Genomic DNA, 72,089 nt, shown 5'->3' on the forward strand with positions numbered 1-72,089 from the left:
ACAAAACTTTGTAGAAAATAAGAAAATAAAAGACTTTTAATGCTTAAGCTGCCTCTCAATCGATATTCAAACAAATATATCGTAACCTTTCCTGTAGCTAAATGTGAGTTCTAGTTCGGATTAACGCAAAAAAAGTAAAACAGTAAGATTAAGAGCCGAATGCCGTAAAATGTAACTATTCACAAAACTACGAAAACATCAGAAATGTAAAATGCTCGAGACATGGGTTATTCTGCAAAAAAAATTGTAGATGAAAGAACAACGAACATTTTATTGCAAAAAAAAAAACAAATTATTGAATTTTGATTCAGAGGCGAATTGCGCATAAAAAGTCAAAGTTTCGCATGTAATCGTATAAAAACGTATATATTAAAAAAAAAAATTTTCGGTGATTTTCTGTATTCTGTATGCTGTATGTGGTCCTCGTGGCTCTGTGGTTAGCGATGTCGATTGGCTACCACACGGTTGTGATATCGGGTTCGATCCCCGATCAGGTCGCGAATCTTTTCGAGCTGCAATTTTTCTCGACTCAGCTCTGAGGCACGGTGTATCGTTGTTCTTATCCTTCAACATGCAAAATGTGCTAAAACAATATCGATAACGAATTTTCTCAACTAATCTGGTTGATCGAGAGCGCTATTAGAAGGCTGCAATATTGTTGTGCTGTATACAGAAAATCATCTTCAAATATACATTTTATATTTTAACATAAACAAACATTTTAATGAAAAAAGAATCACATGTCATCGCTTTTAATTTTGATTTAGAGGAAAATCCAGCATAAAAAGTCATAATTTTGCATGTTTCACGCAGTTTTGTGAATAATATCTCAAGTTTTAGTAATCATATACATTTTATTTTTCCTCAAATGTCTTTCCTGAACGTTAACAAACATTTTAGTGAAAAAAAAATCATATATCAACGCTTTGAATTTTGATTTAGAGGCAAATTTAGCACAGAAAGCCATAATTTTGCGTGTTTTCGGTAGTTTCGCGAATAATATCTCAAGTTTTAGTAATCAGATTCTTTATTTTTTTTCCTTACATATCTCTCCTGAACGTTGACAAAAATTTTAATGAAAAAAGAATCACACGTCATCGCTTCAAATTTTGATTTAGAGGCAAATTCAGCATATTTTTGCTTGTTTTACGTAGTTTTGTGAATAAAATCTCAAGTTTTAGTAATCAGATACTAATTATTTTTCCTCGAATGTGTTCCCTGAACAATAAAAAACATTTTAGTGAAAAAAGAATCATATGTCATCGCTTTGAATTTTGATTTAGAGGCAAATTTAGCACAGAAAGTCATAATTTTGCATGTTTTACGTAGTTTTGTGAATAATATCTCAAGTTTTAGTAATTAGATAACTATTTTTTTATAACTAATGTCTTTCCTGAACATCAGCGAACATTTTCATGTTAAAAAACCTACATGTCACCGCTTATTATTTTTGATTTAGAACGATGAACAATGATGATGATTACTGTACACCACAGAGACTGAGGGAATAATATCAATAAGATCAAGCGTTACGGAATTCCATTTTTATATAGTAGATATATATATATATATATATATATATATATATATATATATATATATATATATATATATATATATATATATATATATATATATATATATATATATATATATATATATATATATATATATATATATATATATATATATAAATATATATATATATAAATAATATATATATAAATAATACATATATATTGCTGAACAAAAACGGAACAAACACTATGCGGAGCAAACAGGCAGAGTGTGAATGTAGGTCGAGATTATTATCTTCCGATTATAGCGCAACACGAGGAAAAATTTAATCTTCAATAATTAACATAGGATGTAGAGTTTATCTGAAATCTCTGTGCCACCTTGACAGTTTGGAGTAAAGCGCACGGCCAACACAGTAGAAAGGTGTTTTCACATTGAAAACTAGACACGGCTTCACTGGAGGAAGTGTTGGCAAATGCATCTACCGCTAATACCGCTGCTATCGTACGAAAGCGCGTCGTTTCATGTGGGGAATAACATCAACATCGAAAAATTACGCGCGTCTAAGCACATCCCGAACTGTTTCGCCGTGCCGCTTCCATTTACTTTCTTATAACATCGGCCTCTGGGAAGTGCCGGCTGCACCTACCGCTGAGGTTGTTACCATACTGCTACTGGTACCCAAAGACATTAACTTTTCAAATAAGTGTTTTATTTGTCCTCAAAAGAATAATTGTTCAATTCAATATCGGATATAATGCTAATTGCATCTCTGTAATATTACCGTTAGTAATCTTCTTCTGAACAAAAAGATCCAACTTTTCCATTAGAAAAAGTGCCGGCTGATGTATTTACTGCTGATGCTGCCCGCAACCACATTAAGACAGCATTTTATCAAAGCGATTGCTGCTGCTTTAGCTGACACTGCTACTATCGATGCTGATATACCAGCTGCAACTGCTGTCGCTATCCGTAGCCACAGCTGTGGCCGCTATCCACTGCCTCTGCATTCATGCTCCTGCATCCGCTGGCCCTGCTAATATCAATGCTGAGATCCACTGCAACTGCTGCGCTATACGTTGCCATGCCGCAGCTGTTGCTGGTATCCGCTGCCGCTGGTATCCACTGCACTGCTACTGCTGCTGCTAAGGAAGGACTGCTGTTGTCGCTGTCCAGAACTATTATGAGCGGCTTCGGCTGAAACGGGCCCTTATATAGGAATGGGACACCCATGAATAATATATCATTAGAAAATTATCGATAACTATCGATAATCGCTTTAGTCGATATTTCTCATCCTTACCTTAAATAAGCCAAACAGCACACTTCAAATTACAAGGTCCATGTTTTTGTCGACCGTGCTTGGGAAGCAATCATATTAAGGACTAATCAGATCAATCGAATTTTGCGCTTCAACAAGGATTGACCATTTTCAATAATATAGTAAGTTGCTTGGGGCTTGATAATTTTTAAATTTTGATTATGCGGAAACTTAATTTTTGTGCAGATAATGAAAGTTTTTCTGATGTTGTGCTCATGACTGAAGTGAAGATAGTTCAGTACGTTCTGAGACAAGGAGATAGGGTCAAATTTATAACTTTTACAAATCTAGAAATGTTAATTAGTTCAAGAGAAAATATGACTTCTTCAATTAGGTTTTTATTTCATCTTGAAAAGGACAATTTGTTGTTCAATTCAATATCGGATAAGATGCCGATCACATCTTTGCGTTATCACTGACAGTACAAATAAAGTATTCTTTGTGATAAAATAAGTAGTGAAAAGCTGATTTAACACTAAAAACTAAAAGACTCATGTGTTGTCAAAATGAGTCAACTTTACATTGAATGCATTTACTAGTGCCCGCTATCGCACAAAGACTGCATTTAATTAAAGTGCCTCACTGCATCAGCTTACCCAGCTGCTATCGATGCTGATACCCGCTGCAACTGCTGCGCCAACCGTAGCCATGCAACAGTTGTGGCCGCTATACGCTGCCATTAGTTTCCCTGTCCCCGCATCCGTGCTCCTGCATCAGCTGGCCCTGCTATTATCGATGCTGATATCCGCTGCAACTGCTGCGCTATCCGTTTCCATGCCACAGCTGTGGCCGCTATCCGTTGCCACTGGTATCCACTGCACTGCTACCGCTGCTGCTAAAGGAGAACTGCTGTTGTCGCTGTCTAGAACTATTATGAGTGGCTTCGGCTGAAACAGGCTCTTATATAAGCCAAATAGCATATTTCAAATTGCAAGGTCTATGATTCTGTCGACCGTGCTTGGGAACCAACCAGAGGTCGAATTTTTGGTTTTGACAAGGCTTGACTATTATAGTACGATAGTTTAAATAATAAAATTGCAATTATCTTGATTTGAGAAGAATCTATAACACACACCAAGCGTACAAATACTAAACACAATAATCCATGAACATTTCACAAAAAAAAAAACACATACACCTGTCATAAACTACAGCATACAAATACCAATACCCACATGAACATGCATAACAGTCCCATGTAATTTCTCACCACTTTTTGCTTAAACCTCAAAAACTTCTTCACATACCCGGTGCTCTCAAAAAATCGCAAGAAAAAGCTTTTTGTTGCTAAATTGATTAGAAAAATATGAATTTTGGTCAGTCCCATGTTACCAATAAACGCAAAACAAGCTCAGGGCTGGAAATAACAAGCATAAAATTATGGTCACTACCATAAAAATACCAATTGAAGAACTAATAGGAAAAATAATTAATTTGTTGCCTATACAAGTATTCTGTCATAAAGATATTTACCTCGGATAAATGCATTTTTGCACATACATGTTATACACACACACAAACACAAGAACTACTCACAAACACACTACTCACACACACACGCACACAAACACACTACTCACACACACACTATTCACACACACACTACTCACACACACATACTACTCACACACACACACTACTCACACACACACTACCTACACACACATACTACTCACACACACATACTACTCACACACACATACTACTCACACACACATACTACTCACACACACATACTACTCACACACACACACAGTGACACGCACATACACACACACACGTACAAACACATACATACAAACACACACATACATACACACAGACACACACACACAAACACAGACACTAACAGATACACACACATACACACACATACACATACACACACATACACATACATACATACACACACATACACATACATACATACACACACACGTTACTTACACATACACACGATACTTACACATACACACACACGTTACTTACACATACACAGACACGTTACTTACACATACACACACATACACGCACACGCCAGCTACACGTACACACACACGCTATTCACACACCCAAGCGCTACTCAAACAGACACACTATACCTACACTATCGGCAGCACCCAAACGGCTTCCGAGTCTCCCAAGGGTCCCTTCCAACGGCTTCCAATGGTCCCCAGTGCCGTTCACGTCCAATTTCGGGCTGTATTCCAACAACGATATCTGAATTAGATTACCACTGGTGGGGTCCAACTCAAATCGAAGGGAAGCCGAACTGTTCGCCTTGACGGTCGACCAGGGAATGATCTTCTCTCAACACGGAATGTCCTTTTATAGCGTCACAGTATGGGGAACTTGGGTGAATGGGGGAAGAACCAATCACGTGGAAGCATCTCTGCTTTCTTTCTTCGTCGTTTACGTTGGGTGATGAATGCGATGCCAATTGGCTCGCATTGCTAGCCAATGACAGAATGCGTGAAATCATTTCGTCTATGTTTTTGAAGTTTGCGTTAGGGAAATATACCAATCGTATGAAAAATTTATGTGGATATTCGACCTTCAAACTTTTTCGCTATTTTCACGGAGTAATAAGAAAATGGTAACATAAATTATCATGTTATACAAATCTTGTATATTTTAACTTTCCAACGGTATATTAACTATTGAAATAGGAACAGTTGTTTGAGCGCTATTAGTATCTAAAATCTTCCATTACGCCAACCAAAAACGTTACATGTTCAATCCAGTTTTCACAGAATGTATCTTAGTATAGTGAAGAAAGACGTAGTCAAACGTCAAAAAAATGAACTGTTTTTCGGGTGGTGATGGAAAAACGGCAATTTTTGTCCATTTTCTTAAGAGCCAGTTCGCGAGAACCGCAACCACCTTTACAAGGGAGGTTGTATCGAGGTTCTCCGATCGGACTGAAACTTTCGTGGTTTGTTTATATATGTAATAGAACAATGTTTTGCATGATGTCAGTTTTTTAAAAAGGGGGAGGTGGGTGGGGTAAAAAAGCACGTCAAAAATTGATGTCTAAAAACTGCTAAGAATGTAGAATTGTTATAACTGTGTGTAAACTGAATCGATTGTCATGAAAATTGGTATATTTATTCTACTCTATAAAGGCCACAAAATGAAGGTTATTGGTAGTTGCTATCGAGAATACATGATGAGATATTTGCATTTTTCTAAAAAATTAAGGTGATTTTCACAGCAGTTTTTCTCTTGCCAACAGATCTAGGATTAAAATCCAAATAATACGTTTTGTAGTGCAACTCAAGAGCTTTCAGTAGATTTATTCAAAAAATGCGCTGTTATAAAGATACCTGAGAAAATCCATTTTTGCTATAACATGTTATTGGCCATCATTTCGAACCCATTGTGCGAGAAGCGGAACTCCGTTTTGAATCATTGTTCTTCCATTGAGCTATAATTTTCAGGTAATGTTTGTTTATGCACTAATGCAATAATTTGCAAAATTTGAAGGGAGAAGGGGTTTGTGGGGTTAACAGGTTCTTCAAAATCTTATATTTGGAAACTGCTCAAATCGTAAAATAATTACTCTCGGCTTACATTCGAAGTTACACGATGGAATGAGAGGTTATTTTTGGAGCCAACAAGAGAATGAACGAATGTCAACAAAGCCACTTGATACTTTTTGTTGAGCCTTTTTCTAATGTGCCCTTTAAAGAATTAAATCACCATTGGAAAAAAAATTTACCGGAAAATGCTCATAAAGGAATGATTTTAAAAGTAAACCCTTCTGCAGGATTTAGGCAATCCAAACCGGTAATGTATTTATCGGTAGAACAAATAAAATCGTTTTTCGCCCACTTTTCTACGTTATATAGGCAAAATAAGCTTGAGCTAATACAGACAGTCTGTTAATAAAAAACAGAAGGTTGAGTTCCGGATCGGAATGTAGCACCAAGGCTTTGCTATTTTTAGGCTTGAGCTAATACAAGTTAGTAAAGATAAAGCATTGATGAATGTACGAGAACATCATGAATATTGGTTGGTAAAAATAAATCAATCAATTCTCAAACATTGATTTTCATAAGGTTTTTTGCTGATACCAGAGCCACGAGAAAAAAGGCATTCTTTGAAAATGCATTGAGTGCAATTACTAATATGCTCGACGAGTGCTTAGATGATGATAATACAGATTTAAAATAAAGATAATGAAATATAGATTTTACTTGGTTTCATACTACATTCGACCCCTTGGTTATTGAATTATTCAAAAGCCATAGTAAAAAAAAGTTTAACAAAACGTATCGCAAGGCTTTGTTGGCATTCATTCTATCTCTGTTAGCTCCAAAAATAACCTCTCATTTCATCGTGTAACTTCGGGAATAAGCCGACTTTACGGTTTGAGCAGTTTCTGAATACAAGATTTTGAAGAGCCGGTTTACCCCACTAACCCCTTTTCAAAAAACCTAAACTTCTGCAAACTTTTGCATTAGTGCATTAGTGCATAAAGAACAAGGACACAAAACCGGAGCTTCGCTTCTCGCACAATGGGTTCGATATGATGGTCAATAACATGTTATAGAAAAAATATATTTTTTCAGGCATCTTTATAACGGCGCTTTTTTTGAATAAATCTAATGAAAGCTCTTGAGTTGCACTACAAAACGTATTATTTGGATTTTAATCCTAGATCTGTTGGCAAGACAAAAACTGCTGTCAAAATCGCCTTATTTTTTTAGAAAAATGCGAATATCTCATCATGTATTCTCGATAGCAACTTCCAATAACCCTCATTTTGTGGCCTTTATAGAGTGAAATAATCATGTCAATTTTCATGACAATCGATCCAGTTTACACAAAGTTTTTAACAATTTTACGTTTTTAGCAATTTTTGGACATCAATTTTTGACGTGCTTTTTTACCCCACTCACCCCTTTTTAAAAAATCTGACATTATGCAAAACATTATTCTATTATATGGATAAACGAAACAAGACCTAGTTGCGGTCTCCGCGAACTTGCTCTTAAATGCAAACGTTATTAAAATAACCGCGTGAATGAATTACACAGACAAAGAAAAACAACATAAATCCACGTCGGCATAAGTGTCCTAGATTGTTGCACACGTTTGTCAAATAAGATCCGGTAATTATTGCCTCAAGCAACCACAACGAGAGGCACAATAAGTGGTATCGCACAGTTTGGCAAATGCACAAAGTGTACTCAGCTGTATTTATTTCGGTACGAGTAAAATGCAAAAGAGGGAATGGGGAGAAGAGAACACAAAAAAAATATCGGGAGTAGCTCACACTGTTTGATGGCCAATGTGTTGTGTACAGATTTGTGTAGCTCTGTCTGTACTCAAATAAATTCCAGTCCTGCACTCAGTTCATTAAGGCAAACTTTAGAGATTTCGGTCACAGCTGAAAACTGTGCCTCATCCCTACCAATCCGCAGTGTATCCAAAGCATTTGCTTAGGGCCGGAAGAAAACAACCCAGGGGTCCGGATATCCATCCGGGTAAAGTTTTATCAGAAGGAATCTGATCTTGTGGTACGGGGAACTTGCTTCAGCTACTCCCCTGCTGGCGATTGTTTCCACAGAACAAAATCGAATCCAAAAATAACCGCGCGGTACACAAGGTATGTAGTTAACAATAGTAGCAGATTGAACGTTGAATTAGGCCCAAACAATGCGCGTCTGTTTGCTTTTATTGAGTCGGACAACTTAACACCGGAGCCGGCAACAACGATCCTGTCTCCTCTGAGGTTCACCTGAAACTATGTTACCGTATTGTTAGAAGCGTCCTTGTTGAGCTTCGACCAGAGCGAGGTTGACAGTTCCTTCGCACATTCGCTCCCAAATCCTGTATCTGAGCTTTGCCTCTCAAAGTCTTCAGGACCTCTGAGTACTTAGACCGCTCTCTCTTGAGTATGAGGGCATCACCCTTATTTCGTACCTTCTTGACCTCTTTTGGTCGTTCAGTCGCTCCGCTCGTTTGGCGCTTCTTACCTGCTAAGGCAACCCATGGATTAACCGCAGCTGCCTCTTCGACTGTTTCTTTGGTGGACTTCGTCTGTCCACAGGCTAGTTCGACCCGAAGTATCTTTGTGCCATCGAAGGCTAAAACGTCTTTGTGTGCCTTTGCAAAATAGTTTAGAACGAAGTGGCTTACACAATTTTAGGTTTGGAGGTTTCCAACGGTTTCAAAATGATTCCAGTTTTCATTGAAGCTGTTGTTTTGATTAATACCCAAGTGTAATTCGCTATTTTTAAGAACCGTGTGCTTACCTGGGTGAAAGGCAACTTCTCTTGGGATCAATACGTTATTCTACAACCATTTTGTTGTTCTGGCCGAAAAATTTGTGTTTTCTTAACAGTCCCAACCGTGACCCGTTGAATTTTGTAGCACAAGTCTGCGTAACATCTCACCCTAGTTTAAAGATTTCAAAGTCTAACGCGCATGTGGTTGTTGGTATCGAAAGACTACGTTTGAAAGGTATGATCTGCTTTCGACGATGTCTTGAAAATGTCATTAATAAAAATGAATGACGCATCGAGTACATTTGTTTGATAGAATCTAATGTCGAAAAGTGTTCAACTATTGTTCAAAAAAGGAATTGTAATGGAATTTAAAATACTACAAGATATACAGCCCTAGGGTTGTACGAAATGGTGACGTGGAACTAAACACTGTAATTACGGTAATTACAGACACAAAAAATTCGTTTGCTTTGCTTTACGTTTGCTGATTTTCGTACTCATTCATCATTTTTTCAGAAATATATTTAATTACACTCGAAGGAACTTTATTTACAATTGGTGATGTTGTGCTTGTAGTGTTTTTTTTTTTTGTGCAAACAACATTTAACAATTACAACGAAGTTGAAGTTTGAAAATATTTATTTTGTTTTTTTTTTTTGCTTCACAAGTTTGTTTCATTTGCCAACAATTACATTCACTGTATTGCGAAGACAGCTAATATAAGTATATTATTTTATTTGTAAAGTTAGAAATTAAAAAAAAAAATCTAACAGTGTTGAAATGTAAAACATAGATTCTGAATAAAAATTCATAAGCGCTCGCCACCTCTTACTCTTCTATAACTTCATATTTTTGGGAACTTACTCTGCCGATATTATGTCGGTAACGATTATTTAGTACATATCTGAGATAAAAAATAAATATATATACACTAAGGTCGCTTTTAACGCGTTTTTCTACGCGGATTCCGGAATTTACGTGGTTTTTTTTACGCGGATTCCGGAATTTACGTGGTTTTTTTTACGCGGCACGTATCCCCCGCGTAAAAAGCGACTTTAGTGTACTCCACGGTACTGTTGCTTTTACCAGCATGTTTTCTTTCAAGACATCAGTTTCTATTACGCTCTAATAGCTGGTTCAGAAATTGTTTAAGAAAAGGGGTTGTTTCAAACTTTTCGAAAACCCTTCACCTTCGTGACATCGAATTAGTCTTTGTTCATGAAAGCAAACATAAATTGATCTATTGGGACAGGGGGTACTCTGTCAATTTTTTTTTAGATATTGATACAGAGAATATCACAGAAATGATAGGTGTCTATTCATGTCGTCTGTGCTAGGAATGCTCGCATGTGATTGGTTCACTGTTCGCGTAAATTTGTCATTGAAACTTTTTATTAATTTTACCGTATAGCAATGAAAAAATAATGCTAACTATCGTATTACAAAACTGTTCAACAATTTATCTATCCAACAACATATTGGTTATTGTTATCCATCATGTGGTTATGCTGTTATTATCGTTTGAAATCTGACGCAACGTTTGCCAGTTTTATTTTCGATTTTTCAGAATGCATCTTAGTATAGAAAACAAAGACGTAGTCCCACGACAAAAATATCAATTTTCGCTCTTACAATAATTATAATCTAGTGATGACGTTGTGTTTACAGTAAACAACGGGAAAAGTTGAAAATAAGGGTTTCAAGTTATTCCAGTTACGTTGATTCGAGTTCAAGTGAAGTTCTGATACCAATTTTTTTTTATTTACCAGGTTTTTAAATCTACTAACAAAAATAATTCTGGGTCGAGTGTACAGTACATACTTTTTAACTGAAAATTGTTTGTTATAGATGCAACATTATGTAGTCAACTGAATTTTTACATTCTGATAGCTTCAAATTTTAACCAAATGCCCCCTAGTGCCACGGTTAGAAACTGTTTCGGATCGATTTGCAGTGGAATCCTGGTCTTCGGATCCAGTGTAAGCTTAAAATTTTTGATCACTTCGTAAATGCCGCGTTTGACTTGCATTCGGGCGAATCGCATGCCCAGACACTGCCGGGGTCCTTCACCGAACGGTATGAAGCAACCTTTTTCACGATACGGACCGGTGCCGCCTGTTTCTGGATGGAAACGATCCGGATCGAACGTTAGTGGATCGTTGTAGTAGTCTGGATCACGATGTATTGACCAGATGTTAATAATAGCACAAACTCCCTTCTCGATACGAACATTCTGGTTTGACGTTAGATCCAGATCTATTGGTTCGGTGCACCGTTTAGACATGAAGGCACCCGGAGGCCACAACCGGAGGGCTTCATTGAGCACTTGGTCCAGATAGGGCAGGTCAAGTAGTGTATCGTACGAAATCGTACCATCGACGTTTGTTGCGTGCAAAAGCTCCTCACGCAGACGTTGTTGGATTGACGGATTTCTTGCTAACTCATACAGTACAAACGAAATTGCAGAACTGGACGTTTCCAATCCGTCAAGAAAAAATGTCACACCATGGGCTGCCATGTCCAGTGCGGACAATTGCTTTCTGTTCTGCAAGTTAATTAGAAAATCGAGATAATCAACAGGTTTCTCAGTAGCACTGGTGCGATGTTGAATCGCCTGGGCCATTAACTTGGTGAAGAATTTTTCCACTGATTTAGAAACAATCCCTACGTTCAACATGTTCGCAATTTTTGGGAATGCTCCTACAAAAAGGAATTGTATGAACGACATGAAAGAATGCTCCATCAGCCTTCGGCTCATTTCTCGAATTTCAGGTTTTTCATGACTGAACGATTGCGCGTCAACTGCAAAAATGCAGCTGGAAACGGCATTCGTGGTGAACTTTGCTGCCAGCTCCCTAGCATCCAAAGACGAACCTTCGCACTGCTCAATGTATTCCTTCATTTGAGTCGCCGCGACTTCCACGTTGGAAAAGAGAGGCTTCATCTGTGAAAACAAATTAAATAAATTAAATTTGCACCTAGCACAAAGTTGATTTCATTTAGTCCACTAACCCGGGCCGTGGTGAAAGCCGGCGTTATCTCGGCCCGCTTTTCTTTCCACTCCTCCCCGCTCAGCATAAACGGGTGTCGACCCAGAATCGGGTCCGCTGTTTTACTTGTTGATTCGCTAAACTCATTGTCGTGAAAGTTTTTAAACTTTTTGACAAGAATATCTTTCGCTAGCCCAGCGGACAAAACGAAAATTCCTGGTGAACGGTTGGTGAAAACTCCGACGAAGTTGTATTTACGCTTATAATTCCTACACAAAAATATGTTACATCATACTTCTTGACTGAGATAAAAGCAGTAATAACACACCTGTAAATTTCGTCCATCTCATCGATGAAAGGCCGATGGCGCAAAATAAAGGCCGGAAAGTTACCCAGCAGGGCTGTTGGAGTCGGTCCCGGAACATCGCGTTGCTTCCAATAATTAAAATTCCACACCAGATACACGTAGAGCGCTCCAAGAGCTGTCAAAACAAGACTGACGATAAGAAACATAATGGAACAAGTGGACGCACTGTTCGGCCGGTAACTAATTTGTGTCGCTCGCTGGCACTGGCATTAGGGCGAGTTTTTTTCCCTCAATCGTAACATCACACTTTGAAACGAAGCAACAATACTCTCGAAATGTCTACATTAGCCCCAGTCCGATAAGAAGATGAGCGAAACGTTGCTTCTGAGGCAGGGTCGGGAAGACAAATTTTTTGATTACTCTAATTGAATGATGATTTGAGGCAAACACTGCCAATTTTGTTCACAGAAGCTCTGAGTGTTGTGCAAGTAGATATAACGCATCGATTTATTCATGTGAAAACCACGATCCTCCTAATAAATTTTTGTTGTCGCTTTTTTAATTTTCTGAAATATATAATACAAAATAGTTGATAAAACTCACTTTTAATCAATTTCATCAAGCTACAATATATAATAATAAAACTGCAATACTCCCTCTCTCACACTTTTTCACCCGCTCTGAAAATCCATGGCGTTCCGTGCATCCAAGAATATTGTAACCTTTCGCAACGATACGCCCAACATTAACTACTTTAAAGTGCCATAATGAACATGATACCCGGTGTTGGGCGGAAATTCCTCACACGTTTCGCATTGAATATGTAAGCCCGGTTCCGTAAATATGGCATCGAAAAAAAGAAAAAAAAAAAAGAAACGATTCACATCGTGCGGCCCGTACAGTAACTCTATTCACCGACCACCCAGACCGGGTTGTGTCCCTGCATCTGTGGGCCTGTGTGACTTGAATAATCCCAGGTTGCGCCACCGGAATATTGTCATTCGTTTTCCATCTTCGCCACCCCCACCCAGAACCCGGCCGGAATGATGACAGCTTAAATCCATATTTAACTGGAAACCATTAACGTAAATATTTTCCAAGCAAACGGGCAACCGATTTCGTTCCCCAGTGTCTTGTTTCTTTTTTTTTTTTTTTTTTGCTCAATGCGGGAAACATTGTTACTCTAGCTTTGATTCAATTTTCCATGCCTGGATTCCCATCGAACTGAAACGGAACTCCGCGTAATCAGAAGTGAAAGTATCGCTTTGATACGTTTCCTTTCCTATTTTACCGCAGGTAAAATTGGGGTTTAACATTTTCACAAGAAAATTGAAAATCACCCGAAGGCCGGAACCGGATTAACCCGACCGCGGTCCGTTGACAATTTACATTGCCTTTAGAGCAGATGTCAATAAATATTATCGCCCTTCGGCTGCACCAGAACTCGCTTTCTGTTGAGTGATGTATTAATTGCTCCGCTGTGCTTCTTGTGATGACAGTTTAATTTCGTACCAAAAAATGAGCGATCAATTTCAAGCCTTTCATACTTGCCGTAGGAAAGGTTTCGATTTGCAGAAAAAAATGACCTCTCTGACGGAGTTATCGATTTGCTTTATTATTCAAACATCCGATCCATTCACGTTCTTGTTTGATTTTGTAAGCTCCAACCGCCATTCGGAAACACTGCCCCCAGCTGTACCCGGAACAGCCCTCAATACCGCAGATTAATCAGTTAGTGGTACATTTGGTTAGGAATTATTCCGACCACTGCGCGAAATACCGATAGGCTCCCAAACCACAGCCATTGTTGGAGAACCCTGCAATATCAACAAAAGTAGGGTGATCTGCAACTTTGGCCTGGCTCGAATGCATAGTAGAGAATTCTGTCTAGCAATCACGAAACACAGCCCGCTACCCTTAATACATTCCCAACAGACGGCCACTAGGATATCGGAGGGAAAAAGTTTTGCATCCTAATAAATATTGATGAGTGATAAAACCGGAAACAATATGTACGGTTGTATCCTGCGATAGCCTTCTGTGCAATGGTGCACGGTTACTAGAGCGCCCGCACTCTGGAGTGCCAGGAATGTGAGGTCGGAGTTAGATTTTTCCGTGCCAGCTCGCGCGTGGTTTTCCGAACGCTGAGTTCATACCAGCAACAGTTATCAGGGCTGGCCGTCTGTATGTGCGGTGTAATCCATACGGGAACGCGAGCTACTCACGCGGTCGTGATGTTTTGCAAAAATCGAAACGGAGCAGGATGCACTGATTGGTTGCAATCAATAAACTACCAATTAGTTACTAGTTCGGTAGATAGCGGTTCACGATTTATGAAGGCCGTGAAAAGGGGAAATTGTGTTAAATTTCTTTTGAAATCTTTAAGTCTTCCATTCATTTAGCGCTACCTATCTCTAAACGTCGTTTTTACGTCGATTGATGTCGGAAAACTGTTCATCAACCTGTACCAAGGTCCAAAGGGGTTCATTTGGGGCTAGGTTCATACGCCTGCGTTACTCCCTGTTTTCGGTTTTACTCCACTAAATATTGTTCGCAACTCTCTACGTTTGAATACGGCCAGTGCGCGTTTGTCCTTCGTGAACAGCGTCATGGTTTCAAGCAGCGAAGGAAAAAAAAATCACCTCTAGCGATTAATGAATACATATAAAACAAGCCTAGGATGCGTTGACATCGTCGTTAGTATGCGAAAAACAAAGTATCGGTGCTGGTGCACTCTTTTTGCTTTCCTCTTTACGACATATTTCTATTCATTAGTGTACACCACAATACGTGGTTTTCAATGTGCACAACTCGGTATATGAAGTTATTCGTCTCTGTTACAGAGAGCGATCAGAACTTGTTATATCCTTATTCTTTTGACTCATGAATATGATTTTTTGCCAGAAAAAGAAAGAAAATGACAGTGTATGCTCTCCTACTCTCGCTTAAACTCAACCGCTGCCGAAGTAGTTCCTTCCCCCACACATTCCCTCTCACCGCACCACACCTCTGCTGCTGTTCAGGCGACATGATTTTCTCCTGTTGCTATCCTTTCTTCCCGTAACTACCGGCCTATGGAAAGACAAACGCAACGATCGAATCGCTTCTTAGAGCTGATGTAGTCTAGTCATGTGTTTGTTTTCTCCCAGAAACTTGTGCATCATAACATCATTTCATTATGGGTTGAGAGGATTCGAGTTTAGTCCCGGCCTGTACACTTCGTGAAGTGCACATATGATGAATAAACGACGATTGCATCATATTCGTTTCGTTTCCATCACTGGTTTCAAGTACAGAGATAAGTATAGCGCTGAGTCTATATCGAAAACGAATCTGATTAAAAATAGGTTGTTTACAGCTGTGTTTAGGCTGCGTTGCGGCACCAACTTTGAAGGCCCATATCATTTGATCAAAAAATAACACCACCACGAAATTTTCAGGGTTGTTTCGAAATTTAGTCAAAAATACTTGTGATTTTTTTCAGATTTTTCAGTGCCCCAGAACATAGATTTTCAACATATTGTTTTAAATAGTTACTATTGAAAAAAAAATCTCAAAAAGAAATATTTTCGTAAACTATAACTTAGGATGCATCTGCTGTGAAAATTTTATAAAATTTGATGCGAATTTTTTAAAGCTATGTCTGTTTAAAAAAATCACAGGAAGGTTGTATGCAAAGCCACGACCGCAAGGTTGAAGTAGAATACTTTTACAAGAAAGATAACCCGGCTGCTTGCGTGTCAGTCATTTTTTCTAGTAAATAAACGTTGACCGTTCATTGGCAGTATTGTAATTTCTTTTTGTTTGATATTTTGAATGAAGTTCATTGAATATTTTTAAATTTTGTGCAAATGAGAAGTTGAAGTGCTGCCGAATTGTAATATGCACATTTAATACGACATCATTAAACAGGAACGGAAAAAAGGCTACGGTTGTGCAGAACGCGAATGCCGGCGCGATGCGATTCGCCTTACCGTGGTGAAATGTACAGCTCTTTCTAAGGCGAAGTAGAGCTATACATTTCAACACATTTCGTCTTGCCGAATCGCATCGCGCCGTTGTTTGCGTTCTGCATGACCGTAGCCAAACACTAAGCGACGCAAACACGTAATAATAGTCAGAGTAAGTATGTAGATGAAGATAATTAACTTTGGATTATAGGGCAAAACGAGAAAATATTAACTCTTCAAATATTCATTTGTGTTCTTCAAATTTCAGTTGTTCGATTTAATATCCGATGAAATGTCTGTTTATTATCTGATGAAGCTCTTATATAGGCCAAATGATGCATTCCCAATTTACTAGGACCGTAACTCTGCCGACCGTGCTTGGGAAAGCGCGGTATAACGACCAATCAGAGGTCGAATTTTGTGTTTTGACAAGGCTTAAGAATTTTCAATAGTACAATAGTTCGAATGATAAAATTGCAATTTCATGCATTTGGTAGGAATCTTAGAAGATTTTCTAATCGATTGCTGCAAAAACGAAGGAAATCCATCGAAAACTAACCGATTTATTAGCATTTGAAATTGGACATATTTCTCACTTTTTTCAGTTTTAGATTTTCATTTCACATCCCTATGTAGCCGAACTTCCTGAGAGAAGTATTCTACTTCAAAAAGCATGGTGTGGTTCAAAATCGGTTGCTAATTACAACCTTTGAGCTGCCCTAACATTGGGGGAATTAAGATACACGGACAACATGCACTGTGGAAGCTATTTCACATTCAGTAAATTAAACGGGTGCGACAAATTTAAATTGCTAGGATGCAACACAGAATGCTTGCTTGCGTTGACAAAAATTATTAACTTTCAATGACTTGTTTATTTGCCTTCAAAAAGGCATTTTGATTTCCGAAACTGGATTTCCTGATGGCAATCATCATGCTGCCCCAACACGGGGGGAATAATGGCTGTCTGGCGACACACGCTGAGAAAAACCGCGCTGCTCCTGAGACGTGGTGACCAACCACAGGGCTAGTGCTGCTGCTGAGGAAGGACGACTGCTGTTGTCGCTGTCTGATGCTACGCTATGCCACAGTTGTGGCCGCTATACGCTGGCCTATCCACAGCCAAGCCACAGTTGTGGCCGCTTCCGCTATCGATGGTACCCACTGCTGCTAAGGGAGGACTGCTGTCGTCGCTGTTCAGAACTGTTATGAGCGGCTTGGACTAAAACAGGCTCTTATATAGGGATGAAAATAGGAATGAATTATTTCACGTACGTGGTGGAATGATATAGCGATCATTTGATAAGCTCCACCTCTTTTTTCAGTTTCTAAAGTTTTTCCTCAGTTTCGTAGCACGGATGCACAAAAATGATTTCTTGTCGAGCCGGACCGATAGCACTCTCATTGAAGCAACAAAATAACATGTTTTGTGTCGTGTTGTGCAGCTTGGTTGAAGAAAATGTTCCCGTCCCCGTGTCGCATGTAAGCAGATTATTGCGTTCAGTAGACAGTATAGAGATAGTGTATCCAGCGAATAAACACCGATGGTGCTCTCACACACGCAACGGTTTTAACCCGTATCTTATTGCGGTTTGTAACATCAAGCGATTTCGTTTGCTCGCTGTTGCGTGTTGCATCATGTTGCAACTTGGCAGCTGGGAGATGACGAAATTCTGTTTATGCTGATTGATTGAATCGACTTCATATTAGCTCTGCATAGTCGGACTAACTGCTTTTGTGAAGGCGTACTAACAGGGAAATTTATTATTCAATGTCGGTTATGCTGATCGCAGCCTTTGCGCTGCCCCTACAGTGGGGGGTTTACTAAATAAAGTGAAAGTAAAAATTAGACAACTACAACAGAATTTGATTGCATCCCGCACAGAATGTCTGCTTGTGTTGATGCCAGAAAATTATTAACCTTCAATTATTTTTTATTTGCCTTGAAAAAAGCATGGTGTGGTTCAAAATCGGTTGCTAATTACAACCTTTGAGCTGCCCTAACATTGGGGGAAATAAGATACACGGACAACATGCACTGTGGAAGCTATTTCACATTCAGTAAATTAAACGGGTGCGACAAATTTAAATTGCTAGGATGCAACACAGAATGCTTGCTTGCGTTGACAAAAATTATTAACTTTCAATGACTTGTTTATTTGCCTTCAAAAAGGCATTTTGATTTCCGAAACTGGATTTCCTGATGGCAATCATTATGCTGCCCCAACACGGGGGGAATAATGGCTGTCTGGCGACACACGCTGAGAAAAACCGCGCTGCTCCTGAGACGTGGTGACCAACCACAGGGCTAGTGCTGCTGCTGAGGAAGGACGACTGCTGTTGTCGCTGTCTGATGCTACGCTATGCCACAGTTGTGGCCGCTATACGCTGGCCTATCCACAGCCAAGCCACAGTTGTGGCCGCTTCCGCTATCGATGGTACCCACTGCTGCTAAGGGAGGACTGCTGTCGTCGCTGTTCAGAACTGTTATAAGCGGCTTGGACTAAAACAGGCTCTTATATAGGGATGAAAATAGGAATGAATTATTTCACGTACGTGGTGGAATGATATAGCGATCATTTGATAAGCTCCACCTCTTTTTTCAGTTTCTAAAGTTTTTCCTCAGTTTCGTAGCACGGATGCACAAAAATGATTTCTTGTCGAGCCGGACCGATAGCACTCTCATTGAAGCAACAAAATAACATGTTTTGTGTCGTGTTGTGCAGCTTGGTTGAAGAAAATGTTCCCGTCCCCGTGTCGCATGTAAGCAGATTATTGCGTTCAGTAGACAGTATAGAGATAGTGTATCCAGCGAATAAACACCGATGGTGCTCTCACACACGCAACGGTTTTAACCCGTATCTTATTGCGGCTTGTAACATCAAGCGATTTCGTTTGCTCGCTGTTGCGTGTTGCATCATGTTGCAACTTGGCAGCTGGGAGATGACGAAATTCTGTTTATGCTGATTGATTGAATCGACTTCATATTAGCTCTGCATAGTCGGACTAACTGCTTTTGTGAAGGCGTACTAACAGGGAAATTTATTATTCAATGTCGGTTATGCTGATCGCAGCCTTTGCGCTGCCCCTACAGTGGGGGGTTTACTAAATAAAGTGAAAGTAAAAATTAGACAACTACAACAGAATTTGATTGCATCCCGCACAGAATGTCTGCTTGTGTTGATGCCAGAAAATTATTAACCTTCAATTATTTTTTATTTGCCTTGAAAAAAGCATGGTGTGGTTCAAAATCGGTTGCTAATTACAACCTTCGAGCTGCCCTAACATTGGGGGAAATAAGATACACGGACAACATGCACTGTGGAAGCTATTTCACATTCAGTAAATTAAACGGGTGCGACAAATTTAAATTGCTAGGATGCAACACAGAATGCTTGCTTGCGTTGACAAAAATTATTAACTTTCAATGACTTGTTTATTTGCCTTCAAAAAGGCATTTTGATTTCCGAAACTGGATTTCCTGATGGCAATCATTATGCTGCCCCAACACGGGGGGAATAATGGCTGTCTGGCGACACACGCTGAGAAAAACCGCGCTGCTCCTGAGACGTGGTGACCAACCACAGGGCTAGTGCTGCTGCTGAGGAAGGACGACTGCTGTTGTCGCTGTCTGATGCTACGCTATGCCACAGTTGTGGCCGCTATACGCTGGCCTATCCACAGCCAAGCCACAGTTGTGGCCGCTTCCGCTATCGATGGTACCCACTGCTGCTAAGGGAGGACTGCTGTCGTCGCTGTTCAGAACTGTTATGAGCGGCTTGGCTGCTGCTGAATTGTCTTTTATTTTTGATATTGTTTACAGAGGTATATTTTATGACAGGATAATTGGTCAGCCCTAAAGGCTCGTCATCTTTGTTCGTAGTAGTGCATTTAGATTGGTTTTTTGAATTATCTTGAGATTTAATTTTACATCTTTGCCTCAATGGCACGGTAATTTTATGAATTTAAATAAAATTGAATAACCTACCTAACTAATACTATCTTAAAAACTAAATTGACAAAGATCGAATTTCCTCGTGAATTGACCTCTGGCAAGCATCCCTGAATCTAGACAGAATTGCCTGTTTGCGCACCAAAAGTGTATCTAGACCGGCTAGCTGGTGGATCTCAGAATTACGCGTTCTTGGAGGACTGTTAAGGATCATCCTTAGGATCTTATTTTGGATAACCTGTAATTTATCATGGTGATACTTGGCACAACTCTCCCAGATTGGCAAACCGTATTCTAATACTGGCAGGATAATCATTTTATGGACAGCAAGCTTGTTCTTCAGGGACAGTTTGGATTTTCTGTTTATCAGTGGGTATAGAGATTTAATTAGGATGTTGCCTTTGATTGATGTTTTTTCCACATGTGATCTGAATATAAGCTTGCTGTCCAGAACAAGACCGAGGTATCCCACCTCTCTCGACCATTCGATGGGTGAATTATTAATTTTTAGCCTGACGTCGTCAGGCGGAACAAGTCGACGTGAGTTTGAGTGGGGAAATAAGATGGCCTGTGTTTTAGCCGCATTGATGCAAATCTTCCAGTTGTTGAAGTAGCCGGATAGAACATCCAGGCCTGCTTGAAGTTTTCTAGTCAGCGAACGGATCACTCGCCCTTTGTACATGATGGCAGTGTCGTCCGCGAACATGGACAGTACACCACCATCCGGAAGGGGAGGAACGTCTGACGTAAAGATGTTAAAGAGGATAGGACCCAAGAGGCTACCCTGGGGGACCCCAGCATCAACATTAAATGTATCAGACTGGGAGTTGTTCAAGCAGACCCTAAATGATCTACCCGACAGATAATTTTTGATGATTTTCACAAGGAAGATCGGGAAGTTGCACCGATGCAGCTTATAAACAAGACCATCGTGCCAGACGTTGTCAAACGCTTTCTCAACGTCCAACAACGCCATGGCAGTTGTTTTGGAAACAGACTTGTTCCGCCTGATAATGTTCGTTACCCGGGTGAGCTGGTGCACAGTGGAGTGCCCCTTCCTGAACCCAAATTGCTCTCTAAGGAAGATGTTGTTCTGATCAGCAAACTCTAGTATACGTCTCAGAATCAGTTTTTCGAACAATTTCGAAATAGATGAAAGGAGGCTAATGGGCCGGTAGCTTTTAGCGTCAGTGGGATCCTTCCCAGGTTTATGGATGGGGATAACTTTGGCGAGCTTCCAACGGGACGGGAAGTAGCCAAGTTCCAAACACTTATTGAAGATCTTTGCGAGGTGATGAAAGAAGTCAACGCTCAAATTTTTCAATTCGAGATTGACCACCCCATCGACACCCGCGGCCTTCATATTTTTACATGATTTGATGGCTGCCATTACCTCGTCTGCAGAAATTATAGATTCCTCTGGGACAACTAGAGGGGTCACAGCGATTCTGGACATTGTAGCTGCCACATCAGGCTCAAAGGGGCTCACCAGGGAACGACCAAGATTGTGAGAATTTACGAAATGCTGGCCAAGTGCATTAGCTTTTTCAGCTGGTGTTATTAGCTGAACTTGGCCAGCTTGTTGATCAGAATGGGAGAGAGGAGGGACAGGTCTCGGCTTGTTTTTCAGAAGTTTAGTTAATTTCCAGAAGGGGTTTGCACAATCTGGGAGAGAGCGAAGATGACTTTCAAAGCTTTTGTTTCTGAGATCCACCAACCGGGCCTTAATGATTTTATTAAGACGATTGCAGTAAGACTTTAAGTGAGGCAGGCCAGTACGTTGAAAATGGCGCCTAGTTGTGTTACGAAGTCTTATATAAGATTTAGTTAGGCTGTCTAGATTCAGAGTGTTACTCACCAGGTCAGAAGCAGGGATGTGTTGGTCACGGGCTAAGGATAGAGCCTCGTCGATGATCTGCAAGCACTGATCGATGTCGTCCGTCGATTCAAGCTCGATGTTGTAGCGGATGTTGGCGTCGATGAACTGCTGGAACCGTGGCCAGTCAGCACGATGGTAGTTGCGACGACGAGCACGAAATCGATTGGCGGAGTAGCCCACTTCGGCCACCACTGGAAAGTGGTCGGAGCTCAGTTCCTGGTAGACGATCGGATTTGAAAGGTTTGCCATGTTGGTGATGAAAAAATCGATAGTCGAATGGACACCGGAGCGACTCAACCGGGTGGGGGAGTCTGGGCTCAGGATGATGTACGAAGATGCTTGTAGGTCATTGTGGACGACTTTGCCATTTGGATTGATTCGAGTGTTGCCCCAGGCTTGATGTTTGGCATTGAGGTCACCAGCCAAGATGAAGTTTTGCCGATGTCTGGTAAGCTTGACGAGATCTTGTTTCAGATTAGAGGATGAATCGTTCCTTGAGCTGACTTGCGACGGACAGTAGGCGGCTATGATAATAATAGGGCCGACAGGGGTAGAAACCTCGACCCCAACCGCTTCGATGACTTTTAAGTTGAAACTGGGCAGCAGCTTACAGCAGATGTTCTTCCTCAACGCGATGGCTACGCCTCCACCCGCTGAGTGGGTACGATCGAGCCGAACAACTCGAAAGTCGGGGAGGTAGATGTTGACGCCAGGTTTTAGATGTGTCTCGGTGATGATAGCTACGTCGATAGTCCGCTCGTTGAGGAAATCAGCGAATTCGATGGCTTTGCTCTTTAACGAGCAAGCGTTCCAGTTAGCGATGTTAATGCATTCACGGGCCATATTTGGTGAGGATGGAAACTGCTGCTTGCAGCTGTTCAGCTCTGGTTTTACAGGTGCGAAGGGCTACGAATGCTTCGGCCAGGAGATGCACGAACTCTTCAGTAGTGAGAAGGGAATCTGCGTTGTTTTCTTCGGCGTCTGTGCGGGTAAACTTCATTCCAGTGGCAGGAGTTGTAAGCCCTGGGAGCCCCGGGGGAGGCGAGGAACGGCTCGATGCTGCGACATCGGCAAACGAGGTTGTAAGCCGATTATTCAGTGGGAGAGGTGGAAGCACTGGGATTGCACGTCGCGATGCGATGACTGGAAAATTTTGTTCGTTATTCACTGGCACTGGGATTTTTCTCCGACCGGGTTGGTTGTTGGTTGAGGCTCTTTAGCGGATCTCGATGAACTCCGCCCGCTTTGGGCAGGAACGACTGGTGGCCTTATGATCAGCTCCACAATTTGCGCAGACAGGATCGGCAGTTTCCATCAATTGGCAGGCGTCGGGTGCGTGCGTTTGTCCGCATTTGATGCAGCGGGAGGCCATATGGCAGTTTTTAGTCCCATGTCCAAACAACAGGCAATTGGAACATTGGGTCACATCTCGATGAACTGGTTTGTAGCGCTCCCAGGCCACAATGATGTGGAAAAGGGCACGAATGGACTGCAAATCCGCCAAACATGTTGAATTTTTCTCCAGGTTGATAAGGTACAATTGGTCGCGGTACTTCCGAGTCTTGTTGTGGCGTGACATCTTATGGATCTGTATTGGCTTGAGTCCATTTGCCTTCAGTTCCTCTAACAGAGTGTCAATTTCCATGTCTGGAAGACCACGGAGAACAACCTTGAGCGGTTTTTCTGCTTCAATGTCATGGGAGAAATATTCCACCTTACGCTGCTGCAGTATTACTTGCACCGCCTTGTAGTGATTCAATGACGGAACCATCAGTTTGTAGCCGTCAGAGCACATACGGATAGTGCATTTCAGTCCTTTCTCGATGTAAAAGACAATTGCTTCACGAAGACCTTCTGGAAATCCTTTCACATAGAAGGGTGGAATTTTCTCTTTTTTCACTATTTCGGGGTCCGTGGAGTTTTCCAAGACAGCAAATCTGTTGTTGGCCAAAAGCTTCTTAGCCGCCGAATCGGGGGCATTTCCAGGTCGAGGCCGTTTACCCGTACTAGAACCGGTTTTCGATTTACCCATGTCAGGGTTCACCGTAGCGTCGGTTTCCAACGCGAAAATAAAAACTTACGAACGAACGTACAAAGTGAACGGAGCGAAAATAAACAACTGTACTGCTCAACACGCTAGCAGAGAATGATCAATGATGAGCGGCTTGGACTAAAACAGGCTCTTATATAGGGATGAAAATAGGAATGAATTATTTCACGTACGTGGTGGAATGATATAGCGATCATTTGATAAGCTCCACCTCTTTTTTCAGTTTCTAAAGTTTTTCCTCAGTTTCGTAGCACGGATGCACAAAAATGATTTCTTGTCGAGCCGGACCGATAGCACTCTCATTGAAGCAACAAAATAACATGTTTTGTGTCGTGTTGTGCAGCTTGGTTGAAGAAAATGTTCCCGTCCCCGTGTCGCATGTAAGCAGATTATTGCGTTCAGTAGACAGTATAGAGATAGTGTATCCAGCGAATAAACACCGATGGTGCTCTCACACACGCAACGGTTTTAACCCGTATCTTATTGCGGTTTGTAACATCAAGCGATTTCGTTTGCTCGCTGTTGCGTGTTGCATCATGTTGCAACTTGGCAGCTGGGAGATGACGAAATTCTGTTTATGCTGATTGATTGAATCGACTTCATATTAGCTCTGCATAGTCGGACTAACTGCTTTTGTGAAGGCGTACTAACAGGGAAATTTATTATTCAATGTCGGTTATGCTGATCGCAGCCTTTGCGCTGCCCCTACAGTGGGGGGTTTACTAAATAAAGTGAAAGTAAAAATTAGACAACTACAACAGAATTTGATTGCATCCCGCACAGAATGTCTGCTTGTGTTGATGCCAGAAAATTATTAACCTTCAATTATTTTTTATTTGCCTTGAAAAAAGCATGGTGTGGTTCAAAATCGGTTGCTAATTACAACCTTTGAGCTGCCCTAACATTGGGGGAAATAAGATACACGGACAACATGCACTGTGGAAGCTATTTCACATTCAGTAAATTAAACGGGTGCGACAAATTTAAATTGCTGGGATGCAACACAGAATGCTTGCTTGCGTTGACAAAAATTATTAACTTTCAATGACTTGTTTATTTGCCTTCGAAAAGGCATTTTGATTTCCGAAACTGGATTTCCTGATGGCAATCATTATGCTGCCCCAACACGGGGGGAATAATGGCTGTCTGGCGACACACGCTGAGAAAAACCGCGCTGCTCCTGAGACGTGGTGACCAACCACAGGGCTAGTGCTGCTGCTGAGGAAGGACGACTGCTGTTGTCGCTGTCTGATGCTACGCTATGCCACAGTTGTGGCCGCTATACGCTGGCCTATCCACAGCCAAGCCACAGTTGTGGCCGCTTCCGCTATCGATGGTACCCACTGCTGCTAAGGGAGGACTGCTGTCGTCGCTGTTCAGAACTATTATGAGCGGCTCCGGCTGAAACAGGCTCTTATATAGGCCAAATAGCATGTTTTCAATTGCAAGGTATATGATTCTGTCGACCGTGCTTGGGAAGCAAGCATATAACGACCAATCAGGGGTCGAAATTTTCGTTTTGACAAGGCTTGACTATTTTCAATAGTACAATAGTGTGAATAATAAAATTACAATTATCTTATTTTGGGAAGAATCTTAGAAGATTTTCCAATCTATTGCTGCAAGAACGAAGGAAATCCATCGAATACTAATCGGTTTATTAGCATTTGAAATTGGACATATTTTTCACTTTTTCCGGTTTTAGATTTTCATTTCACACCCCTATGTGCCGAACTTCCTGAGAGAAGTATTCTACTTCAAAACAATTTTGACCTAAATTTCAAATTAACAACTCGAAAACTTACTCAAACTCAATAAAAATTAGAAAATCAACTTTCCGAGGGAAACTCTTGAAGTTTTTAATACTTATTTGGAAAAATTAGACATCGCGATTTTTAGTGATCCGTTTCACGAATTCTGACCCAATACCTACCTTGTGAAAAGATGTTTTCTAAATTTCCGATCAGTAGTTATTAGGTTTTCTAAGACAAATAAAAGTTTTATATAGGTATGACTGAAAAACGGTTCAATTTTATTTTGGGGCCCCCGCACAAGACTCGGGCAAGAGCTCCCACAGTAGTGAATCTGGCTCTGACCACTGGTCTAATTAGGGCTTGGTACATCGTCAGTTTTGTGAAGCCTGCGTCCTGTAAAGGGCAAAACAGGCTCGCTTTCCAACTTGAATGCGTCCTTGAATATTCTTACTTGTGTTACTATCGGCGGTTAACAGAATTTTCAATTGACAATCATCAGGTCATAGTGACGCTTTGACCCGCCGCACACTGGGAAAAAAGGACCCAAATTCCCACTTAATTAATACCGCTGAGCTTGCAAGCTGAAATATAGCATTTCCTATGTAAAATTGGTCAATAAATCGATTGGTGATGGTTTCATCCTGAGCAGGACACGGAAAATGGTCAATTTCGCCCTTTTTCACCCTATATTTGCGTGTTTTTTGGGTAAACTTTGTCGTAGCTACGATTGGCGCTGATTATATTGGTGCAAAAATGAACAAAATCAACGAATACATCAGCGGAAAACTCAATAGAGATGGTACCATTTGGTTTCCGGCCCTAGAAATGGTATATTCCTCTTCATTTCACCTTATATATGTGATTTTTGTAAAGAAACGTGCATAACAACAAACGCTGCTCAGCTTACTGTTCAAAAGTGAACTTATCATATGGGAAAAGTTTCAGGAAATTAAATGGTAATGGTTTTATTTAGATTCAGGTCTTGTTAGTAGTATAATTTACCACGATTCACCTTTTGCTTGTAACCTAAATAATAAAAATAAGCTGCACTTCTTAAATCACGATTTAACTCAAGAACGGATCAGCAGATCGACGTGAAAATTTGTATGTAGGGGTTTTGGAGCCAAGGGAGGCGATTATGCTGATTTTTTATATTATTTCTGTATTTCATTTATGTAACGTAAGACATTTATCTTTTTTAATGTTACAATGTGGTTGAATTTATTTTGACTATTAATGTTGTACTAAACTAAACTAATTGTTCTCTTTAATTATCTATCTCTACTCGTCTACTGCAAGTTCAACAGGAGATCCCTCTTGAAGCATAAATTTGCGGTGAGAAGTTTGATGGAATTTGGCAAACTATTCCAGTAGACAATGCCTTTGACAAAGAATGATTGGCTGTAGTAGGAGGTACTATGCTGAGGTAATCTAAAATTTCTTGAACGAGTGCCCCGTAATGGTACAAGCTTTTCGAAGAGATAATTTGGGACTTTAGTTTTAATAATTCTGAACAATGTAATGCATGATCTGTATTTATAAAAATAATGGAAAGAGTACCCTAATAGATTTTTATGCAAATGTGAAACATGTGCATATCGCGACAGGTTGAAAACATACCGGACACAAGCATTCAATGCCAGACGCAACTTATCTATTGATCTACTCAAGGCATTGGTGTAAAGGAAATCACCATAGATAAAGTGGGGTAAAAGCAAAACCTTGAAGAGTTTGATTTTAGTTTGCGAGTCGTAATGCTTCGTCGTCAAGGTAAGTCTTTTCAATGAACCGAAGATTTTGGCACATTGACTCCTAGATTATTCACGTGATTAACAAACGTGACATCAACGCTATCAATATAAATGGGTGGAGGACTGGGGGGAACTTTTTGCTTCGTTATTAACATAGCATTGGTTTTACTGGGATTTGTTGGTAGTAAGTTTCTATGGGACCAACTCATCACCTTGCGAAGATCATGATTTAGCCTATTTCCTATGATGGGTAATTCAGAATTGTTGTTTACGCGAATATAAATTTGGACATCATCTGCAAAAAAGTGTATAGAACAGAAATCAAGCACATTTGGAAGATCATTAATAAATAATGAAAAAAGCAGAGGTGCAAGGACTGATCCTTGTGGAACTCCGGATAAAATTGGTTGAAATGTTGAAAGAACACCATTGCAGAATACTGCTTGACTCCTATTGGTTTTTTACGTATAGTTCCGGGTCTTGTATGTACATTTCTTTGTTATTTATTATCTTTTATTAGTTTCTAAAGCACCTTCGCTTTCCTTCAAAACGATCTATTGCTGTCCTAATCGTCACTGTCCTCATCTTCGCTGTCCTGTGTGGGGCCCCTCCACTTTCAGAGTAGGAAGGGGTGTCAAATCGTCATAAAAATGTTTTTTAAGCTCTGGAATCCCCCCATTAAAAATTTGATTCCATTTGCTTGATTAGTTACTGAGTTACGCATAAGTTTATGTTTCATTTGTATGGGAGCCCTCCCTTCCAGAGGATGGAGGGGTCTCAAACCAGCATAATAACCTTCCTTGGCCCCAAAAACCCCTACATACAAATTTTCACGCCGATCTGCTGATTCGTTCTCGAGTTAAATCGTGATTTAACAAGTCCAACTTATTTTATTTATTTAGGTTACAAGAAAAAGATGAATTGTGGTAAATTACATCACTAACAAGACCTGGATTTAAATGAAACCATTACCATTTAATTTCCTGAAAATTTTCACATATGATAAGTTCACTTTAGAACAGTAAGCTGAGCAGAGTTTGTTGTTATACACGTTTCAGTACAAAAATCACATATATAAGGTGGAATGGGGAGAAATATACCATTTCTAGGGCCGGGAACCAAATGGTACCATCTCTATTGATTCTTCCGCTGATGTATTCGTTGATTTTGTTCATTTTTGCAACAATATAATTAGCACCAATCGTAGCTACGACAGAGTTAACCCAAAAAACACGCAAATATAGGGTGAAAGAGGGACCTTTTCCCGTGCCCTGAACAGGACTAAACTATCACAAATCGATTTATTGACCAATTTTACATAAGAAATGCTATATTTCAGGTTGCCAGCTCAGCTGTATCAAGTAAGTTGGAATTTGGGTCCGTTTTTGCCTTTCTCCTAGGAGGGTATAGCAATCACTGAAAAAACCAAAGGTATAAAAGTGCTCCAAAGGGTCGAATCTCGTATATCAATCGACTTAGTTCGACGAGCTGAGCATTTTCTGTATGTGTGTGTGTGTGTGTGTGTGTGTGTGTGTGAGTGTGTGAGTGTGTGAGTGTGTGTGTGTGTGTGTGTGTGTGTGTGTGTGTGTGAGTGTGTGTGAGTGTGTGTGTGTGTGTGTGTGTGTGTGAGTGTGTGTGTGTGTGTGTGAGTGTGTGTGTGTATGTGTGTATGTAATGAACGGTCTCCCAATCTCACTCGATTTTCTCAGAGATGGCTGGACCGATTTTGATGAAACTAATTGAAAATGAAAGGTCTAGTTGCCCCATGAGACCCCATTGAATTTTATTGTAATCGGATTTTTAGTTTCGAGGTTATGTATCAAAATGTGAAAATCACAAAACTTCATTATCTCAGAAACTACACAACCGATTTGAACAATTGGTATCAAAAGAATGGGCTTGTTGTTTGAACCATTTGTGAAGTAATTTTATAATGATTGGACATGTAGTTCAAAAGTTATGCAAAGAAACGTGTTTTAAACACTGTTTAAACTCGCTCACTTTTCTCAGAGATGGCTGGACCGATTTTCACAAAATTAGTGTCATATGGAATGTCTTGTTACGCCATAAGACCCTATTGAATTTTATTGTTATTGGACTTTAACTTTGTCCGTTATGTATAATAATGTGAAATCAGGCTATGACAAGAAACATGTTTTTAAGACTGTTTGAACTCACCAGAGATGGATGGACCGATTTTCGCAAAATAAGTTGCAATAGAAAGGTCTAGTTGCCTGATAAAACCCTATTGAATTTTATTATAATCGGACTGTAACTTTGTCTGTTATGTATCAAAATGTAAAAGTTATGAAACTCCATTATCTCAGAAACTACATAACCGATTTGAACAAAATAGGTATCAAATGAACGGGCTGTCTTTAAAGGTTATGAAAAAAAAACGTGTTCAGAAAACTTTATCAAATTCACTGTTTTTGCCAAAGATGACATTACTGATTTCAACAATAGTAGTTTTAAATTGAAGGTTAAGTTGCTTTATTGGTACCCATTCAATTTGATTATAACGCTGGTTGACTATATCGAATAAAATGCTGCTCTAAAGCTCATAATAGTTGCCCTAGAATGAGAAAAATTCACAGGAAAAGCAATAATTTTTCATTTTTTCTTAGTTTGATCTTCGGGGCAACACTTGTGTTGACCAATGTAATCGGACTTTTATTTTATCCATTATGTGTTAAATGGTAAAATTGTTGAAAATCTCTTCTTTCAACGATTACATGACTTATTTAAAGAAAACAGGTGTCGCAAATTTGGATTTCAAAATGAAGTATGAAGTTGATTCCTGGTCTCTGAGCATCATCCCGTGTACTGAAAAACTCACATTGGGTAATGTTTGTCCCTTTTAGACTGGTAGAAACCGGAAGCTACTGTCTAGAAATTTAAAGTGGCGTCTGAAGATGATTTCTTACCTCGGGTATCATACCGCTACTCCAAATCGTATTGGATAATATTTGTCACTTTAGGCTGTTGATCGGAAACTGTCGCCATCTTCGCCATAGAAATACCCAGATTAGGCAGTTCGGCATTTTATGATGGATTTTATGATTTTATGATTATCAAGCAACCAGAAGTGGTCATCTAGATTGAAAATTGGGTTTTAGGTCGGATTCTGACCACTGGGTATAATCTAGGGTTCAAGAACCCATATTCGTTGGTATTTGGCCATTCATTGGATGCCTCTCAGAAACGATCAGTAATATCAACTGCGTTAAAGAATTTCAATTTCACTGATAAGATCATTCAAATTAAGGTATAAACAACAACATTTAATTATACATTATTTGAAATCTACTAACTAACGTTGACTTAAAGAATCTGAATATTTATAGGCAGTATATGAGTACAAATTGATTAAACCACAATCAAAAACAAAATCGCATCACATAGTGGAAAGAATTTAATGTTATTTGCATGTATATTTGTTAATTTTTATTCATATCGTCGGTTTCGTGCAACACTGGCACAACTCAAAAAACATAGTTTCGAGATAAACGCGTTTGAAAATTTGCGTCGAAAATTTATTTTTCGATTGTCAAGAAAACTTTGAAGTTTAAGATTACCAATCCTTATTTAAAACCTTTGGGTCTATTATGCACATATTACGTGCTCACGTTGTCCATGTTAAAACCTTATTTTTACTAACTTTATGGAGAAATTTCGATTTGTGCAGCAAAGGCACTTCTACTAACAACTCTGGAATTTTTGTGATTTTCGAAATGGGATTTCGTGTGATGAAACTTAACAGTATTTGGCATCGTTTGCCATCAAAAACTCAAAAATGCAAAATTTTGAGTTGTGCCAGTGTTGCACGAAGCCGATGATATGTTAAATTTTAAATGTTCGGTATAATTGTGCTGTTGGCTACCAAAAATTTGTTGTTCAGAATGAATAACAAATCCAGCAGAAATAATCAAGATGTATTTTTTAAGTGTTGGAGTAAATCTATTTTAACAAATTATAAGTTCGAAAGAGTAAGGCTGGGTCTCACCGCTAGGTGGATTAATTTTGGTTTTCCTAGTGTGCGTCGCTTTCGATTGAAAAGCTTTTGTATCATTTTCGAGCACTTCGTGAGTCAAATGAAACCCAGTCGAAATCTCTTGCTTTGACTTTGACAACTGAAGGACTTAAATTGATACAAATGCTTTTCAATTGAAAGTGGAGATTATCACCATCACTCTCACATGACGATTCTCAATTGAAAATGACAATGAGCGCTGACGGAGACAGGAGGCTTCCATGCAGTACATCACGCATATTTAGGAAAGAGGGAGGAAATATTGATCGGAGCTTGCGTAACGTATTTATTGGATGCCATTGCCGTTCTAACTACGGCTTGCGGTATTAGAAAACTATCATCAAACTATGCGATGCGGTGCTAAAGTCCATTCATCCAGGGAATTTACATACGGAAACCGTAGTCGTGTTGGTCTCGACTGAATGTAGCATACGCTGCCTTGAAGTCCACAAAGAAGTGGTGTGTGGCACCCCAAGCAGCACACATTGTTGCAATGAAGCATATACATTTCTCAATGCAGCATTCAAAGATTGTAATAATTCGCATCCGTTACGTTTATTCAACTTGTAAATAACCGAAAAAGCGCAATAAGTGGAGCCTATATGCAACTAACAGTGCTATGTGAGATCACCATCAGGATCGATAACCGCTGTAGCATAGGAGAAAAGAGAGGAAAATGAAATTTATTTTGTTCACCTTTACTCTCATTACTCTTCGGTGATGGTGTCGAAAATATAAACTACCGATTGACGTGTCTCATCGCTTGCGCCACTGTAGATATGATAAGTCGTTATACACTGTGTGCGTGAAGAGATCACTCTCTCGGTTACAAAAATAAACTCCCACCGGGCAGTGTGTGCAGTTCATCGTTGGCGTGCTGAGACACGGGAACACAATAGTAGAGGGGGATTCGACTTTGGGTAAGAACTAGTTATACCTTTCCCAGTAGTTTAATTGGCCAAAACACCTTGCCGGAGACAACGGAGATTGCGGGTTCGAGTCCCGTCTGAACGAGGGAAAATTTTTTCTAAACCTAACAAGTCACACCTTCTATTCCCGTTCATTTTCGCATCCTCGCAAAACTGCATACATTGCCCGCTTTACTAACACTTAAAATGTAAGTCACATGACAAAAAATGAAATAAGCTCGTAAAGTAAAACTATTATTTATATTGTTTTTTTTTTTATTTTTTGTAAGTGTACTAACGAACTCTATGAGTTTCTAATTATAAATCTCTTAACCTTTGAACTTTGCCGCAGAATTAGGATGGCTATGGCCAATAGTTTTTGAGATATTTAAAAAAAACCTAAATTAGTCCACCTAGCGGTCAGACCTAGCCTTTCTCATTCAAACTTTTAATTGTAAAAATAGATTTACATGAACGCTTCAATCCAATAAATGTATGTCACTCTTTAGGTTCTAAAATATTGATGTTGTAATCTATACATATAAAAATGTAGTCCGGTCTGTCTGTCTGTTTGATCCATATAGGCTCGAAAACTACCGAACCGATCGACGTGAAAATTTGTATGTAGGGGTTTTTGGTCCCGATAAAGGTTCCTATGATAGTTTGAGACCCCTCCCTCTTCTGGAAAGGAGGGGTCCAATACAAATGAAACATACATTTCTGCACAACTCAAGAACAAACCAAGCAAATGAAACCGAATTTGGCATGTGGATGTTTTAAAGGGTAATGAATATGTCCATAATGGTTCGACGCCCCTCTCTCTTATGGAAGCACATGTTTCTGCACAAATTTCTGCACATCTCGCGAACTAATCAACTAAATGGAACCATATTTAACAGGTGAATGTTTTTAGTGGTAACAAATATGTTCCATAATCGACCTCAGGCAACATTTTGGATATTGTTTTTGGCACATTTTGCATGTGTAGGATAAGTACAACGATACACCGTGCCCCAGTGCTGAGAAAATTTCCAGTTCAAAAAGATCCTCGACATCGCTAACCACAGGGCCACGGGGACCACAAGAAAGATACACAGGAGCTAAATTTGACCACAGATACCATTTTGAATTCTAATATGGCGATTTCCGGCTACGGAAAACCAGCGGCAAACGACCAAATACCACCCAATATGGGTATTTTCGGAATCGTTATGATGCACTGGAGCCACAAATTGACTTCAGACACCATTATGAATTGTAGGATGGCAACTTGTGGTTTCTGGAAAACAGCCAAAAATGGCCGATTTCCGTCTAACATGAGTATCTCCGGATCTAGAATGTTACACAGCAGCTGAAAACGAAAATGATCAAATTACACCCAATATGGGTGTTTCTTCAACCAGAATGAAGCTCAGAGGCCAGAAATTATATTAAATACCATTTTGAAATCCAAGATGGCGACTTCCGGTTTGTGAAAAACAGCCTAAAATAACCAAATACCATCCAATATGACCGAAACTGAAAATGACCGAATACCACCCAATATGAATATATTCAGAATTAGGGCGATGTACAGAAGCCAAAAGTCGAGGATGTTGTCATTTCGATAAAACCAATAAAACCGATGAACCAAACGATTTGTCATTTGAATTTGAACATATCCTATAGCCAATTCGTCGTGCATTTGCAGACTTTGAACACATCGCAAGGAATCAATGACTTTGAAACGTTCAAATAGTACAAAACCACATTTAAATTATGTTGAGGCCACATTAATATATCATTCAAAGCAGGTATAGTTTTAAATAGTCTTTGAATTTCTTTTCTTTCCATAACTTTTGAGCCACATATCAAATTGTTATGAAGTTTGTTATTTGTAAGTTTGAGAGATGACTCGTTAGTATGACACTAGTTATGTTCAATTTAGTCATGTGAAATAATAGACTTTCATTGTTTTATTAACAATTTAATACATAACGGTGGCTTAAGTTCCATTATAATCAAATGAAATGGGAACGTATAGGGCAGCCAAACTTTGAAACCACGTGTTCAATCATAATTCATCAGTTAACCCTTAACTAGCCCGCTCATCTGATAATAATATTGATCAAATCGGTTGTGTAGTTTTTGAGATAATGAAGTTTCGTGATTTTCACATTTTGGTACTTTACAGACGAAGTTACAGTCCGATTACAGTAAAATTTAATAGGGTGTTACGAGGCAGCTAGACTTATTGATTGACACTAATTTTGTGGAAATCGGGTCAGCCATCTCTGAGAAAAGTGAGTGAGTTCAAGTAGTCTTTGGAATATGTTCCTTTTCATAGCTGGATTTCACATTTTTAAACATAACAGGCAAAGTAATAGTCCGATTGCAAAACAAATCAATAAGGTCTTATGAGGCAACTAGACCTTCCATTTGACACTGATTTTGTGAAAATCGGTTCAGCCATCTCTGAGAAACATGAGTGAGATTAAGTAGTCTTCAAAACACGTTTCTTGTCATAACTTCTGAACCACAAGTTCAATCGTTATGAAATTCAAAACTTAAGGGTTTTCCAGATAGCCCGTTTATTTGAAATCAATTTTGTTCAAATCGGTTTGGTAGTTTTTGAGATAATGATGTTTCATGATTTTTACATTTTGAAACATAACCTCTAAACTAGAAAACCGATTACAATGAAATTTAATAGGATCTTATGGGACAAAGAGACCTTTCATTTGCAATTAATTTCATGAAAATCGGTCCAGCCATCTCTGAGAAAAGTGAGTGAGAATAAAAATCTGCACATACACACACACACACACACACACACACATACAGAAAATGCTCAGCTCGTCGAGCTGAGTCGAGTGATATATGCCATTCGGCCCTTTGGAGCACTTTTATACTGTCGGTTTTGCAAGTGATTGCTATACCTTTCTAGGAGAAAGGCAAAAATGAAAATTTCGGTGGTTTTTTTAAATGTCATATCTCCATAAGCGCACAAAAGCGCAATCTGAAACTCTCAGGGCTGAAAGAATATAAAACTAGGTGTGTGTAGGCAAAATTTCAGCCTAGAACTCCTGGAACAATGTTGAAAAAGTCAAGGTGCTCAGCCCTTAATTGAAAGATAATGTCGAAGATAATTTATAGCATTTTTGTAGAGCATTTCGACTTTCTAAAAAAACCTAAATTAATCCACCTAGCGGACAGACCCAGCCTTTCTCATTAAATTTTTTATTTGTAAAAACAGATTTACATGAACGCTTCAATCCAATAAATGTATATTCACTCTTTAGGTTCTAAAAATGTTGTAATCTGTACATATAAAAATGCAGTCCGGTCTGTCTGTCTGTCTGATCCGTACAGGCTCATAAACTACCGAACCGATCGACGTGAAAATTTGTATGTAGGGGTTTTTGATGCCGATAGAGGTTCCGATGATAGTTTGAGACCCCTCCCTCTTCTATAAGGGAGGGGTCCCATAAAAATGAAACACAAATTTCGCACAGTTCAAGAACCAATCAAGAAAATACAACCAAATTTGGTATGTGAATGTTTTTAGAGGTAACAAATTTGTCCATAATGGTTCGACGCCCCTCCTTCTTCTGGAAGTACATGTTTCTTCACAAATTTCTGCACATCTCGCGAACTGATCAACTAAATGGAACCATATTGGCAGGTGAATGTTTTTAGTGGTAACAAATATGTTCCATAATCGACCTCAGACATTATTTTGGATTGTAAGATGGCAACTTCCGGTTTCTGGAAAACTGCCTGAAATGGACGATTCCCATTAAATATGAGTATTTCTGGAACCAGAAAGATGCACAGAAGCTAAAAATTGATCACAGACACAGTCTTGAATTTTAAGATGGTGATTGCCGGTGTCTGAAAAACAGCCGGAAATGACCAAATACCATTCAATATGAATGTTTTCGGAACCAGAATTACGCCCAGATGACAGAAATTGATTTCACAGGCAACTTTAAAGTCCAAAATGACGACTTTCGGCTTCTGAAAAACAGTCTAAAGTGACCGAATATCACCCAATATGAGTTTTTCTTTAACCAGTATCCTAAATACCATTTTGAAATACTAGATGGCGACTACCGGTTTGTGAAAAACAACCTAAAATACTATCCAATATGAGTATCTCTGGAACCAGAATGATGCAAGGAGCTAACAATTTTCCTCAGGCACCATTTTGAATTGCTAAATGGCCACTTCTAGGCAACAGTGGAAAATGACCGAATAATACTCAATATGGATATTTCCGTAAACGTGATGATGCATAGAAACCAAACATTGACCCTGGACACCATTTTGAATTTAAAGACGACCACTTTAGTTTTTTGAAAAACAACCTAAATAACTAAATACCTCCCAATATGGGTATTTCCGGTGTCAGATTGATGCCAGAAAATCTGCTGAAAATGACCGAATACCACACAATATAAATATATTTAGAATTAAAGCGATGTACACAAGCCAACAGTCGAAACCATTGCACAATGGTCCAGAAACCGAATATAGGGGGAAATTTGGGTCTAGAGCTCTATAGCAACATTTTAGAGAAAAACTTTCTTCTACAAAGTTGTTACATATGATAAAGCGCTCATTGAAAAATTATCAAAACTTAGGGTGACCAACATTTTTGATGCAATCAAGTATCTAACTTTTTTATCTTTGTAGATAGAAGAAAAATTTGTTCTACAATGTTATAGCTCCATTAATTTGAGGTAACTTTGTAAAATAAAGTTTTTCTCTTTCTTGAAAACAACTGATTTATATTGAAAAAACATATTTTACGCTCTTACTTTTTTATTTCAAGTTTCATCTCAAAGTTGTTTTTGAACGACTTTTAGAGCTGTTTAAAAGAAACAATTTGCAATGCTTACATCGTAAATTTCTCAATTTTGCTCAAAGTTATTAATATTTTTCATCAAAAAATATGCGTTTTTCATTTATATGTTATTCATTTTGGGGCAAACATAAAAAAATGGTCTCATTTTGAAGGGCATACTTGACTCTATAAATGGAGGAACTTTTAGAGATATGTTATTTTTGAAATTTGAATAAATTCAATTTAAAAACAAGACAAAAATTTCAATAAATCTATACATTCTGCATATAAAAGCACCCAGATTTATTTTTTGGTTTTTTTTTTTTTTTAAGGGGGGATTTGTTAGTAGCTTAAGTATTTATGATAAATATTAGTAAATAATGAGTATGTGTGTCCAATCACAAATGGTGACTTCTCAACACTGTTAGAAATTTGTAATTTAAATTGTTAGGATTTGTTTGCTTTCGCAATTAGGACTTATCATTCGTAAGGATTCAAACCTACTTGTCAGAAAAGGGGAAGTAAACTTACAACTAACTTAATTGCTAACTTATTGGCTATAAAGAGAGCTTATCGTAGCAATTGAGGATTGCAACGATTTTTGTCGAAAATTGTTAATAATTTTATTTGACATAGCTTCTAATGGTTCAACACCAGTAAGTCTATGTAATTCGAGTGTACCAAACCAAGGAGGACGCTTCAAAATCATTTTCAGAATTTTATTCTGAATCCTTTGGAGCGTTTTCTTCCTTGTTGAACAGCAACTTGACCAGATCGGTACAGCATAAAGCATTGCTGGTCTAAAAATTTGTTTGTAAATCAAAAGTTTGTTCTTTAAACAAAGTTTAGAATTCCTGTTAATGAGAGGATATAAACATCTCGTATATTTGATGCACTTGGCTTGTATACTCTCAATGTGCTCTTTGAAAATAAGTTTTTTATCATAAATTAGTCCCAAGTACTTAACCTTGTCGGACCAACTTAAAATAACCCCATTCATCTTGACAACGTGATTATTGTTTGGCTTGAGGAAAGAAGCCCTAGGCTTATGCGGAAAAATTATCATTTGAGTTTTAGAAGCATTGGGAGAGATTTTCCACTTTTGCAAGTAGGAAGAAAAAATACCTAAACTTTTCTGAAATCGACTGCATATGACACGAAGACTTTTTCCTTTTACGGAAATGCTTGTGTCATCGCAGAACAATGACTTTGTGCATCCTGGAGGCAAATCAGGAAGATCTGAAGTGAATATGTTGTACAGGACTGGACCCAAGACTGAACCTTGAGGCACACCTGCTCTGACAGGAAATCTATCAGATTTTGAATTCTGATAGACAACCTGCAGAGTTCGATCAGTAAGATAATTTTTTAAAATTTTGATTAGGAAAATTGGAAAATTAAAAGTTTGCAATTTCGCAATCAAACCTTTATGCCAAACACTGTCGAATGCTTTTTCTATGTCTAAAAGAGCAGCTCCAGTGGAATAACCTTCAGATTTGTTAGCTCGTATCATATTAGTAACTCTGAGCAATTGACGAGTTGTGGAATGCCCATGGCGAAATCCAAACTGTTCATTTGCAAAAATTGAATTTTCGTTGATGTGTGACATCATTCTGTTAAGAATAACTCTCTCAAACAGTTTACTTATTGAAGAAAGCAAACTGATTGGTCGATAACTTGAAACTTCAGCTGGGTTCTTATCCGGTTTTAAAATGGGAGCAATTTTTGCATTTTTCCATAATTTGGGAAAATATGCGATTTTGAAGCAGTAATTGAAAATTTTCACTAAAAAATCCATTGTGCTCTCAGGGAGATGTTTGATTAGTATATTAAAGATTCCATCGTCACCAGGTGCTTTCATATTTTTGAAATTTTTAATAATTGATTTAATCTCATTCAAGTTAGTTTCAATTATTTCTGCAGGTAAAAAATTCTGGGAAGAAATTAAATCAAATTGACGTGTGACTTCATTTTCAATTGGACTCACAAAATTCAAATTTGAGTTATGAACACTCTCAAACTGCTGAGCAAGTCTTTGAGCCTTTTGTTCATTGGATACAAGAAAACGTTCACCATCTTTTAAAACTGGAATAGGCTTTGAAGGTTTCTTAAGAATCTTCGACAGCTTCCAAAATGGTTTTGAATATGGTTTCAATTTTTCAACTTTAGTCTCAAAATTTTGATTTCTCAGAAGAGTAAATCTATGTTTAATCTCTTTCTGTAAATCTTTATAAATAGTTTTAAAAACAGGGTCACGAGAACGTTGATATTGACGTCTGCGGACATTTTTCAAACGAATTAGAAGTTGAAGATTTTCGTCAATTATTGGTGAATCAAATTTCACTTGAGCCTTTGGAACAGAATAATTCCTGACATCAACAATTGCACATTTTAATGCTTCCAAAGCGGAATCAATATTCACTTCGTTTTGCAAATCAATGTAGGACTATTCGGAGACAAAATAGAATAGTATCCTGAAGAACAATCATTGAATAAAATTTTGCCATTGGAATTACTTTGAGAATTATTCCATGAACGATGTTTAGCGTTAAAATCGCGGATTGTGAAAAATTTAGAACGATTTCTGGTGAGTTTTTGTAAATCACCTTTAAAATAATTTTTGAGCTCGCGTGTGCATTGAAATGGTAAATATGCTGCGGCAATAAATAAAATCCCAAGTTTAGTTTGAACTTCAATTCCCAAAGTTTCAATAACTTTCGTCTCAAGATGGGGAAGAGCACGATGTTTGATTCGGCGATGAATAACAATTGCAACTCCACCGCCGGAACCCTGAATCCTATCATATCTATGAACCACGTAATTGGGATCATATTTTAATTTAATGTTAGATTTCAAAAATGTTTCAGTAATAATTGCAATATGCACATTATTAACTGTTAAAAAGTTAAAAAGCTCATTCTCATTGGCCTTCAATGAGCGAGCATTCCAATTTAATATTTTAATTGTTTTATTTAAAATCATTGCTAAATTTCAAATTAGAAACAGTTTTAATAGTAAAATTTGTGCCTATTTGAATGGCTTCAAACATTGATTTTGCCTGCAACATGGCGTTCATAAGATCGAACATTGCCTGTTGCAAAAAAGAAAGTTTACCTGTCGTAATAGGCCCCAGGCAGTTGGCATTAGAAAAAATATTTTCGGCAGCAATATTAGCTGGAGTAATAGGTGTACAATTATTTTCTAGCGTGTTTTGCTTACCCATGTTAACGGTCATTTTCGAACTACCAACACTAGGCGGTATAATGTTCGAACTACCTGTAACCTGTGCATAAGTTAAACGGGTATGCAAAGGAGTAGGTAAACTATGCGTCACTGGTACGCTTGGAGAATTTTGTTTTGAAGTTGGTTTTAATTGAGAAATTGAATTTTGTTTACCTTGCCTTGCCTTAACAATTGCTGAACGGACTGGGCATTGATAAAAATTTGACATATGGTTGCCGTTACAATTCGCACAGCGAAAATTTTTACTCTCTTTCACAGGACATGTGTCCTTTTTGTGAGAAGAGTCTCCACAATTAAGATATTTTTGGTCCATGTTACAGAATTTGGAACCATGGCCATAACGTTGGCAAGTACGGCATTGGGTGATATGCTTTTCACCTCCGCCATACTTCCTATAAGTTTCCCACTTTACACGCACATTATACAAAGCATGTGCTTTTTCAAAAAAATTTAAGTTGTTAACCTCATTGCGGTTAAAATGAATTAAATAATTAACAAGGGAAATTCCAGTTCTCTGACTGTTTTCGCCTCGTGATTTTTGTTTCATTAGAATTACTTGGGTAGGGGCTATGCCAAGTAAATCTGTTAAAGTAAGTTTGATCTCATCAACGGTTTGATCGTTGGTGAGACCTTTCAAGACAACCTTGAATGGCTTGGCGTTCTTGGTGTCATATGTAAAAAATTTGTACATCTTGTCAGTTAAATACTGAACAAGACGATCACGACCCTTTACTGAGTCGGCTAAAAAGCGGCATTCACCTCTACGGCCAATTTGATAGGTAACTTTAACGTCAGAAACAAACGTTGAAAGTTCCTTTTTGAATATATTAAATTCAGAAGAAATAGTTACCACAATAGGTGGAACTTTCTCCTTTTTTAAAGATTTTATATTTTGTATAGTTTCATTATTGGTAACTTCCATTTCACCAGCTTCTTGCTCAGGCAAAATATCAAAAGGATTGTCACTACAGACACTCGGTGTGTCAGAAAGAGATGCCTCTCTTTTCCTCCCCGCAGCGATGCGAGGTTTCTTTTTCCGTCCAGCCATTTCAGGTGATACGAAAAAAGTTAAAACAAATGTTAAATTCAAAAGTAGGTAGTCTTGAGAAAGACTGATGGGAAATAACTTTCAGGTAGTCTTTAAAAGACACACTGACAAAACACAAACTTTGAAGCTATAGGCAGTCAAAGACCAGTCCACAAGCAACCGAAAAAACGTCTGATCTGTAGGACAGTTCAAGACGCACTGATTTATTTTTTGGTATTTTTTCTTATAACTAGACGTAATTACCTTCAATTTGACCCAAAAATATCGAAAATCGATCAACTGGTTCAAAAGTTATGATTTTTTTTTAAATTTAATACATCGAACACAGTCGTTTTTTATGGTCACCCTATTTCGAAGTTGGTCACGCAAAGTGCTTCAATTGTGCTCAAAATCGCAGGGATGCATTTATGTTAAAAATAATCAAACTCGTATTGTTTCGTTGGGTTGTTACGGGGACCAGCTCCGAAATAGGGTGACCATAAAAAACGGCTATATTCGATGTATATTATTTAAAAAATTCATAACTTTTGATCCAGTTGATCGGTTTTCGATCTTATTGGGTCAAATTAAAGGTCATTACGTCTAGTTATAAGAAAAAATACCAAAAAATAAATCTGGGTGCTTTTATATGCATAATGTATAAAATTATTGAAATTTTCGTCGTTTTTAAATTGAATTTACTCAAATTTAAAAAATAACATATCTCTAAAAGTTCCTCCATTTAAAGAGTCAAGTATGCTCTTCAAAATGAGACCAAGTGATATTTTTTATGTTTGCCCCAAAATGAATAACATACAAATGAATAACATACAAATGAAAAACGCAAATTTTTTGATGAAAAATATTAATAACTTTGAGTAAAATTGAGAAATTTACGATGTCAGCGTTGCAAATTGTTTCTCTTAAACAGCTCTAAAAGTCGTTCAAAGACAGTTTTGAGATGAAACTTGAAATAGAAAAGTTAGAGCGTAAAATATGTTTTTTCAATATAAATCGGTTGTTTTCAAAGATAGAGAAAAATTTTATTTTACAAAGTTACCTAAAATTGATGGAGCTATAACATTGTAGAATGAATTTTTCTTCTATTCACAAAGATAAAAAAGTTAGATACTTGATTGCATCGAAAATGTTGGTCACCCCAATTTTTGATAATTTTTCAATGAGCGCTTTATCATATGTAACAACTTTGTAGAAGAAAGTTTTTCTCTTAAATATTGTTATAGAGCTCTAGACCCAAATTTTCCCCTAAATTCGGTCTCTGTACCATTGTGCATTGTCATTTCGATTAAAACCAATCATTTCAAACGAGTTGTTATTTGACTTTGATCATATCCTATGGCCGATTGGTTATGCATTTGCAGACTTTAAACACATCGCAAGGAATCAATGAATTTGTAACGTTAAAATAGTACGATACCACACTTAAATTATGTTATGGCCACATTTATCGATCGAAGCAGGTATAGTTTCAAATAGTCTTTGAATTTCTTTTCTTTCCATAACTTTTGAGCCACATATCAAATTGTTATGAAGTTTGTTATTTGTGAGTTTGAGAGAAGACTCGTTAGTATGACACTAGTTATGTTCAAAAAAGTCATGTACTCTTTGATATAATAGACTTTCGTTGTATTGTTAACAATTTAATACATAACAGTTGCTTAAGTTCGATTATAATCAAATGAAATGGGAACGTATAGGGCAGCCAAACTTTGAAACCACGTGTTCAATCATAATTCATCAGTTAACTTATGGGGCAACTAGACCTTCTATTTGACACTGATTTTATGAAAATCGGTTCAGCCATCTCTGAGAAACATGAGTGAGATTAAACAGCCTTCAGAACACGTTTCTTTTCATAACTTTTGAACAACATGTTCAATCTTTATAAAATTCAAAACTTAAGGGTTTTCCAGATAGCCCGTTCTTTTGAGATCAATTTTGTTCAAATCGGTTGTGTAGTTTTCGAGATAATGATGTTTTATGATTTTTACTATTTGATACATAACCTCGAAACTAAAAATCCGATTACAATGAAATTGAATAGGGTCTCATGGGGCAACAAGATCTTTCATTTGCAACTAATTTCATGAAAATCGGTACAGCCATCTCTGAGAAAAGTGAGTAAGAATAAATATCTGCACATACACACACACACACATACACACACACACACACACACACACATACAGAAAATGCTCTGCTCGTCGAGCTGAGTCGAGTGATATATGCCATTCGGCCCTTTGGAGCATTTTTATACTTTCGGTTTTGCAAGTGATTGCTATACCTTTCTAGGAGAAAGGCAAAAATGTTTTCAAGTTGCCGAAACGTGATTTATGAAAAAATGACTTTTTCAATCTTCAAAACCACTATTTTGATTGTTTTTAAATTGCTTTTAAATATTTTGCATGGTTTAGTTCAGTTTCGCATTCAGATATTGGACTCACAGAGCCCATTGAACATCACAAAAAAGTGAATTTTGCTTATAATTTTTAAATAAAACCCTTCAAAACACATATAAAAAATTTCTTTGATCAAGAACTGAAATGTTTACTGCAAAGCGGGATTCAAGACGGAAATTCATATGTAAAAAGATCCTTGATATCTTATAGGGGGACTGAGATATTGGCGTTTTTATATATGATGGACTATGCATACTACTACTAGTATGCAAACTATGCATTTTCACAAAAATGACACTCAATCACAATATCTTCATTGCACAGTTTTTTATTTGCCGTTTTTGTGCGATTAATTGAATAGTGATTCAAATGTTGATTATAGCCATAAGATATGTCCGCAGAAGTTTCAGTATATTCAAAAATGCATTTTTAAATATAGAATGATGGGTGATTAATCCACCAATAAGTGAGATAAAAAAATTCTTTTTAATCAGAATAAGATAGACGCAAGGTGTCTCCGTTAAAGTATTAGTTTATCTTGAAACAAGAAACTTTACCGAAGACATCATGTTTCTGTCTCTTACATATTCCAAGCAACATTAAGTTTTCTATTAGAAGGCACTAAATATCACAATTTTCGTTTTAACCTTTTTTGCAGATTTTTCCGAATTTTTAAACCTTCTACTAAGTTATCAGCCAACCAAAAATGCATTTGTTTTCTGAACATTGTTGTTTTTTATCTCCCAAAATAAAACAGTTATTTACTATATTTGTTAAAATTCATAGTTTACCATCACATATAAAAATGCCAATATCTCAGCCCACTGATAAGATATCAAGGATCTTTTTTCATGTAAATTTTTTTTTATAAATCCCGCTTTGCAATGAATATTTCAGTTCTTGATCAAAAAAAATTTCATGTGTGTTATGAAGAGTTTTATCTAAAAATTATGGGGAAAATTAATTTTTCTGTAATGTTTAATGGGCTCTGGTAATCAAATAACTGAATGCAATGCTAAACTGAACCATGCAAAATATTCAAAAACAACCCCACAAAATGAAAAATTATATGTAGGAATCCAACAGAATTGAAAAAAGTGCAAAAGAGTAGGTTTGTAGCTAAAATACTACAAGGTAAACAGCCCTAGGGTTGTATGAAATGGTGACGTAGGACTAAACACTGTAATTAGGGGATTTTTTGTAACAAAAAATACAGAGCCTGCAGACAGAATCAAGGTGTTTGCTCAGCGACTGTACGTATTTTTATTTTCAGCCTTCCCTGGAAATCAATTTTTTTAATATATTCAACAACACTTGAATAAATATCGTATATATTTGGCGATATTAGTATTAGCCTGTAGTATATTTTTTGTGCAAACAACATGTATTTGACAGGGCACAAGCATATCATTCTTGTTGAAAAAGCACCAAGAATTTCTCGTAATGCGTCAAAGTCAGAATTAACTCTATATCCTCTAAAACCAAATCTAATATTACTTAAATCCAATAATACTTACTCTGATTAAATCAAATCTATAGTATGGTTCTTACTTTCAAAATAAATTAGAAGCCCTTACAAAGGTTCATTATTTGGCAAACATAAGAAGATATGTCTAACAAAATTATTAACAAGTTCCAGCAAAAAACCGTAACAATCAACAACTCCATTTTTGTTTTTTGCTTGACTAATTTGTTTATTTACCTACAACTACATTCGCTGTATTACGAAGACTGCAAATATACATACGTTTATTATGGTAAAGCTTTGAGTAATAATATATCATCTAACAATTTTGAAATGTAAACAGAGATTCTAATGTATCTTAGTAAATAAACCAAAAATTCACAAGCATTCGCAGGCTCTTACTCTTCTCTAAATGTGTATATGTGAATTTACTCTTTCGATACTATCCGGTCACGATTATTTAGTGAGTATCGAAGATGAAATTGAATAAATATCCGTTGCAAAAATTTACAATTCTTGTTAAATAGTTTATGGTAATCATATTTATGAGATAAACTTTCAATCACCATCAACAGCAGCATTGCAGTTTTTCCTCGATTGCACACGAATAGAAATGTACGAACAAAAGTGTACCACTGCAATACGAATAGTACCGCTGCAGTATGAATAGAAGTGTACCGCTGAAATGTACAAATAGAAGAGTACCGCTGCAATCATAGACGACGAGAGACCTGCGGTTCTTTACTCCACTGGTACTGGTACTGCTTTTACCGGCATGTTTTCTTTCAAGACATCAGTTTTTATTAGATTTTGAAAGCAGGTTTGGAAATTGTTCAAGAACGGGGATTGTTTCAAACTTTTCGGAAAACTTATGCCTTCGAGACATCATTTTAGTCTAAGCTCATGGAAGCAAAAATAAATTGACCTATTGGGACGGGGAGACTCTGTCAATTTTTGTATCGATATCGATACAGAGAATAACACGGGGAACGAATGGTGTCCATTCACGTCGTCTGTGCTAGGAATGCTCGCATGTAATTGGTTCATTGTTCGCGTAAGTTTCCCTGTAACTTTTTATCGATTTTCACCGTTGAGCAGTGAAATAAAAACTATAACTAGCGTGTTATAAAATTGTTACACATTTTATCTATCCAACAACATATTGGTCATTGTTATCCATCATGTGGTTATGCTGTTATTAACGTTTGAAATTCGACGCAACATTTGCTAGTTTCATTTACAATTTTACAGAATGCATCCCAGTATAGTAAACAAAGACGTAGTCCCACGTCAAAAAGTCATGTTTTTATAAATCACGTTTGGGCAACCTGAAAACATTTCTTTAGAAAGTCGAAATGTTCTACAAAAATGCTATAAATAACATTACAATCGAATCCCTCTATAATGACTTTTTTTATAGTGACAAATCTCGCTATAGCGACATTCTCAACAGTCCCTTCTGTTTTACACTAAAATTCCTCGTTTTATTGCGACATTTCGCTATCACGACCTTCCTCCATAACGGCATACCAAAACTAATACTTGTCATTCTTTATTGCGACAATAGATCAATCGAATCTCTCTATAACTCTACTTTTGACGTAGGACTACGTCTAACCGCACTATATCGAGATACATTCTGCGGAAACTAAAACCAAAGTGTAACGTTGGAATGAAAGATTTCAAACGATAATGCTGATGTAACCACATGATGGATTACAATAATCAATATGTCGTTGGATTGATAAAATGATGGACAATTTTGTGATTCCTCAGTTATCACTATTATTTCATTGTTTAACAGTGAAAATTTAATAAAAGTTTCAAGGTCGAATTTTCTCGAACAATGTACCAATCACATGCGAGAACCCCTGGCACAGACTTCATTAATAGACACCAACTGGTTGCTGTAATATGCCGTATAGCAGTGGCAAAAAAAAATTTGACAGAATCTCCCCGTCCCAATAGGTTAACTTACGTTTGCTTCTATGAGCCTAGACTATATTGATGTCTTGAAGGTGAAGCTTTTTCGGAAAGTTGGTAACCACCTCCACTATTAGACAGTTTCACTTTCTGCTGTCAGAATGTTATTAAAACTGTTATTCTTCTTCTTCTTCTTGTTTCGTATATGTAGTAGCAAATATCAGGATTCAATATGATTATTCGCAAAATACGCTGCGCCACCGGGGAACGCAAAATTCTGTACGTGTCGGTAGAGGCAGATAGCAGGGTATATAAATTAGGTTCTTTGTACAGATAAAATGCGTTGTTTAGTTTTAAACTCTACATTCTGTTTTTCTCATGTCCATTTTAAATTATCTGTGAATAACATTTTTGTTCAAAAACTGTAATTTTTTATCGTTATTTTCTCCATGAACTTGTAATTGCAGGAAAATTTTATTATGTGACATCTTTGCCGCTTGGTGATTGGAAAGTGAGCCATAACAAAAAATAAATATTGTTTAATTTCTACTAAATCGCACTCAATTTAGGTCTGTAAAGAAGCTTGCCTTTTTGCGTATTGAAGAAAATTGACTGTATTAGAATGAAAGATATTCATCAATGTTAAAGAGAATATTTTTTCTTCTAAAATAGAGTGCTGCAAGTAAATAATCAAAATACAGACGCCGTTTGATTTTGCCAAACATGACATGTCAGAATTTGCCAAAAATGAACGGTTCTCTTTTCATAACGTTTTTTCATAGATATTTCCACCAATGAACTAGTTTTAGTTCCAAGCTTGAATTGTGGCTGATGACCTAGATACTTGATATTACTACACTGAAAATATTTTTTCGTTATTCTCTGCACGCACATTTCGTAAACATGAGATTTGTAGATTGCACAGTACTTTTGCTGGTTGTATAGAACATTCGTACTGCAAGTTATTGAATAGAATTGCAACTTTACGCATAATTTGTACTTTCACGAATGTACTTTCATACGAACGTGGATAACAACGAACAAAAAAACGGAAGCACGAGTATTTACTTGAACGAAATTTTTGTGTTCTGTTATTTTTGATTTCGTATAATGTACATGTTATTGCGTAAGCTTACTAATTTTTCGTACTATTTACATTAAGCAGCGTTTGTTTGTACGATTGTTTGGCTTCATTTCTTGAACCTTTACATTATGCAGCGTTCTTTATACGAGTTATTTGTGTAAACTTATTAATTTTTAGTACTATTTACATAATGCGACGTTCTTTGTACGAATTACTTGCGTGAGCTTACTAATTTTTCGTACTATTTACATTATGCAGCCTTTGTTTGTACGATTGATTGCGTTTATTTTTAAAACCTTTCGTTACGTATACGAATATGAATCTGTAACAGTTTTGACAGTTCTGACGAAAGTACCTTTATATTTATTACGCATTGGTTTCGTTGCAGAAAACAACAAAAGGTTTTGTATATGAAACATACGTTTTCGGGAAATATATAGTTTAAGGGAAATATAAAACTATTGTAGTCCTACGTCAACTATGCGGTCGTATCACGGATACCACCCTCCTACTATTTTTTGTTCTACATATGCGAACATTCTTCGTATTATTGCGACATTTCGCTATAACGACAGTCCCTTGCGATGTCGATATAATGGGATTCGACTGTATCTTTTAATTTGGGGCTGAGCACCTTGACTTTTTCAACATCGATTTTTTTTTGGGAAACCCTAATCCACATTCTTCCAAACTAACATTCATGTTCAGCTTCGAATAATCCAACTCCGAAGAATTTGGTACACCGAAATCAGTATCAAAGCTCACCGGTATTCTGCTCTACCCAGTATCTAGAAGAAAAAGATAAAACCTCCTACATACCAGACACTATTGCTTTGTCAATGTCACATCTTGGAAGCAAATCTTTGTAATCTAAAAAGTAAACATTTCCCCCCTCAATCCGAATCACCGAATCCATTATTGCTTCAAAGCCAGGTGCGCAACTAAAGCCGTACAGGCTTAGAATTTTACCGGTTAAGCAAACATAGACACCTCTGTACGTGCACGACCACACACACACACCCACACAAACTGACGTCGTCCAGAGCCCGAGTACCGCAGACGAAAAAGGAAATCTGGCTCGGAAGCAGACAAGAAAAGCGCTCCACTATTGCCGTCAAGATTGACCGGTTGAGATAAGCAAATAAAACTGTGAAAGGATTCTCCTCCCTCTTCCCCGGCAGGCCAACCGGCTGGGTTGACCACACTCCACACTCCGTTTTAAGTAATAGAATAGAAAACACCCAACTTGTACCAAATGCCGAGGCAAACCAACCGTTCCGTTCCCGTTCGGACGCTTCCACTTCACTCCAACAGGATTAGACAAGATTTTGGTTTTTGGTTCTGTTTGCGTTCTCGCTTTTTCCTTTCAGCCGATTTCCACCGCATTCCCGAACCCTCAACCCCGATGAAAACGAACATTTACTTTGGAAAGCAATAAAATAGTTTTGACATTGGACAGGATACGAGGTTTCACCTCAATGGACAGGTTCATTTAGAAACCGGAAGCACTGGGAAAAGTGTATCTCTTAGCAGGAGGCTGCCGCTCCGCATGTAGGATAGCGTGCGTGGGTGGGTGTGTGTGGGTGTATTTGCTCGTAGTACTGTGCTTTCCCGGCCCGATGTGACCTGCCTGATTCTTGCACTCACCGTTCATCATGGTTGAAGCACTGGCAGGAAAGTGTTTGTTGCAATTATGTTACAAATTACCGTTCACAGAAGAACAGTAGCGTCATTTGTAAGGTCATGCTTACATTACTGTTGGTGTAGTTACAAAGATTTTTTTATGTTTTACTTAATCGTTAATTGGATGAGCAATTTTGCAACTTTAGGATATTTAATATTGATTTTTCTGAAACTCTCTGCAATACAAAAAATGACTGAAGGGTTGTTTTTGACAGAGTGTTGAGTAATTCGTGTGATGAACCAAATAATATCTTTCACAAGCATGTCCTTCGAAAGAGAATAATAAAAAGGGAACACATTTGCATCGAGTTGCGGGAGCAAAAAAAAGGCTTCAATTAATGGTTTTCGAATGAAACTGCTGTGATAAATCATGATTTTTGAACCGAATATGTCGATAGCAATGCTCTCAACCTGGCGTTTCCCGGTATCGATAATTGGACACGCTCCTTCATTGGGGAATTGATTGGTTCCCATTGGTTCTGGTTCTGACAATTCGCGTATATTACCAACCGTCATCGCTCGGAGAAGGCACACACAAAGTAAAGGACAAAAATGACATGGGTGTGTGTGTAATTATAAATTAAATTTAACCCACCTATTACTTGTTTGCATTCTGTTATTGATCTGTTGCTGTGCCCTCCTTCTCCCGCTAGAACAGCCCAGAAGTAACCCTTCTCTACCAACAGCCAACAGGTAGGATATTTTCGCCATGAGGTGAAATTAAATTATTAAAAGGTATAGAAACAGGTATGCAATGCACCATGGCAAATCATTTACGGAACATTGTACAGCTAGTTTACCGATAAGAGAGCGGCATTTTTTTTCCATTTTTGTAGCTCTAGAACAAAACAAAAAATTAGAATCATCAACAAAAGTAAAATAGTTAATCGTGTCAATCGTGTAATCATTAAAAATAATGGTCCGAATTAAATGATGCAAAAGGGTGCGATATGACAACGACGATCTCTTCCATCAATAGTGATATGTCTGCCACAAGTACCTAGACTAAAGAAGAGGTCTACCACAAAAGATCAAAATAATGGTCGCAGTGGTCCAAATCTTACAAAAAAAAAAATGATGCAATCCAAATCAGTTAACCAAGAAGCATAGTCCAGACAGCTGAATTCAGAAAATTAAGAAACCTCAATCCTGAACTTTACTCTAAGAGCAAATAGAAGAATCTAGGATACTAAATCTTCAAAAAAGAATCCAGAATCCCATAAAAAAACCTACGAATACAAACAACATAGTTCGAAAACTAATAAACTAAAATAAACAGAAAACAGAGAAACAAAAAAAACACAAAACAGAGAAACAAAAAAAAAACACAAAACAGAGATAGAGAAAAACAGAAAAACAAAAAAAAGAGAAACAGAGACACTGAGAAACAGAGCGATACAGAGCAACATAAAAACAGAGAAGCAGGGACAGAGAGAAACAGAAAAACAAAGAACAAGAGAAACGAAGAAACAGAGACACAAAGACACATAAAAAAAAAGAAAAACAAAGCAGCAGAGAAAGAGAGAAAGAGAGAAACAGAAAAACAGAGAAACAAACAAACTAAGAAACATAGAAACAGAAAAACTGAGAAACATAGAAACAAAGACACAGAGAAAAAAGAAACAGAAAAACTGAGAAACAAAAACACAGAGAAAAAGAGAAACAGAGAATCACAGAAACAGAAAAACAGAGAAACAGAGAAACAGAGAAAAAGAGAAACAGAGAAACAAAGACACAGAGAAACAGAAAAATAGAAAAACAGAGAAACAGAAAAATAAAAAATAGTAAACTGAGAAACGGAGAAACAAAGAAAAAGATGAACAGGAAAACTGAAAAAGAAAGAAAAATAAGTAGAGAGAAAAGAAATGGAGAAACCGAAAAAAAGACCGACAGAGAAACAGTAAAAGAGAGACAGGGAGAAACAGAAAAACAAAAAAAAAACAGAGAAATAGAAAAACAAGAAAACAGAAAAAGAGAAGAACAGAGAAACAAAAAAAAAGAAAACTGAGAAACAGAGAAAGAGGGAGACAAAGAAACAGAAAAACAGAGGAACAGAAAACAGAGAAAAAGAGACACAGAGAAACAGAAAAAAGAAAGAAATAGAAAACAAAAAACAGAAAAAGAGAAAAACAGAGAAACAAAAAGTGGAAAACTAAAAAAATATTGGAAAAAGGGAGACAGAGAAACAGAGAAACAAGGAGACAGAGAAATAAAGAAACAGAGGAACAGAGAAACTGAGAAACTGAGAGACAGAGAAACAGAAAAACAGAGCAACGGGGAAACAAAAAAAAAACAACAAAACAGTGACGCAGAGAAACAGAACAACAGAGAAGCAGAGAAAGAGAACAGGAAAAAAACAGGAAAATGAAAAAAACTGAGAAACAGAGAAACAAAAGAACAGGGAGCCATAAAACAGAGGAACAGGAAAACAGAGACACAGAGAAAGAGAAACCGAGAAACAGAGAAACGGGTAAACGGAAACAAGGAGACAGAGAAACAGTGGATCAGAAAAACAGAAAAGCAGAGAAACAGAGGAACAAAGACACAGAGAGAGAAAGAAACAGAGAAACCGAGATACTGAGTAATAGTGATACAAAAAAAGAAAAACAGAGGAAGAGAGACACAGAGAAACAGAAAAACAAAGACTAGGAGAAGCAGAGAACAAAGAAACAGAGAAACAGGAAAACAAAAAAGAGAGAGATACAAAAAAAAACGAAGGAAGAGTAAAACAGAGAAAGAGAGAAACAGAAAAGCAGAGAAACATAGAAGAAGAGTAATAGAGAAAAAGAAGAACAGATAAACAGAGAAACAGAAAACAGAAAACCGAAAACAGAAAACAGAAAACAGAAAACAGAAACAGAAAACAGAAAACAGAAAACAGAAAACAGAAAACAGAAAACAGAAAACAGAAAACAGAAAACAGAAAACAGAAAACAGAAAACAGAAAACAGAAAAAAGAAAACAGAAAACAGAAAACAGAAAACAGAAAACAGAAAACAGAAAACAGAAAACAGAAAACAGAAAACAGAAAACAGAAAACAGAAAACAGAAAACAGAAAACAGAAAACAGAAAACAGAAAACAGAAAACAGAAAACAGAAAACAGAAAACAGAAAACAGAAAACAGAAAACAGAAAACAGTAAACAGAAAACAGAAATTCAAAAACAGAATTCAGAAAACAGAAAACAGAAAACTGAAAACAGAAAACCGAAAACAAAAAACAGAAAATAAGAGACAGAAAATAGAAAACAAGAGACGGAATATAGAAAACACGAGATAGAAAATAGAAAACAAGAGCCAGAAAACATAAAATATAGACTCGAAGTAGGCAAAATATTTAATCATTTCATGTATGCAGCAGTTTGGTATGTCGAACATAACTCATAAATTTTTTTTTGCTCGCGTAGATTTTGATTTCAAACCATCAATTTATCTATGCTCACATTAACCATATCAATTTCGAAAGAAGTAATCATTTTTTCCATGAAACCGCCATCGTATTACAAGTGCCAAAAAGTTCGCTTCCAGTGATATTCTTGTTGAAGGTAATAACACAATAAGACACCCGAAAAAAATGTTTAATGCTAAGAGATGGTGCTGCAGTTGTAGATGTAGTAAAATAGAAATTTTCACGTGCAAAGTGCCTAATGACCGGAAAAACTGTTATTAATTACCCTGTTTTTACGAATTATTCTAACTTTTTAGTACTTACTTTTGTTATAAACAATCTATTGTCATCATAAAACTTGATTATCATTGTTTCAACGGAGTTGTATAGGAAAATCAAGTTTTTTGATAAAAATAGATTGCATGTAGTAAGAGTAAGTACTAGAACGTTAGAATAATAAAAGTATAACTAATAGCAGTTTTTCCGGTCATTAAGCAAAATGCATGTGGAAATTTCGATTTTTCTACCACTACAGCGCCATTTCTTGGCATTAAACATTTTTTTGGGTGTCCCATTATTATATAATTTAATAATTATTATTGAAGATTTTTTTTTTATACATGATTACTTGTTCAAGGTTGTTCGGTGCATGGAATTCTCAAAATCACTCATAAATATTGATTACATACTGTGTTTGGGCGGTTAAAGGGAGCGTCATTACTGCACTCATGATTCTGGTAAACTGTGTCGCAAACACATTTTATTGTTGTAAAAATATTCAAAAAATTCGCCATTGATTTATATGAGGGTTGAAAGTCGTTACAAGCTGCGTGGTCAATATTTGACAACCAACATTTTCGGGTTACCATTGTCATTACTGAATTTACTATAGCATATTCATCTCAGTGGGAAGAGAAAAAGTGTATCGAAAAATAATTCTTCGTATCCACGGTGTTTCCGATCTGTATTGAATTCAACAGCAAAACATCACTGGATAATGAAATCGTAATTAAGTGAGAGTTGCGGTTAAGTTTTATTTGAAATAAACTTACGTGCCATTGAAACCGACATTCAGTTTCTGATAATCAATATAATACATATCGCATTCTGTTTACTATTTGTGGTCTTTTTTGTGAATGTTTACCTTGATGGTAAACAATTCAATTATAATTCACTATCAATCGGTTCAGGAAGTCAGTTCATAGCTTTGTGGTTGTCAGTTAATAAGAGGATGATCATCCTGTGAGATTCATTATTTAGTACTGGAAGCTGCTACTATTGCTCTTATTTGTGGAACTATAGTTGCCAAAATGTATGCTTATAGTTTACAAAAATAACAGCATGAATTATCTTCAAGTTACCAAAAGGAATGATTATGATTATTTATTTCTAGAGCAATTTTGAAAATTCTGCTGTTAGTAGATTTGTACAACTGAATGAATAAAATCGTTTTTCACATGAGTGCGAATCTACAGTACACAATATTTACAGCAATCGATCAGATTTATCCCCACCAAATTTGATTTAAATGTTGTAAATCAACTCTCTGATATTCACTACCGCCTTCCTGACTGCAATTTCTTGTCGCTTGACCCTCGAACAAGGTACCGCTGACATACCGCATAAAATATTGCTATTGAATGAATATTGAATATTAGCTAGCGTTCACAAATTTCGGAAAACGCGCATTCACAATCAACCCTTCTGCGAGTGTCGAGATCATTCTCGGATGCTGTCCGCCCCACCTAACGTCGAGTCATTCTTCAATCGCACACTCGGAGCACTCCGAAATCAAACTGACCGCGCACACTGGCCTGTCGGTTAAAGAACTATAAATTACACTTAATTTCCATTTATGCTGTATAAACTGGACCAACGACGTCGACGCACGACGTGACCACGAGGACAAAACTCTCGGTACGGCTGGCCAATTGTTTGACGGACGATGGTACGGTACGGATAGTTTCGTGTATTTTGTATGTTGCTATCGCTGCTGGTCTGGTCACGACCGACCGATGGATGCGATGTCGCACGGAACGATCCACAAAAGCAAGAGAACAGCGAGCGGAGGGGTCACTTCTCAGCAAGATATGTATATGAACTCAATGCATTGAATGAGGAATAAATTCAACCGAATAAGTACCGTTGATTAGAAATATCCGGTATAAGCGAGTAAAGCACAATTATTATTTTATAAATCCATGTTAGAGCACAACCGCGGACCATTAAATTACGGACTAAACCTGCAGTGCAACTCGTACTGCGGACAACTTCGAGCAGCTAGGGATGCGAAAGCGAAACGAAAGTTACTCGTTTGTAACGGTACGTGGGCCAGAACAGGGCCATCCCGCGAATGCAGGCTTCCAGTCCCAGCTAGTTTTCGAAATAGTCTGTTATCAAGCATCGTTTACAACCCATAAGTGAGGCTGAAGTTTTCAATCCCGAACTCGACCGGCCTTTGAACACGGTCTTTTGAGGATAGCAATTTGTGATCGTGCAGGTTGTAATTCGTTGCACCATGCAATCACTGTTGTTCTCCTCCCCGAAATCCGACCACCCACTCTTCGGTAGCCGTTATCTTTGTTAGTGCAAGCTACCACTATTTTCCTCACCCAGACATGTCCTAGCGTGAATTATCACAATCTGATAACCGAACGGGGAAACAATCTCCTCCAAGTGGATTGGTACTCCCTGGGGTACAAAACTCCTACATTGTCGAACATCGATTTATTAAAGTTGGTCTGAAGTGTTAATGTGATTAACCCGTAAAGACCCGGGACGGAACTTGTTTTTTGACAATGCTCGTTCTCAGCACTGGAACGGCCGATTTGAGAAAACTTGGAATTTTATTCAAAGGGAATAGTTGCTCTAAGTTTGGTAAAGGTGCCACCCCTCTGGACCCCTCCCCGTTTTTGTGAGACGCAAATATGTTTGTGTTTTTTTCTAGTTTTTAAACAGTTTGAGCAAACACTGGAAATTTTCATACGTATCAATTGCTCCATGTATCAAATCATGTCAAGTGGATGGAATATGTTATGTAAGTGTGAATTTTGGAGTTTCCAAATTATTTCAGTACAAAATAACTAAACTGCGTATTTTTATAAAAAATCAAACAACAAACCGTTCTTCAAATTTTAAGCTCTACATTTTTGAGGTAAAGTCTCCTGAATCCATACGCGATGAAAAAATTATTTTAGCATGCAAACATTTTGAGAAAAACCAGTTTAAATTCACCAAAGTACGTTTTTTTTATGGAAACCTGATTTTTTCAGTCTCCCACAGTAGGTTTCAACTTAGCTCTTCAATTTTCAAGCTCTATATTTTTAGAATAACGTCTTCTGAATCCAAAGATGGTGAAAGATATCTTGCACAGATTTGGAGAAAATCAAGCTTTCATAAGAACTCGTACTTTAGTGAATTCAAACTCGTTTCTCTCAAAATCTGTGAATGCTAGAATAAATCTTTCAGCATCTTTGGATTCAAAAAACGTTTCTCTTGAAATATAGAGCTTGAAAATTGAAGAGCTAAGTTGAAACCTACTGTGGGAGACTGAGAAAATCAGGTATCCATGAAAATACGTACTTCAGTGTATTTAAACTCGTTTTTCTCTCTGCTAAAAAAAAAATTTCATCGCGTATGGATTCAGGAGACCTTACTTCAAAAATGTAGAGCTTAAAATTTGAAGAGCGATTTTGTTATTTGAATTTTTATGAAAATACGTAGTTCTGTGATTTTGTACTGAAATAATTTAGAAACTCTAAAATTCACTCTTACATACAATATTTCATCTACCTAACATGATTTGATACATGGAGCAATTGATACGTATGAAAATTCCCAGTGTTTGCTCAATCTGTTTGAAAAATTAGAAAAAAAAACACAGACATATTTGCGTCTCACGAAAACGGGGAGGGATCCAGAGGGGTGGCACCTTTACCAAAACTTAGAGCAACTATTCCCCTTGGATAAAATTCCAAGTTTTCTCAAATCGGCCGTTCCAATGCTGAGAACGAGTATTTTCAAAAAACAAGTTTCGTCCCGGGTCTTTACGGGTTAAAGATTTAAGCTGGAAGCGGGTGTTCAAGGAAGGAAATTGAAGTCATATCAATCGAAACGGAAGAAATATTACCTGTTTATTATCTGTCACTTTCCCATTTTGAAGTAGAATACTTCTCTCAGGAAGTTCGGCTACATAGGGATGTGGAATGAAAATCTAAAACCAAAGAAAGTGAAAAATATGTCCAATTTCAAATGCTAATAAATCGGTTAGTATTCGATGGATTTCCTTCGTTCTTGCAGCAATAGATTGGAAAATCTTCTAAGATTCTTCCCAAAAGAATATAATTGTAATTTTATTATTCACACTATTGTACTATTGAAAATAGTCAAGCCTTGTCAAAACGAAAAATTCGACCTCTGATTGGTCGTTATATGATTGCTTCCCAAGCACGGTAGACAGAATCATATACTTTGCATTGAAAATATGCTATTTGGCCTATATAAGAGCCTGTTTCAGCCGAAGCCGCTCATAATAGTTCTAGACAGCGACAACAGCAGTCGTTCTTCCTTAGAAGCAGCACTAGCCCTGTGGTTGGTCACACGTCTCAGGAGCAGCGCGGTTCTTCTAAGCGTGTGTCGCCAGACTGCCATTATTCCCCCCGTGTTGGGGCAGCATGAAGATTGCCATTAGGAAATCCAATTTTGAACATCAAAATGCCTTTTTCAAGGCAAATAAACAAGTCATGGAAAGTTAATAATTTTTGACAACGCAAGCAAGCATTTTGTGTTGGATCCGAGCAATTTAAATCTGTCGCGCCCGTCTAATTCACTGAATGTGAAATAGCTTCCACAGTGCACGTTGTCCGTGTATCTTAATTTCCCCACTGTTAGGGCAGCTTAATGGTTGCGATCAGCAACCAATTTTGAACCGCAAAATGCCTTTTCAAGGCAAATAAACAAATAATTAAAGGATAATAATTTTCGGACATCAACACAAGCAGACATTCTGTGCGGGCTGCAATCAAATTCTGTTGTAGTTGTCTAATTTTTACTTTATTTAGTAAACCCCCCCAATGTAAGGGCAGCGCAAAGGCTGCGATCAGCATAACCGACTTTGAATAACAAACTGCCCTGTTAGAACGCATTCACAAAGACTGTTAGTTCGACTATGCAGAGCTAATATGGAGTCGATTCAATCAATCAGCATGAACAGAATTTCGTCGTCTCCCAGCTACCAAGTTGCCACATGATGCAACACGCAACAGCGAGCAAACGAAATCGCTTGATGTTACAAGCCGCAATACGGTTAGGTGTTAAAGCGTTGCGTGTGTGAGAGCACCATCGGTGTTTATTCGCTGGATACAAAAATCAAATGCGAATAGTGGAATAATTCATCTAAGGAACATCAGAAAATGGTACAACTGAAAAGAAAGGCGTGGCCTATTCCGTAGCACCCTTCGGCTATAAAAGATTGTTTCTGGGAAAACTAGCTACATTAATCGGTCTGATCGCGCACGGCCCTACGTTGTGTATTGAATTCGCCCTTTGGCATCACAATGGGCAATTAAGGCGCAGGGAGCAGTTTTCTTTCGGACTGCAACGCAAACGCAAGTCTTCACTTAACTACATTCATTCGAGACGGTACAATATTTACAACGGGGCAGCGTGACGGCGCTGCCACCGTACGATTATCGATTCACTGAAAATGACTAACACTGGCGCTGCTGTGAAGAGCGCTTTTATAGGCTGCCTCTCGGACGGCAGCATTGTCGATCAAGAACAAAGATTAAAATAATCGCGCGCAAACCAGCGTCGCTTGGGCCTCAGCTGGTCACTCACGGATGACAGTAATGCCCAGCTGAGGCGGGAGTTTTGGCGCGAACACAGTCTGATGATGAGCTGGATGGACCGTCCACAACGTTGACAGCAGTAGCAGCAGATATCAGCACTCAGCAGCAACAGACAATATCAGCGGGTTGCGCCTGTGGCTGCCTTTAAATTAAACAAAAATCACTTGCCCTGTTGTTTGGTTGGTCACCACGTCTCAGGCCTCTGACAGGCTGAACGCTAACGCGAGCAATCGGGCGAGATTTTTGCCGTACATCAGCCGGCACTTCCTCTAATGGAGAAGTTGGATAATTTTGTTCAGAAGAATATTACTGTCGGTAATATTACAGAGATGCGATTGCATTATATCCGATATTGAATTGAACAATTATTCTTTTAAGGACAAATAAAACACTTAATTTGAAGAGTTAATAGCTTTGGGTACCAATAGCAGTATAGTGACAGCCTCAGCGGTAGATGCAGATGCAGCCGGTACTTTCCTGAGGCCGATGTGGAAGTAAATGGGAGCAGCACGGCGAAACAGTTCGGGTGTGCTTAGACGCGCGTCATTTTTCGTTGTTGACATTATTCCCATGGGCGCAACTAAGGAAAATTTCTAGGGGGGGGCTAGTTTTCATGTATGAAATTAAAAAAAACGGAAAAAGGAGTTTTAATATGCGTATTTAATTACGCTTAAAATAGTGTCGTAACAGCAGAAAAAATCACTTCGGGATAGAATCTCCGAAGATGTACTGAATATCTTGTACACAGCGTCAACGCGAACCTCTTTCAGCAACACTGATTTGATATTGAGGAGAGCCAGGTTTGGTAAATGGCTTGGCAGTACTTTTCAACAGCACACCCGTACTAGCTGGAATAAAATAGACCCCAGTGTGGTTCAAGGCATAATGCCCTATTCCTACCTACACGTGTTACCGACTGTGATACGAGCAACCAAGAGAAAACCGGTGGGAACTTGGTCGTATGCTGACAGGAAAGGGGTAGTTGTTCTCCTTAGAGAGTGCTTGTCTGAACCCCACAGGCTAGGGGCGGCTCAAACAGCGACTGCTCTGGACCGAACGGCTGTGCTATGAAATGCGGTATCTCGCCAGCTACAGCTATGGCGGCAGCCCCGTCGCGAGACTAGGCATCGCAGCCCTAGTAAGGCAGCATACTAAAATAAACATACTACGAAGAATCAAGAATTCAAAACGAACCGGAACAATAGGCAATGACCCAGCCGACGAAATAAGGACGACGATTAGAAGCTCGGTACATGTAACGGTAAATCGCTCAACGCCCCGGATATCGACTGGATTCCGCTGGATCAGCTAGAATCCCGCCACTTCGACATCGTTGCGCTCCAGGAGCTTTGCCTGAAAGGAGAGAAGGTACGGTGGATTTGTGACCGCAAGGCACAGTACCACCAAAGCGATGGCACAACCAATGAGCTTGGTAGCGGTTTATAGTGCTATGCAGGATGCAGAGTCGTGTGATGAAGTGGCAGGCAATCAGCGACAGGTTGTGTTTGTTGAGAATAAAAGGCTGGTTCTACAATTACACTATTCCCAATGTGCACTCCCTCACGAAAGAAGACCTGATGCAGAAAAAGAAACGTTCTACGCACAGCTGGAGAAACTTTACGATAGCTGCTCGCGTGGGAACATCAAGATCGTCATTAGGGACATGAACAGAAGGAAAGACTTATATAAGTCGGTGATCGGCCCGCACAGCCTGTACACCGTGACGAACGACAACGGCCAGCTATGCACCAACTTCGCAGCTTCCCACGGGCTGGCAGTCCAAAGTCCCTTCTTTCCTCGACCAACGTACAGCAAAACAATTGACCACGTTCTCATCGACGGCCCGTTCTTCACAGACATTCCATACGTACGCACCAATCACAGTACTGATCGGACATGACTACTTCAATACAAAAAACCTGAATTAATCCACCTAGTGGTGCAGAAACCTTTGTTATACTCACTATTACTTTATACATATTAGGCCAGTCAATTACAAATCGTATACCAACGTAAAGCGTGGTACGCAGTTGAAAAGAAAAGAGGTTCACGAAATTTTGCCCTTTTTACCTAACGGAATTTTGACAGCTGAGAATGCTTCACAGTAACGATATCTGACGTGAGCGAGCGCATGATTTTTCCTTTTTTCTAGAACACTCGAACACACTTGTTGACCGCGATCTGGTGTGAGAGCAGGGATGCCAGGTAATTTTTTCAAAAGTCTGGTCCGCGAAAAAATGTCTTCTTACCCGAAGCCCGAAGGCTGAAAAAACTGAAATCGAAAACTGTCGAGCAAAAAAATACAGGTCACCACTAATGCACTAATGCAAAATTCGGATCGTTCACATATTTTTCAATGTCTTCACATGTTTTCTCCAATGTCTTCACGTTGTCGTCACAAAAATGGATGTCTTCATCGTACACCTAAAATATTTTTCACGTTATTGTTACGTGAAAGTTCCTATACTTGTTGATTTTCTGTCATTTTGCATGATTTATGTGACAAACATAACATCTACGTGAAAATCTCATGCATACCATGGTTAATCACGTACCATCTACGTGAACTTGACAACGTCAAACAGGATGTATCACGTGAATTCTTAGTGCGTGAATAACCAGAAATTAAAATGGCGAAGCTGTTGTCTGACTCTGAACATAAAACAGAATTTCTGGATGGCTTGCGAATAAGTGAATTTTCGAAAAATCCTAATAAACTCGAGACTTGAGCTCAAAGGTTTAACACAGCTTCAGTTCAAAGGTGGAAGACGTACCTGAACGAAAACAGCTGCAGCGGATAATAACATTCCCCGGGAATGTCGTAATATTTATCAGTTTTTTTCATTCACGAATTTGCATACCTGAGTGATATCTGATAGCAATTACGTTTTACGAAATGTACAATTTTCATTTATTTCTCTAATTTCTATGAGCTAGGAAACGGGTTTTAGAAATTATCAAAATATGTTGGGTAATAAATCAGGTATGCAAATTCGTCGTTTACCAGTAGATGAGTTCTACGTGAAACTCACATGAAATGCATGCATCCACTGAAAGTTTCAAAGGATAATTCATCTCACCAGGTCATGATGAACTCAAATTTGGGCGCGGACTGAATTTCAATATTTATTCCCCAAATTTCTAGTAGAGTCTAACGGACACCGATAATTATTTCTTTTGATTTGATGAACTCAAATGACAATCACGTAGAATCTACTAGAAAACGATAGTGGAATTTATTCACGTAACTTTTCCGGTAACTATAACGTGAAAAATATTTTGAATGTAGGCTAATGTCTTCCAATCTGGCTGGGTGTGAGACGACCGACTAACTGCCTGACACTTTCAGTACCTGAATAATGTCAGTGCCAATTATTCCGTGCAAGAAAAAGTGACATTTTGCTTCACAGCAGTGTTCACAGCAAGTGAACTTTGTTTTCCATTTCGGTTTATGATTTCTTTTTAGCTGCGTACTAGCTACCAGAATAAATTTCATTGCCTGAATTTTACATGGGATCGAGATAGGAAAATGAATTCCATTTTGAACTGCATACTGCGCTTAAGTCCAATTTCAATAATGAATGAAATGAATTTAAAATATAGTTTTCAGAACGTTAACCAAAGACGATCATTGAATTAAAGCTTGACGTGGTTTTCACAAATAATATGATTGTTATCACTGGAGTACATGAGTCTTATTTTTTCGATCACAAACCAATTTTTAAATGCTGGCTAGAAGCAATTGTATCTTTTTTGAGATGATCGAACGTGGGGAAACAGTAATAGATGCTGATTTCACACTAGAACAGCAAGCATGTAGGTTAGTTTTGTGCGGTTCTACTTATTCGCCTTATTTTCAGAAATCGCAGGATCTAGATTTATGAATCAGCATCAAATTTTTTTTACGAATTGAAGTAAACTACTACAAACCTGCTCTCGAAATATAGTTTAGAATTATACAGGAAAAAAATATAGCTATTGATGAAAGTTGTCAATTTAATTCTATCTCAAATGCATTATCCGAAAATAAAGGTTCTCCACGATCTTTGAGAATTTTAGATTTTCAGAGTGTAGGCGAGAACATTACACTGGGGTCGCTTTTTACGCAGGTAGTTTTTATATGTTTTTTCAAACGGGATATTTTTACAATAACGCGGATTATTTTTTCTCGATTCGGAAGATTATTTGTACGCAGTATCAAATAAGTTTAGTATAAATAAATCCAATCTAATCTATTAAATGCGGTACAACCAACCGCGTTAAAAGCGACCCCAGTGTATTCTTTTCGAAGGCCTAGGCTGTATGAAAAAATCCGAAATAAAGACTTTTTAAATCTTGCTGCGATAACGAGAAGTGGAATAACATGGATACTCTGTTTGCACTTAGTCTTAAATTAGAAAGGAATATTTATATCTTACATGAGCATATTGTATCATTCATAGAGATAAGTGACTTTTCACCAGCGCACACTAGTAAACGTGTATAGCCATGTAGACCTGCTTTAACACTTTTTCCTTATTTTGCCGATTACGTTCATCAGCTACTTCAGATTCCTGGTCACAAATTTAAAACATAAAATAAGTGTTCAACTGAAAATTTTTCCAGCTGTTCAAAACGTAGCATTGCAAACAGCGATTTATTTATGTTTTTCTCAACGGGTGGCACTGATACATTCGTACGTAAATAGGTCTATACATCTTTGGTAAAGCTTTTCAAAATATCTGCATCGCTAATTGTTTTACATTTGCACACTGTGGGATCAGATTTTACTACAATGCTTGGCTCCCGAAAGCTGTAAATGTTTCTAACTCTTCGCAAATCTAGGTTCAATGTACAATTTAGTATATATTTTATAAGAAGTGAGCACGGAAGCTTTGGAAAATAAGGAGCTAAGTAAGCATTGCAGTTTCTTCTAAAATCTGGTTCCACTTTTCAAGAAAAAGCTAAAGAGTAATTTATTTACACCAGTTAAGACGCACTACGAAGAGTGTAAAGATTATGAAAAGTTGTCAATGATTGTTGGTTTCCTTTGAGAAATAAATAGCGATACGAAAAAAGAGGGATAGGGAAGAAGAAAGAGCAGTTAGAGAGAAAAATTATACAGAAAGTAAAATATCCCATGTCTAAAATATACTTTGGTCAAAACTTTACAGTTCAAGCAACCAATAAAAGATCGCACTCAGTATGATTTTCAAAGAGCACTGGGGCTTTCATTTGAGCATGCGAACATCAAAATCGGAATAAGCGTTCTGTAAAGAAAGTTTTTTTTGTTATTTTCCTTTTTTGGGTCGATTTTGATATACTACACATATAAACGACATATTTACACATACATACGTACAGGCACACACAAAAACATACATAAATTGTTCAATTCGTCGATCTGAGTAAATTGGTATACAACACATGGCTCTCCGTGCCATTAATTGTGCCTTAAAAGTTAAATGTCTCATATAAAAAATACTCTTTGATCAATATTTTAAAATCTAAGCCACTAGTCGAAAATCCACTCGGTAGCATTCTGGGGGAGCACAGTAGCTTCCGTTTGCGTATAAGATCATTCAAATCGGATATTGCGTTCTGTAAGAAAGGTGCGTTAATATTTTGCGGCACATACATACAGACAACATACACACACACACACACACACACACACACACACACATACACACGAACAGACAATGCTTAGTTCGTCGAGCTGAGTCAGATGGTATATACGATTCGGCCCTCCGGATCATGGATCTATTTTGCGTTTTTCGACCGATTTTATAACCTTTGTTTAGTATAACAAAGGTAAAACTACAAAACTCTGATATAACCGGTAGTCCTCTACGGAAGTCCTCTTGGTGTTTTCGAACGAAAGGTGCTGTGGACTATCTACGGTGGAGTACAAACGGACGACGGATAACGGCGACAGCGCATGAACCATTAACTACAAGCGCTGCTTGGAGAGAATCCCTAACTACGATGCCGTTCCTGAATGCGAAACCACTATTTTCCTGCTATCGGAGCATCCTTGCCGGTTGAGGGTTTCGGCCTTCCTCCGGTGAAGCTCTGCCTTATTTTGTCAACTACACAAGCATTCTGGATTTTGGCAATCAAAACTTATGCTGGCTGTCTGATTTTCAGTGTGAAAACAGCCTTTAACTTTGTTATTAGAGTGCCTGACTACGATTAGGAAATATTGTTTGAATTGAATGTTTACACAATTTTACAATATTCCTCTTTCTCCCATTCAATAAAACAGGTAATAAGATGTCTTCGTCCTATGCAAGTTTACCATAACTCCCGCTATCGATGTAACACAGAGATGCAATCAGCGTCATATCCGATTTTAAATTAAACAACAAACTGTCCTTTTTAAAACAACCAAACAAATGAATTGAAGATTTCATATTTTCTCGTTCTCAGCTTTAACCAAAAGTTAATTATCTTAATTTAAATTCACATGTACATATACTCTGACTGCTGAAACTTGTTTGCGCCGCAAAGAGTTTGTACTTTTCCTGTTCAGTGAGGTCGTATTTATATGTGCAAACTGAAATTGAGGAGTACTTCTACTTCATTTGTACGGAATTTTCAATACTGCCAATGAGCGGTCAACATTTATTTACTAGGAAAAATGACTGACACGCAAGCAGCCGGGTTATTTCTCTTGTAAAAGTATTCTACTTCAACCTTGCGGTCGTGGCTTTGCACACAACCCTCCTGTGGTTTTTTAAATACTGGGGAATATTAGTATTGTCGCTTTATTTTTGCGCTGTTCGCTCTGTACGTTTGTTCTCCGAATTGGTTCTTGCAAGTTTTCTCTTCTCATTAGAAGTTTTATCGTTATGCCTTCTGGATCTTGCCAAGGGGACTTCTAGACTGGCATCAAGCCATTCCTTCTAGTGCCAGGTTTTTCTGAAGAATCGCCAATCTTAAGCCAGGTGATCCCTGTTGAGAAGAGTTTTTCTTGACACATTTTACTAAGAATAGCCCGACTTTAGATGCGCTGCGAAACATCATGCATCTGTTCTACACAATTATCTAGTAGGTTTTATACAAATCTAGTGGGAACCGTATCGTCCTCAATGCCGTGACGTAGCCCAGTATCTATGGTTCGGCCATGGTGCACGAAACTACGGTCTTCCGGCAGTTAACCGAAACATTCGCCATGGAGGACGAAAACACGAGTAAGAGCATATTTTCAACTTGGCTGTGATCCCCGTGGCTTTGTGGTTAGCGATGTCGGTCGGCTAGCTCTCCCACACGGTTGTGATATCGGGTTCGATTCCCGATCGAGTCGAGGATCTTTTCGAGCTGGAAATTTTCTCGACTCAGCACCGGGGCACGGTGTATCGTTGTACTTATCCTACACATGCAAAATGTGCCAAAAACAATATCGATAACGAATTCTCTCAACTAAATCTAGTTGATCGGGACCGCTATTAGTCCCCAGGCTAAGCATGCGATATTGTTGTTGTTGAGCATATTTTTGAGTTCTTTCTTCGTGAAATTTATCGGTTTCTCCTCTTTTTCGCGACAAAATTGTTGGAGTAGATCTTACGCATCGGGTTTTCCCAGAAATCATTGATTGGACGCAACTTGGGGACGTAGGGCGGGCTTCGACCGCTCAATCTCCTCCAACGATCGCTTCGAGTAATCGGCCAACGCCATATCCGGCCAAAACACCGCGTCTCCGGCCTTATGGCATTTCTTGATGAACGATGCAACTTCCGGTAGCCACTTCGTACCTACTATAAATTTGCCCGTTCACGGCCAGTCCAGAGCGAGAGAAGAGTGGTTTTGACATCCCCTTTTCGCTGATTGTCCGCCACTGCAGCACATTCTTGGGGAACTTGGTGTGTGAAATGAATTTCAACTCGGTGCTTCCTTCGTGGGGGAAGCAAAATACGAAGTGCCCTGCCAGTCGTTGCCATCCAGGGTGAGACAGGTCTCGTCGTCCATCACCACCTCCATGTCGGGATTTACCGAAAAACTCAACTTGGTCATCTTATTCAGGCGCTGCCGCTGTGTCATTGCCTGCAGCTTCGAGAATCGTAGCACTCCTGCAGCGAAGTTTTCTGCGCAGTCGCGCCTTGCCAGAAATCCACCTTAACTACTGGATTGTCTGACGCTGGCGTTGGAATTGGGACCCTTGCTGGTTCTACTCTCCCATGTCAATGGATGAACTACTGAAAAGTTTCTCTGCTGCATTTGAAATCGAGCGAAAGTGCAAAACTCGAAGCCAGCAGCTTGCCGCAGCTTGCCAGCAGCCAATACACTTTGGAGTAAAGTCCGCCAGCCAACGGAGCTCACCACGGACGAAGAGATAAACTAAATACATGAAGATCATAGGATGAAAAGATTTCTGACTCACTCGTTTGACGACAGGCATGAGCAACGTGACGGTTCAACCATCAGCTGAGAGAAACTTTGTAGGCCTGACACGCCTTCCCGTTTAATTTCTCCCGCAACCCGTCTCGATGCATTGGAGGGATGACGAGTCCCTGCAAGAAACTCAACGAATTGATGTAACTCTTCTAGATGACTAACATCTCATGAGTGGGAGAAGATGAACAGGCTTTCCCACAATAAGAAAACGTTTCTTTTCCACAAACATTTTGCAATCCATTACCATGGACTTGAATATCCTTTCAATGCTTTTGATGCACGAGCTTCCTCGCTCGAATTGGGAAAAAATCGCGACATTCCGTTCTTACAGACAGGTTCTGAAATAGTAACCGCGCGCGTATTTGATTTATCAGTGCTTTTCACGCACCCAGCTACTTTAGTTTTTTCACGAGAACGTTGACGATATTCGACGCGATTAGGATATTTGATGCTCTGTTTCTCGTGGGAAAGAAACAGCGACGGTCACTGACAGTTAGATAAAAGCTTTGACTAGCCAGTAAATTTACAAGTCGTCGACATACAGCATTCTGTAGCCTTTAGGTAGCGCAAGACAAACGTTTGTGGAAAATATAATGAAGTGTAGCGGCCCAAAATTTCTACCTTGCGGAACACATGATCGGTTACAGAATTCTTCTGACTCTATGAGACCTAGTTTACTTGATAATTAGCGATTGCTCAGATACGATTCGAACCAGCGGACAAGATACGAAGACACACCGAGACGATTCAACTTGGCAAGCAGAATGCGGTGGCTAACTCTGTCGAAGGCTGCTTTTAAGTCGGTGTGGACTGTACTATTTTAATACCCTTATGCTATGGCGGCGAGACACAGTATGTAAATTATAGTAGACTAGCTGACCCGGCAAACTTCGTCTCACCCACTTTTGTGTTCGATTAAATAATTTCAAACATTCCAAATTCATTAATTCTTTGCGATTATAGTCTGCAAATGCACGACGAGTCGGCCATAGGATGTAATCGAGGACGAAAGATAAATCGTTTGATATGATTGGTTTTATCGGAATGACAACACTCTCGACTTTTGGCTGCTGAGCGCACCTCTATTCTAAAAATATCCACATTGGGTGGTACATATTCGGTCATTTTTGGCTGTTTTCTAGAAAACAGAAGTTGCCATTTTACAATGCATAATGGTGTCTGAAGTCACTTTTTAGCTTTTTGCATCATTCCGGTTCCGGAGATACTCATATTGGGTGGTATTTGGTGACAAGGCAGTTTTCCAGATATCGGAAATCGCCATCTTTGAATTCAAAATGGTGTCTGTGATAGATGTTCAGTCTATGTGAATCATTCTGGTTCCGGAGGTATTCATATTGGATGGAAATCGGCCATTTTTGGCTGTTTTCCACAAACCGGAAGTTGACATCATACAATTTTAAATGTCTGAGTTCGACTTGTGGCTCCAATGCATCATTCCGATTTCGGAAATACCCATGTAGGGTGGTATTTGGTCACTTTCCGCTGTTTTTCAGACATCGGAAGTCGCCATTTTGGATTTCAAAATGGCATTTTTAAACAATTTCTGGCCTCTGAGTGCCATTCTGGTAAAAGAAACACTCATAATGGGTGGTAGTTGATCATTTTCGACTTTTTTCCCGAAACCGATAGTCGCCATTTCAGAATTCAAAATGTTGTCCGAGGTCGATCTGTGGCTTCAGTGTCAATTTTCGCTGTTTCCAAAAGCCAGAAATCGCCCTCTTGGTTTTTAAAATATCATTTGAGACATTTTCTGGCCTCTGGGCGTCTTTCTGGTCCCGGATACCCCCATAAAGAAACCGGAAGTTTATTAAAGATGGAAGTTTCCATCTTTAATAAACTGCAGAATATACTACCGGCTACTGCCAATTTGAAATTGCTACGAGAGCAGACTAGTATCAAAAATGGTGTCCAAACTAAGACTGTCATAACAGAGACTGATGCTTCAACCTTTAAGTATTAATGAAATCGAAACGTATAAACATCGGCTGGAAACATTTACATAAATATAAATCATAACATTTACGAAAATATTGACGTCTTAAGGTGTTTCCACTGCTCGCAATTTGGACACAAGGCTGAAAACTGCAACAACCCTATGTGCTGCCCTAAATGTACTGGCGATCATCTAATTGGTCAATGCGAAGCAAACATTGAAAAATGTGTGAATTGCAACAACTTGAATGAGCAGCAGAAACAACCTTCTACCGATCGGCTGGATATCAATCTGGCCTCATGGAGTACAAGGTGCCCTTTGTATCAGCAACGAGTGAAAAAATCGAAATCCAAGATTGACTACGCCATATAGCAACCAATAAACAGCACACAATCTTTGTGGGCTTGCTCTGGACCAGATAATTTGGACGCAATTGAAGTTAACGGACCTCTGACGTCATCCGCTATATCTGACAACGTGGGACTATCTGTTCTGTCAGGTATTTATACAATGGGTATATGTCTGCCCGAAGCTACTGTAGATACTACACACACTCAAAGTAACTTTTTCCTGCATGAACCGCATTGGGACTCACTACCTGCCACACACGCAACTGGAGGAGGAGAATCCATCACCGTGACGACGACACCGGTTACTGGTTCTATCCATTGTCCCACCAGCTCATTTACTTTCTACTACCAAAATGTAAGAGGGCTTCGCACGAAGATCGAAGACTTGTTTTTAGCTACCACAAGCGCGGTTTACGATATAATCGTGCTTACTGAAACCTGGTTAAACGATGAAATTAACTTCGTTCAACTGTTTGGTGACACCTATGCTGTCTATCGAAATGATCGTGATGCCGTTGCCACTAGAGGTGGGCAATCCGCTCACGAACTGATCTAAAGAGTTGGTTCTTCAAAGTGAGTGAGTGATCTATCGCTCTTTTTAAAGAGCGGTAACTCACCTCTTACTTCAAGCAAAAAGCTGAAGCTGATTTTGTTGATCAGACCCCGCAAGCGAGAGCCATATGAATGTTTTACACGCCAAGCGCAAAGCGGCGTGCGACACTGCAACAGAACTCCCAGAAAATAACTGCCGCCGGCTGCCTGCCCTCCTATGCATAACCATCCACCAGCCGCGGGAATAAAAAATAAAATCAACTTGCCACAGCTCACACACAGCACACGGGCTGGTAACGCCGGGACGCACACGAAAAGTGGAACGAAAAGAGCGAAAGAACTGGTTCACTGATCTTTTGAATCTATGCAGACAATCCGCTCGCGAGCTGGTCAGAAAATCAGTTCTTTAAAAGATCGAAATCTTCTGATCGCGAGCGGATTGCCTGCGAACTGAACAAAAGAGCCATCGGAAGAACCAGTTCTTCCGAGAGCGAAAGATTCCGCTCTTTCAAAGAACTGAATCTTTTGATCAGCCTGCGAGCGGATTGCCAGATCAGTGAATCAGTTCTTTCGTTCTTCTCGTTCCACATCCATTCGTGTGCGTACTCGGCGTTAGCCAACCCGTGTACCTGTGTATGGACTGTTGCAAGTTGTTTTTTTTGCATGCTCTTGCGGCTGGCTGGTGGCTGGGTGATGAGAAATGCCGGTCATGCATATCAGGGCAGACGTTTGGTGGCAGCTTGTTTCTGGGAGTTCTATTGTAATTTTGCGCGCGACCTTGCGCTTGGCAAATCGGGTGTAAAGCTTTTACCTGGCTCTCGCTTGCGGTGTCTGATAATTAGCTACACTGCTAAAAACCAAAAACCCCGTGCCGCGTCAAACTAACCAAACTAAAACCTAAGAACCAAAAATTACGTAGGAACGAAAAAAGCGAGTAAGCTGTTAAGAAGAACTAGTTCATCTTAGTGAGCGGAACCGCTCTGATCCGCTTGCTATAGTGAACCATTTTTCCCACCTCTAGTTGCCACAAGGAGAAAGCGAGGTGGTGGCGTGCTAATAGCAGTATCTACGAAATTTTGCTCCTCTAGGCCCTCGTCTCGAGTCGACAATAGTATTGAACATCTCTGGGTGAATGTCTACGGTTCCGATAACACGATTGCTGTTGGAGTGGTGTATATTGCTCCTGACTTTGCAACTGATGCCACACTCATTGAAAAACACATAGAATCTGCTACCAACATTTCGAACTCGTTAAGGCCATGTGATTATCACCCGCTTTTTTAGGATTACAATTAACC

The 72,089-nt window shown here is 38.5% G+C and overlaps 1 protein-coding gene across 2 annotated transcripts; it reads right to left on the bottom strand.

Annotated features, from left to right (window-relative positions):
- Nucleotides 1–10,449: 10,449 nt before the first annotated feature.
- Nucleotides 10,450–55,711, bottom strand: LOC129733916 (probable cytochrome P450 28a5). 2 transcript variants are annotated; one of them, XM_055695536.1, is made up of 4 exons: nt 55,551–55,711; nt 12,394–12,547; nt 12,088–12,334; nt 10,450–12,019 (listed from the first exon to the last, which is right to left on the bottom strand). In XM_055695536.1, exons 1-4 carry the CDS (start codon nt 55,561–55,563, stop codon nt 10,952–10,954), a joined length of 1,482 nt encoding a protein of 493 aa, XP_055551511.1. In that variant the 5' UTR covers nt 55,564–55,711; the 3' UTR covers nt 10,450–10,951. The 2 variants fall into 2 exon arrangements, with proteins under 2 accessions (XP_055551511.1, XP_055551510.1); XM_055695535.1 differs by having other exon boundaries at nt 12,394–12,938; nt 55,551–55,692.
- Nucleotides 55,712–72,089: the final 16,378 nt, after the last annotated feature.

The sequence above is a fragment of the Wyeomyia smithii genome, chromosome 1 (genome assembly GCF_029784165.1).
Source record: "Wyeomyia smithii strain HCP4-BCI-WySm-NY-G18 chromosome 1, ASM2978416v1, whole genome shotgun sequence".
In the NCBI taxonomy this organism is placed as follows: domain Eukaryota; kingdom Metazoa; phylum Arthropoda; class Insecta; order Diptera; family Culicidae; genus Wyeomyia; species Wyeomyia smithii.

What these genes read in the sequence shown, in the direction of transcription:
- LOC129733916 (XM_055695535.1), bottom strand. Translation starts at nt 12,578, where the DNA reads ATGTTTCTTATCGTCAGTCTTGTTTTGACAGCTCTTGGAGCGCTCTAC. An exon ending in GAGATGGACGAAATTTACAG is followed by an intron (nt 12,335 to 12,393) that starts GTGTGTTATTAC and finishes ATTTTTGTGTAG; the next exon opens with GAATTATAAGCGTAAATACA. An exon ending in CGGCTTTCACCACGGCCCGG is followed by an intron (nt 12,020 to 12,087) that starts GTTAGTGGACTA and finishes TTGTTTTCACAG; the next exon opens with ATGAAGCCTCTCTTTTCCAA.